The sequence below is a fragment of the Triticum urartu genome, chromosome 2, assembly GCF_003073215.2.
Source record: "Triticum urartu cultivar G1812 chromosome 2, Tu2.1, whole genome shotgun sequence".
Taxonomy (NCBI): domain Eukaryota; kingdom Viridiplantae; phylum Streptophyta; class Magnoliopsida; order Poales; family Poaceae; genus Triticum; species Triticum urartu.
In genome coordinates, this window is record NC_053023.1 from 67,707,763 (window position 1) to 67,777,973 (window position 70,211).

The 70,211-nt window shown below is 46.9% G+C and overlaps 6 protein-coding genes across 8 annotated transcripts in view; 2 read left to right on the forward strand and 4 right to left on the reverse strand.

The window, feature by feature from the left end:
• Positions 1 to 23,086: 23,086 nt before the first annotated feature.
• On the forward strand, positions 23,087 to 23,946 carry LOC125541067. The gene has a single exon (XM_048704556.1). It carries the CDS (start codon positions 23,179 to 23,181, stop codon positions 23,671 to 23,673), a length of 495 nt encoding a protein of 164 aa, XP_048560513.1. The 5' UTR covers positions 23,087 to 23,178; the 3' UTR covers positions 23,674 to 23,946.
• A 4,501-nt stretch (positions 23,947 to 28,447) lies between these two features.
• LOC125535817 (4-alpha-glucanotransferase DPE2) lies at positions 28,448 to 37,067 on the reverse strand. Its single transcript, XM_048698886.1, has 23 exons — positions 36,795 to 37,067; positions 36,000 to 36,319; positions 35,694 to 35,811; positions 34,364 to 34,416; positions 34,101 to 34,228; positions 33,880 to 34,009; positions 33,433 to 33,629; positions 33,250 to 33,328; positions 33,091 to 33,129; positions 32,729 to 32,848; positions 32,546 to 32,647; positions 32,302 to 32,385; positions 31,978 to 32,220; positions 31,768 to 31,893; positions 31,602 to 31,676; positions 31,447 to 31,518; positions 31,102 to 31,221; positions 30,864 to 30,961; positions 30,244 to 30,403; positions 30,058 to 30,156; positions 29,711 to 29,908; positions 29,300 to 29,393; positions 28,448 to 28,837 (listed from the first exon to the last, which is right to left on the reverse strand). The coding sequence occupies exons 2-23, from the start codon at positions 36,315 to 36,317 to the stop codon at positions 28,722 to 28,724; spliced, it is 2,769 nt and encodes a 922-aa protein (XP_048554843.1). The 5' UTR covers positions 36,318 to 36,319; positions 36,795 to 37,067; the 3' UTR covers positions 28,448 to 28,721.
• A 3,457-nt stretch (positions 37,068 to 40,524) lies between these two features.
• On the forward strand, positions 40,525 to 45,641 carry LOC125535818 (tyrosine-specific transport system-like). The gene is made up of 14 exons (XM_048698887.1): positions 40,525 to 40,897; positions 41,018 to 41,058; positions 41,529 to 41,621; positions 41,877 to 41,951; positions 42,258 to 42,307; positions 42,457 to 42,546; positions 42,893 to 42,949; positions 43,346 to 43,415; positions 43,841 to 43,942; positions 44,020 to 44,072; positions 44,333 to 44,480; positions 44,553 to 44,637; positions 44,833 to 44,961; positions 45,202 to 45,641. Exons 1-14 carry the CDS (start codon positions 40,663 to 40,665, stop codon positions 45,390 to 45,392), a joined length of 1,419 nt encoding a protein of 472 aa, XP_048554844.1. The 5' UTR covers positions 40,525 to 40,662; the 3' UTR covers positions 45,393 to 45,641.
• A 3,417-nt stretch (positions 45,642 to 49,058) lies between these two features.
• LOC125541068 (quinone-oxidoreductase QR2-like) lies at positions 49,059 to 50,124 on the reverse strand. The gene is made up of 2 exons (XM_048704557.1): positions 49,870 to 50,124; positions 49,059 to 49,794 (listed from the first exon to the last, which is right to left on the reverse strand). The coding sequence occupies exons 1-2, from the start codon at positions 50,076 to 50,078 to the stop codon at positions 49,203 to 49,205; spliced, it is 801 nt and encodes a 266-aa protein (XP_048560514.1). The 5' UTR covers positions 50,079 to 50,124; the 3' UTR covers positions 49,059 to 49,202.
• Positions 50,125 to 52,714: 2,590 nt separating this feature from the next.
• On the reverse strand, positions 52,715 to 53,682 carry LOC125535820 (quinone-oxidoreductase QR2-like). The gene is made up of 2 exons (XM_048698888.1): positions 53,529 to 53,682; positions 52,715 to 53,432 (listed from the first exon to the last, which is right to left on the reverse strand). The coding sequence occupies exons 1-2, from the start codon at positions 53,549 to 53,551 to the stop codon at positions 52,841 to 52,843; spliced, it is 615 nt and encodes a 204-aa protein (XP_048554845.1). The 5' UTR covers positions 53,552 to 53,682; the 3' UTR covers positions 52,715 to 52,840.
• Positions 53,683 to 68,881: 15,199 nt separating this feature from the next.
• The window catches only part of LOC125535821 (protein NUCLEAR FUSION DEFECTIVE 6, mitochondrial-like), a 2,310-nt gene continuing 980 nt past the window's right edge, over positions 68,882 to 70,211 (reverse strand). The window contains exons 3-4 of one of the 3 annotated variants that reach the window (XR_007294813.1): positions 69,756 to 69,826; positions 68,882 to 69,192 (exon numbers count right to left, since the gene is read on the reverse strand). Coding sequence is in view for 2 of the 3 variants with exons in the window: in XM_048698889.1 (XP_048554846.1) it covers positions 69,185 to 69,192 (8 nt within the window). In the remaining variant the exon portion in view is untranslated. Of the gene's footprint in view, positions 69,193 to 69,294; positions 69,458 to 69,755; positions 69,827 to 70,211 lie in introns of those variants that run through there. The other 2 variants (XM_048698889.1, XM_048698890.1) reach the window with 2 other exon arrangements.

The window sequence follows — 70,211 nt, forward strand, 5'->3', positions numbered from 1 at the left end:
AATAATTTATTATTGCCTCTAGGGCATATTTCCAACATATCATGCTAAGTTAAAGAAAGATTATGATCATGTCCTCATTGTTTCTCATGTGCTAAACTCCGAGAAGGCCGAACTTGAGGTTGATCTTGCTAGACTCAAAGAGGAGTTTGATCTACTTGACAAGGCTCACAAGGTCTTGAAGGGTGCTCATGCTAGCCTCAAAGAGTCTCATGATCAACTTCAAGTAAAGCTAACCAAGGAAAAAGCCACTTTCCCTCGTATGATGTTAATTGATAATGCAAATGCTACTAACCCGTGTTGTGAGCATGTGCATCTCGTTGAGGAGAACGCTAAGCTAAAGGGGCAACTTGAGAGAGGTCTTGCGACTTGCATACAAGGTAAGAAGAACCTCAATGATCTCTTGATCAACCAAAAAAGAGTTGTGGCCAAGGAAGGGGTTGGGTACGTGCCCGACTCCAAGAACAAGAAGAAGAATGACAAGACCAAACGACCTCCTCCTCTCATGCAAACCTTTGTGAAGGAGGGAGAGAGTGCCTCCCAGGAGAAGAAGAAGAAGAACAATGCAAAGGGTGGCAATGTCAAGAAGGACAATGCCACCCCTCCCAACAAAGCCGGCGATTTTAATCCTTCTTATGTGTTATGCCGTGCTAGTGATGGGCATGTTTATGCCAAATTTGTTGGTTCTCTTCATGAATACATTGAATGGTCTATTTGGGTTCCAAAGACCCTTGTTACTAACATCAAAGGACCCATTACAAAATGGGTACCTAAAACCAAGCATTAATCTCTTGTAGGTGTTTGCTTCCGGTGGGGGATCATGGTTGTTCGATAGCGGAGCTACAAATCATATGATCGGAAGCAAGGACTTGGTGGTGGAAGTGCACAAGATTCCATCTATGCCCACCAATGTCGAGTAGGGTGATGCCTCATCCTCCAAAGTATTGGGACTTGGCAAGGTGGTCATCTCTCATGATCTCACGATCGAGAAGGTCATGCTTGTTGAGTCCCTTGCATACAATTTACTTTCCGTTCGTCAACTTGCAATCATGGGCTTTGCCACTTTCTTTGATATCGATACCGTGGCCCTCTTGTGGAGCAAGACTCTTAAAGTAGCCTTTGTTGGGCATGTCGAGAACGGTCTATATGTGATTAACTTTTCGGAGCGACCCACTAAGACCGCGACATGCCTAATGGCTAAAGTTGATGTGTGATGGATTTGGCATCGCCGTTTAGCCCATGTCAATATGAGATCTTTGCAAAGTCTCCTCAAGGGGGACCATGTCCGTGGACTAACGAATGTTAGTTTTGCTAAAGATCGTGCTTGCAGTGCTTGTATCGAAGGAAAGCTACATGAGAAGGCTCACCCTCCCATGACTATCATTTATTCAAAGAGGCCTTTGGATCTCCTTCACATGGATCTCTTTGGGCCTCCATCCTTCGATAGTCTTGGAGGTAGGAAGTATTGCTTGGTGATTGTGGATGACTACTCAAGGTACACGTGGGTGTTTTTCTTCAAGAGAAAGAGCGAGACCCAACAAACCGTCATTGACTTTGCAAATGAAGCACAACGTCAACACAATGCAAAGATCTTGACAATAAGAAGTGACAACAACACCGAGTTCAAGAACTACACCTTGGATGAGTTTCTTAGTGATGAGGGGATCAAGCATCAATATTTCGCACCTTACACCCCTCAACAAAACGGTGTTGCGGAGAGGAAGAACCGGACGTTGATGGATGCGGCAAGGACCATGATGGCGGAGTTCAAGTCTCCGTACAACTTTTGGGCCGAAGCCATAAACACCGCGTGTCATGCATCCAATCGGCTCTACCTCCGCAAGGGCTTGAACAAGACTCCATATGAGATACTCACCGGTAACAAGCCCAACCTCAAGTACTTTCGGGTATTCGGGTGTAAGTGTTTTATTCTCAAGTAAGGTGTTCGGTTATCTAAATTTGAGGCTAGAGCTTATGAGGGCATATTTGTTGGTTATGCTACAAACTCTCATGCTTACCGTGTCCTCAATAAATCCACGGGACTTATTGAGGAGACGTGTAACGTGGAGTTTGATGAGAATAACGGCTCCCAAATGGAGCAAAGTGGCACTTGTGATGTAGGTGATGAAATTCCTCCCCAAGCCATAAAAAGAATGGGTGTTGGGTTTATCCTACCCATTGAGGAACCCCTTGTGGCCGAAGGAGAAGGACAAAACTCCACTCAAGTGGAGCCATCACCAACCCAAGGCCCACACGCTTCTGAAGAACAACATGAAGGCCCTCATCCTCAAGGACATGATCAAGGGCAAGATCACGCTCAAGACGGTGTTGACACATCAAGTGATGCCCAAGGTCAAGTTCTCTCCTCCGAACAAGTTCAAGAACAAGAACAAGCCCAAGACGACATTCAAGATGATCAAGTGACCACTCCTCGTCTCACCCCGAGGAGGAATTAGAGCGTCGTGCCGCCAAGGTTGCTTCCAAGGTCTCCACCAAGGATCATCTCATGACGAATGTGCTTGGAAGCTTGAGAAAGGGGGTAAGCACTCGTAGACAATTAGCAAATTATTGTGAGCATCACGCGTTTTTCTCTTGTGTGGAACCCCACAAGGTCTATGAGGCGCTAGAAGATCCGGATTGGCTCAATGCCATGCATGAAGAACTCAACAACTTTGAGCGCAACAAAGTGTGGAGATTTGTGCCAAGACCGACCAGGAATCACAATGTCATTGGAACCAAGTGGATATTTAAGAACAAGCAAGATTCCCATGGGATTATCATTCGCAACAAGGCTTGTTTGGTAGCACAAGGCTACTCCCAAGTCGAGGGTATCGACTATGGTGAAACCTTTGCTCCCGTTGCTTGTCTTGAATCCATTCGCATGTTGATTGCATATGCTTCTCATCATAACTTTAAGTTACAACAAATGGATGTGAAGAGTGCTTTTCTTAATGTCCTATTAATGAATTGGTTTACGTCAAGCAACCCCCCGGGTTCAAGGATCCCTACTTTCCCGTTCATGTGTATCAACTCGATAAGGCACTCTATGGCCTTAAACAAGCCCCACGTGCGTGGTATGACCACCTTACTGAGTTATTACAAGACCGTGGTTTTGAAGTTGGGTTAATCGACCCCACTCTTTTTACTAAGAAGGTCAAAGGGGAGTTGTTTGTGTGCCAATTATATGTTGATGATATTATCTTTGGTTCACCTAACAAAGCTTTCAATGAGGAATTTGCTGCTCTCATGACCTCAAAGTTCGAGATGTCCTCCATGGGAGAGTTGAAGTTCTTTCTAGGTTTCAAAGTGAAGCAAAGAAGAGAAGGAACCTTCATCAACCAATCAAAATACACTCAAGACATGCTCAAGAGATTCAAGCTAAGTGACATCAAGGCGGCTTCCACTCCAATGCCCACCAAGTGCCAACTTGACTTAGATCCCAATGGTAAAGTGGTGGATCAAAAGGTATATCGCTCCATGATTGGATCCTTGCTTTACCTTTGTGCATCTAGACCGGATATCATGTTGAGTGTGGGAATTTGTGCACGGTTTCAAGCCGCACCTAAGGAAAGTCACTATGTGACGGTCAAACGAATCTTTCGATATTTGGCTCATACCCCAAACTTTGGCTTATGGTACCCAAGAGGATCAAACTTCAAGCTTGTAGGGTACTCGGATTCCGATTGGGTGGGAGACAAAGTGGATAGGAAGTCCACTTCCGGAGGGTGCCAATTCCTTGGTTGCTCTTTGGTAAGTTGGTCTTCCAAAAAGCAAAGTTGTGTGTCTCTCTCGTCCACCGAGGCGGAGTATGAAGCAGCCGGTAGTTGTTGTGCACAACTCCTATGGATGAGGCAAACTTTAAAGGATTACGGTGTCACTTCTGACAAAGTGCCTCTTTGGTGTGACAATGAAAGTGCCATCAAGATCTCTCTCAACCCGGTGCAACACTTCAAGACGAAGCATATTGAGATTCGGTATCACTTCATCCAAGATCACATTAGGCGAGGAGAGATCGAGCTCAACTATGTCAACACTCATGACAACCTTGCAGATATTTTCACGAAGCCCTTGGATGAAGCAAGATTTCGCGAGTTAAGGCATGAGCTAAATATCATTGATTCGAGCAATGTGGCTTGAACCCTTGCACACCCCACCACGCTCAATTTGCTGTCTAGTTTAGGTGTAGGCATGGACATAGGGGGAGTGTTGTTCTCTTAATGAACTCTCCCTCCCCCCATTATGCATAAATTGGTCAATTCTTTCACTTTAGCCATTGTTGATGGTAGTTGTGTTTCAAAGACGAGTTTTGATCATGGGCCCAAGGTTAAAATATTCGCGGCGCCATACCTCTTGACTCAAACATAGGTGGCCTCGGCCACCGCCCTCTCTTGAAGAGGTGTGTCTTGGTCGTTTTCTGGTGTGCTCTCTTTTCTTGTCGTTTTGTTTTCCCTCGAGCTAAGCCGTGTTGTTTGGTTGCCGTGGCGTACTGGGTGGTACTACCGCTGGTGGTGCGCGGTACTACCGCTTATAAGCGGTACTACCGCCCCCCAGCGCGGTACTACCGCTGAGGGACAGGACCAGGGGGTTATATCGGGGCAGGGGGAGGTTTCTTCTCCCCCATACCCATTCGCTTCACCCCCTCTTTCCTCTTCCTCTCTCCAGCCTCCTCTCGCCGCGGGAGGGCTCCGGCGGATCTCGTCTCCGGGGCGTCCCTCTCCATTTCCTTCGGTGGAGTCGATCCCCACCTCGTTCTCTTGCCATGGATGCCGGTATTGCCCCCGTTCCTTCTCTCCTTTTGTCTCATTTTTCAGATCTTGTTCTTAGGGGCAATGGTGGTTGCATCTCTAGATTTTTTGCTAAATCTAGGCTTGAGTAGGTTGGAGAAGGCAACTAGACTATCTTGATTAGAGTTTGGTAGGAATATTTTTGAATTTGGCAGGCCGGTAGTGCCGGATCTGACCACGGTAGCAAGAAACTGTTGTTTCCCCGTCTCGAGCGGTACTACCGCTCTCTTTGGAGCGGTAATACCGCTTGGGTGGTACTACCGCGAGCATGTCACGGTACTACCGCTACCTGCCAAGCTCCATCATATTCCTGCCTTTTCTTTGATCCTTTTGTTGTGTTTGTTGGCTTATGCTCGTTCTTTCTGGTTGTTCTGTGTGTTCTTGTGTTTGGCTCCAGGTGATGAACATCCTGAGCATCAAGCTCGCTGTATCAACCCAGGGCGTGCAACATCAAAACGCTACCGCACCTCTGAGCTAGCCGGTGGTTCCTCTAGCACCCAACCGCCTCCAGCAAGTGCATCCGCAAGTGTTCCTCCACCTCCTCAGCACTCGAAGAGATCCGCCACCAAGCCAAAGGGGAAGACTGTGACTGAGATGGCCAACAAGGAGTTTTGGGAAAGGCGTCGCCGCAATCCCTATGAGGTGGACCAAGAACCCACTTTGGTCAACCGACCATTCTGGAACCGATTTTAGTTTGCCATCTATTTTGATGTGATCAAGGCCAAGAAGAATCTCTTTGTTGATGTTCGCTCCATTGACACTGATGCTATGGAGAAGGACCCGGAGTACTTTGGCGAAGCCCTTCAGATGTGCACTCAGCTGAACATTCTCAGGATCATGCAATTCAACAAGGATTTCGATGCAGATTTGGTGGCTCAATTCTTTGCCACCGTTCATCTTGGGACGGATGTCGACAGAACTATGACATGGATGACCAATGGCAAGATGCTTTCCATCAAGTGGAAGGCTTTCATGGAGTTACTTGATGTGGTGGATCACGGGCTTGAGACTCCAGTCGGTTTCCGCCCTCACCGCAATGCTACATCCACCCACAAGCAAGCCCTTTGGCCCTACTGCACTGTGAAAGTTCACCCAGTGACTGAGAAGAAAACCTATGAGCTGTCTCCGTATCTGGACATTCTTCATCGCATCTTCCGTGAGACTCTCTTCCCTCGAATCGGGAATCTGGATATGGTCCACTCTTATCTCGTGGACATGCTTCTTTTCTGTCAGCATGAGAAGGAAGCAAACACTGGAGAGAGCCTAGATATTTCTCATGTCATGTGGTCTGAACTTCTCTCTGCCGTGTCTGAGCGCAAGTGCCCGATATATGGTCCATTCATCATGAGGCTCATTGAGAGGGCCTGGGCACAGATCTATCCCAGAGTGTTGCTGGAAACTGGAGACTTGGTTTCCCATGAGATCAAGCGTCTGAGGAAGAAGGACAATTGGGTCACCCCAGCACCTCAATCCGGGGGTCCGTCTGCTGTTGTTGCTGCTGCTGCCATGGAGACCGAGGGTGGGGCAGCCACTGATGATCACAAGGAGGATCTTGGGCCCTCTAGTGCTGAACCCTCTAAAGGAAATATGCCCTAGAGGCAATAATAAAGTTATTATTTATTTCCTTATTTCATGATAAATGTTTATTATTCATGCTAGAATTGTATTAACCGGAAAAATAATACATGTGTGAATACATAGACAAACAGAGTGTCACTAGTATGCCTCTACTTGACTAGCTCGTTAATCAAAGATGGTTATGTTTCCTAACCATAGACAAAGAGTTGTTATTTGATTAACGGGATCACATCATTAGGAGAATGATGTGATTGACTTGACCCATTCCGTTAGCTTAGCACTCGATCGTTTAGTATGTTGCTATTGTTTTCTTCATGACTTATACATGTTCCTATGACTATGAGATTATGCAAATCCCGTTTACCGAAGGAACACTTTGTGTGCTACCAAACGTCACAACGTAACCGGGTGATTATAAAGGAGCTCTACAGGTGTCTCCAAAGGTACATGTTGGGTTGGCGTATTTCGAGATTAGGATTTGTCACTCCGATTGTCGGAGAGGTATCTCTGGGCCCTCTCGGTAATGCACATCACATAAGCCTTGCAAGCATTGCAACTAATGAGTTAGTTGCGAGATGATGTATTACGTAACGAGTAAAGAGACTTGCCGGTAACGAGATTGAACTAGGTATTGAGATACCGACGATCGAATCTTGGGAAAGTAACATACCGATGACAAAGGGAACAACGTATGTTGTTATGCGGTCTGACCGATAAAGATCTTTGTAGAATATGTGGGAGCCAATATGAGCATCCAGGTTCCGCTATTGGTTATTGACCGGAGACATGTCTCGGTCATGTCTACATTGTTCTCGAACCTGTAGGGTCCGCACGCTTAAGGTTTCGATGACAGTTATATTATGAGTTTATGAGTTTTGATGTACCGAAGTTAGTTTGGAGTCCCGGATGTGATCACGGACATGACGAGGAGTCTCGAAATGGTTGAGACATAAAGATTGATATATTGGACGGCTATATTCGGACACCGGAAGTGTTCCGGGTGATTTCGGAGAAAACCGGAGTGCTGGAGGGTTACCGGACCCCCCCCCCCCCCCGGAGAAGTAATGGGCCTTATGGGCCTTGGTGGAGAGAGAGAGGAGCAGCCAGGGTGGGCCGCGCGCCTCCTCCCCCTGGTCTGAATTGGACTAGGAGAGGAGGGGCGGCGGCCCCCTTTCCTTCTCCCTCCCCCCTTCCTTTCCCCCTCCTAGTAGGAGTAGGAAAGAGGGGAGTCCTACTCCTACTAGGAGGAGGACTCCTCCTCCTTGGCGCGCCATAGGGCCGGCCGGCCTCCTCCCCTTGCTCCTTTATATACGGGGGCATGGGGCACCCCTAGACACAAGTTGATCCTCGTGATCGTTTTCTTAGCCGTGTGCGGTGCCCCCTTCCACCATACTCCTCGATAATATTGTAGCGGTGCTTAGGCGAAGCCCTGCGACGGTAGAACATCAAGATCGTCACCACGCCATCGTGCTAACGGAACTCTTCCCCGACACTTTGCTAGATCGGAGTCCGGGGATCGTCATCGAGCTGAACATGTGCTAAAACTCGGAGGTGTCGTAGTTTCGGTGCTTGATCAGTCGGGTCGTGAAGACGTACGACTACATCAACCGCGTTGTCATAACGCTTCCGCTCTCGGTCTACAAGGGTACGTAGATCACACTCTCCCCTCTCATTTCTATGCATCACCATGATCTTGCGTGTGCGTAGGAATTTTTTTGAAATTACTACGTTCTCCAACACCCTCGTGGGCAAAGAAGCTTAAACACAAGTTGAAAAAGCTTTTCTGCATGGAGTCTCATGGTCAGTACATGACTCATGTGGCAGAGAAGCATGCCAGGGTGCGCCACAAGGAGCTCATGCGTCAGATGGGAGCGACAGTTGCTAGTGGATCTGAGGGTCAGATCACTGAAGAGGAGGAGTGGATTCATCAACATTGCCCTTGGACCGACTCCGACGCCGAGCAGTTTTTGACCAACGATGGAGATGCAGATGATCACGCTGAGATATGATGTTCGAGATCCTCAGCTTGCCATCACCTGGAGTCATAGCGTCGCTCTTTTCCCTTTTTGGTGTCTCGCTGCCAAAGGGGGAGAGAGTGTAGGGATTTGTGTTGCCGAGCTTTGAGTTTGTCGTCTTGTCGTCTTGTGTTTTCTTGTGTGTTCTCTCGGTGTCTTTGTTTGGTTTGGTTTGGTGCCCGTGAGACCTAAGTTCTAGACATATGGTGTGAGCCATATGCTCCCTATCGCTACCTTATTTCTTATGTCTATTCAGTATTGTAGTATATTATGAGTTGCATGCTTGTCCTGTTATATACTCTTCTCTCATATATCTTGTGCTTAGAATTGTTGGACTATAAAATATAGGGGGAGTGTTGATCCGGATGTGTGTGTCTTGCTTTCCTTTTGCTCCTCTTTCTAGGTGCACACATTCTGGGGGAGCCCGTCTATATTTTGTAGTTCTTAGTTTTCTTACGTTTATATCTTTTCCTTGTGCAAATCCCTAGTTGTCATCAATCCACCAAAAAGGGGGAGATTGTTGAGGCATATCTCTCTCAAGGTAGTTTTGGTGATTGATGACAACATGTTTGCGGACTAATCATGTGCTTTGAGTAGTTCACAGATTCATCCTTGGCACGAGAAATTTTCTTCCCTTCGGAGTGTCATTCAAGACGATGTAGCTTTTTCGTTTCTCTCTCGGTGGACTAGTTGCGTAGAGGGCACCGTACTATCAAGAGGGGGTCCGCTGGGGTATTGCATGGGTGGAATCAACACGTACACATCAGCTTCTCACCCTCCGAGCTCTCCACTTCTTGGAAGAGATCTCTCCTCTTTTCTATGTCCTGTCTGGGTTCCAGCGGCAGTACCGCGCAACCCAGCGGTAGTACCGCTGAGGAGCCACAAGCGGCAGTATTGCTCCGCGGCGGTAGTACCACCCGTGACTCCACAGCAGTAGTACTGCTGGGGTGCCTGGCACCACCGCCTCGTCCTCAGCCTCTATGGAGAGATCCTCTCTCTCTTCTGTGTCCCAGCGGTAGTACTACACTACCAGCGGTAGTACCGCTGAAGGGTCACAAGCGGCAGTACCGCTCCGCAGCGGTAGTACTGCCCGTGACCCCGCTGCCGTAGTACCGCTGGGCTGTCTGGCTCCTACCGCCTCGACTCGAGGGCTCTTTTTCTCGTGTCGGGTTTTGCGGCACTAGTTGCGGTTGTAGAGGCGGTAGTACCGTTTCAGGAGCGGTAGTACCGCCCTTACCACCACGGTAGTACCGCGCTGGGTCCAATTCCCTACTAGTCTTCTCTGTGCGGTAGTACCGCTGGCTGGAGCGGCAGTACCGCTGGGCTAGCGGTAGTACCGCCCCCTCTCAGTGGTAGTACCGCCCTGTGCGGGGCTGGTTGGTGGGGCAACGGTTGTTTTGTTGCCCCCACTATAAAAGGGGGTCCCCTTCTTGTCCTTTGACCTATCTCTTCCCCCTCAAGCTCCATTAATGCTCAAGCTCCATTAAATGCTCCAAGCTCCATTTTCGCCCGATCTATCTCTCTAGCCAATCAAACTTGTTGATTTGCTCGGGAGTGGTTGAGAAGGCCCCGATCTACACTTCCACCAAGGGATTTTCGATTCCCCCACTCATCCCTAGCGGATCTTGTTACTCTTGGGTGTTTGAGCACCCTAGACGGTTGAGGTCGCCACGGAGCCATAGTCCATTGTGGTGAAGCTTCGTGGTTTTGTTGGGAGCCTTCGATTAAGTTGTGGAGATTGCCCCAACCTTGTTTGTAAAGGTTTGGTCGCCGCCTTCAAGGGCACCAATAGTGGAATCACGGCATCTTGCATTGTGTGAGGGCGTGAGGAGAATACGGTGGCCCTAGTGGCTTCTTGGGGAGCATTGCGCCTCCACACCGCTCTAACGGAGACATACTTCCCCTCAAAAGGAAGGAACTTCGATAACACATCCTCGTCTTCACCGGACCCACTCTTGGTTATCTCTTACCTTTACTTGTGCAAGCTCTTTAGTGTTACTTCTCTTGCTTGCTTGTATGCTTGTTGTTATTGCATCATATAGTTTGCTCACCTAGTTGCACATCTAGACAACCTTCTTTGATGCAAAGTTTAATTTGATAAAGAAAAGTTAAAAAATTGGTAGTTGCCTATTCACCCCCCCCCCTCTAGTCAACCATATCGATCCTTTCACACTAGACATGGACATTATGAACTAGCAGTACAACATGGACTGATCGAACTAGCAGTACATCTGGGACAGATTGAACTAGCATTACATCTTGGACAACTCAAACTAGCAGTAACACATGCACAAGCATACCACAACATAACATAGCACTAATCATGGAGAACATAGCACTAATCATGGACCACTAACTACCAACACTTGCCCACATGGAAACAACCCCTAGCATGCTCGAAATCCATCACAACTAGCTACTGCACCTTCATAGTCAAACAGATCGGACGACCTAACCTTAGCACATGGACAGATCTAGCTAGAACTAGAAGAGAGTAGGTGGTGATTGAACTTACAGAGGCCATCAGAACGGCCGCGGAGGAGGTGCCTGGCACGTCGGAGAGGAGGAGGAGTCGACCCGCCGGCTCAGTCAACCGGTCGCCAGAGTAGATGCGCCACTTACCTCGTCGTCGAAGTGGATCCGCGCCGGAGGGAAAGCTCGAGAGGGGAGAAATGATGGCGGGAGTTTTGCACGGCGGTGACCCTCGATATATAGGGCGACCGAATCAGCGGGCGGTGAGTCGAATTCGTCCTGCCACTTTTTCATAGATGCGCCATCGCTCTCGCCATCTCCCTCCCCTGTGCGATGTTCCCCTCCCCTGCATCGCTCGAACCTGTCTCGCTGGAAATGGCCGATTCGGCCGTTCCTAGCGGGCCAGGCCGAGGGGTGCTTTGAGGTTTGTGCTATGCGGGCCAAACAGTAAACACGGGCATCCAAACATCCCAAAAACATCCCGCGTGGGCCTGGTTGGGCCTAATGCAGCCTACCAAACGCATCCTAAATGTATAACGCTGCGTGCCAGTCTAGGACTTAAATCTAGATAGCGGGTCTAAAGAACACAAGTATTTAAACTATGCTTATTCACATTTATATATGCAATTTGGTTGGTGTTTGTTCACACATACTCAGATGTAATTCAATTCTTTAAGTACACTATGTTTTCTAATTTTCAATATGCATCGTCATACTGCTTAGAGCTTCAACAGCAGCCGCAGACATCAAATTCGGCCTCTCCACGCGTCTGCGGGCATTGACCGGCCAAACCTCATCTTGGTGCTATGCATTCGAATATCTCATATTTCATCCCCTAAATCCATACAAACCATGCAAAAAAAATTCTACGTACTATACAAATCAGGCTAGCCTAAACTACGCTTCTTCGTCGGAGATGTCCACGATGTTCGTGCCGGGCACCGGGTAGATGGGTGTGTAGGAGGGCTTCGGCTCCTCCTCTTCATCCACATATGTGAGCATCTCGTCGATGGCCGCAGTGTGCTCCGCCTCCGCCTCCTACAGATGAAGGTGGTTGGCCTCCGCCTCCACCTCCGACCGGAGGGGATTGAGGGTTGCCTGATGCTCCGCTTGCAGATCGGCGTCCCCAGCGTCCTCCTCGTCCTCGTCCTACTCCTCTCCAGCTCCGCGCCCTCCTCCATATCCATCTCCTCCTCCTGCTCCGCCGCCTCCTCCTCCGGATCCACCGCGTCGGAGGTAGCCCCGCGGCGATCCGAGCTTCGCGCCATGCCCGGATTTGCTCAAGGAGCTGCAACCGGTGCTCCACCTAGATATGGGTAGCTCCTTACTTGACGGCGTGGTGGCATGGCTACAAGTGGTGGTGGACGGCTCGCGACTGGCGAGTGGAAAGTGGAAAGTGGCGGTGGCGGTGGATGGGAGGAGAGGAAATGTGGACGGGTAGGATTTTAGTGCCGGTGGTCAGCTTAAAGAGCCAGGCTAGGGCACTATGCAGCCCACCGGAGCGGCGCCACGTGGCGCCATCGGTCCGAAAGATGAGAGGAGCTTTGGGCCTTCGGGTTTCGGAGTGTTTTCATGTGGGACTAGGGCGGTAGGCCGACGTGGCGGACGCATCTCCTCATGTCCGCCCCAGATTTGGGGTGCCGGTTAGTCCCAACGTTTGAGGCCTATTTGAGGAGCCGGGGCGTTTAAGGGTTGTTTGAGGCGCGCGGCCTTAGATGCTCTTAGTGTCAGAGTTTGTTAAAAAAAGACACCACATTGTAAGTCCTGCAAGATCGATTTTGAAAGATCCAACGATTTATCTGGTTCCATATATTCCAAACAAATGCCTTCTTTGGTTTGGAAGAATTTCATAGGAATTCTAGAGGATAGCATTCTTATAGGATTTTTTTCTTAAGAGCCCTTTGGTTCATAGGAATGGATTCCTATTCCTACATAGGATTGATTCCTATCCTCCACATTTCATAGGAAAATAAAAATAAGCCTATACTCAATGAAAAAATCCTTTGGTGTCAACTAAATGACATCTCGTTTCCTATTTCTACTTGTAGGATTTGAGATACATGTCATCTCAGGCCTCCTTTGATTCATAGGATTGGAAAATCATAGGAATAGGAAAGTCATAGGAAATGAGATGACATGCATCTCAAATCCTATGCATAGGAATAGAAAAGGAGATGCCCTTTGATTCACCCCATAGGATTTTTTCCATTGAGTCTAGGCTAATGTTTATTTTCCTATGAAATGTGGAGAATAGGAAGAATTCCTCCATAGGAATAGGATTTCATTCCTACAAACCAAAGAGCTCTGAAGGAATTTTTCCTATAGAAATCCTATCCTATGAAAATCCTACAAAATTTCTTCAAATCAAAGGAGGCCTCATTTTTTACAAAATTCATATTCTTACGATAATCCTATTTTATGAACCAAAACAGGCTGAAGAAGGCAGCTTTGGCTGCAAGTTGTCTCGGGCCCGAGTCGATCGGGTTAAAAATTGTGACCAATATGTACAAACACTCCAACAGAATTCCAAGTCTTGTCCATGGCAGTTCCCCATGCCGCAAAGTCGTCGCTCCGGCGTACGGCCGAGTCTCCGCGTGAGCTCCACCCGCCGGCCGGCCATCTTTCCCTAGTGACAGTGCGGAATTGACCGTCATCGATCACCTAGCCAGCACCGTACGTCCACGGACCACGGCCCATCCATCTATCTTCACTTCATCTTCCCCTAAACCTCCACGTACACGTCAAAGACCATTTTCACATTCGGAGGGCCGACAGATCCCAGAAAGGATCCAGCTTCCCTGCAAGTGTCAAGCCATCGTTAACCATTGTCAAGTCGCCAGCCGCGCGCCCCACACGTAAACGTACGTGCAAGACATCGCGCGCGCATCCGTGGACGGATGGAAACTTGCTCCGTCGTGCACCGGCACCGGCCGTGTGCCGTTCCTTTCGCCGGCCCGATCGAAAAGCGCGCGGCATCGCATTCCATTCCTTCCACGGCGTGGCTGGGTTGGGTGCATGATTAAGCCCGCCCGCTTGAGTGCACGCAGCTGGCGGGCCAAAGCAGCTGCCGCTGCCAGCTTCGAGTTGTTGCGAGCCGCGTTATCGCGCATGATTTGGCCGTTTTATTTTTCTTTGAGACAGAGAGAGGAGGCGTGGACGCCAGTGGGCGTCTAGAAGGGGGTGCCGGGCCGGGTCAGCCCTTCTAGAAAGCGGTGCTGGAGCTGGTAGCCTGGCAGAAGACAACGCACGCAGACGCAGACGCCAAAAGGAAATGAATTTGCTTCGTCTCTGGTACGTGATGCCGCCGCTGCCGCTGCTCGTTGGCTTATCCGATCCGTCTAGAACGAATGTGTAAACCCACCGAGAGGGAGGGAGACGGACCGACGCAGACGTATGCGCCCGGTCCAGCGCAAAAAAGTAGTAGCACAGCAGTATTCGCACGGCTACTCAGTAGTAGTAGTACATGCGTGCATGTCGTTTCCCACATGGCGGACCCGAACCCCGTCCCAGAACAGTGGTGGTCTCCGTAAGAAAATTTTACTAGTACCACGTAACAGGGTTGAAGTGGGATTTGGTCTCCTTTCTTTAACTTTCACAGCGTCAAGCAGTGGTCAAAGTCGGCGGGATTCCCTTCTAGAATAGCAGCAGCTTCCTGGTAATTTTCGTGTCAACATCAAGAGAATTCGGGTTTCTAGTACTAGTTGGCAGCGTTTTCTTCTGAAAGTACTTTTGTGACTGCTGCTTAAGGAAAAAAAATCTTTCTAACAAATACTGTTAACATTATTTGCATGAAATCGAAATATATGGTACACACCAAAAGATCAACATCACTGGCTAAACATCCGAGACGTGCGTTTATGTGGAAAGAAGATAAAACATCTTCAGGCATATGGGCGAAGGTGATTCTGTTTTCTTTTGCAGGTGAAAATGAGTTTATAATTCTATAATGATAGAGTTACAATCTAAAGGCAAGAGATCTTCAATAAAGAGGGACCCTCTGTGTGACCAAACATAAGTGCTAGACCCACTACGATTGTATCTCACCAATTGATCTGCTATTCTATTTTGATCATGACGAAGCTTCCGCGGAATAAACTTCTGGTCTAACGAGAAAGCTGTAATCTTCAGAACAATGTTCATAAACTAAGTAGTGAACTTTGAGACCTGTGATATATTACAGATAGTGCTTGAGAAGAATTGAACATACAAAGGATGAAGAGGGTGCTAGGCAGGTTCACGCCGTCCACGTGTCGCTATGAATAGTGCACAGCAAACGCATCGAGCGAGGAAAAGATTAGGATTGGGGCCCCTCTCTCCCGTGAAAATATCTTCTCTCTCCCTCATTCCGCTACTCTTTTCCATGCCGCCGCCACCCCCCTCCCTCTCGGCCGCAGCCTCCTCTCCTCCGCCTCCACCACCTCCTCCTCCCTTGCCTCTCCTCCGCCCATGTCTCCTCACCCCCTCCCTCTACCTCCGTGCTCAAAAGGAGGAGCCGGGGTCGCTGCCGCTGCGCCTCTACATCGTCCTCACACGCCGTCGTCCTTGCCATTCTGCCGGTGGAGAGCTCCTCCATGATGACATCCACCGGATCTTGCCGGCCCAGATCCACACGCCTCCTCCTTCCTCGGCAGCTCGTGGAGCCCTATGATGCGTCAACGACGCGTGACTGCACTAGGTCGTGCTTCCCGCCGCTCCTAGTCACCGGGCGCCGTCCCGCCGACGCGGCCCACCGCACGCTGCCACCAGCGTCTTCTTCATGGCGGTAGAGGCGCAGCTTGGGCCCGGGGACCCTGCCGGCGTGGGTGCGCCAGCGCCGGCTTCATCTCCATGGTATTCTCTCTTCTCCAATCCCCTCTTTCAGTTCTCTCTCCTTCTCTTTCTTATGTACTCTCTCCCTGATAAACAGAAAGGGCCGAATCAAGACGGATCCAAGCTGCCGGCGTCTTTGCTGCCATGAATGAGCCCTCATCCAGCGACCAAGGCAGGAGAAATCCCTCCTCCTTGCGTTGTTGCATCACTACATCCCCACGGTAGTCCAGGAGGAGCTCGACTGCCTGCTTTGAGAAGAAGAGATGGCAGGAGGATGAGGCCTGGGCTTGACAAGAAGTGGGTTGGAACAAGAAGTAGAGCAGGCAATGCCCCTCTCTTCATTGGCATCTGCACAGCCAAATCAAGGACCTAAGCTCCTGGTAAGATCCTCTTTCATTTGTTTTCTTTTTCTTCCATGCCTGCATATCTCTAACTTTTATTAGTTTACCCTTCTAATTTGTGTGATTAATTTGTTGGTTATATTGTTGTTACTAGCTCCTGATTTGGGTGATGAACAAATGATTTAGATTTTGTGTGTAAATCTGAGACGCTGCATTGGTTTGGAAGTGAATTTGTAACCTTTTGTTTAATTTAATGGCATGCTAAAGCTGATGCAGATGTCCCGTATTTGCTAATGTTATCCATAGGAACCGCCCTCCTATGCCCTGCTCCTCTCGCATTGGCGCAAATTCGGCTCCTCCCCGCCTCCGTCTCCACGTGTGCAGCGACGACCCCGGGAGGAGCTCGAGCCGCAGAGGTGGTCCATGGTGTCGTCGCCGTCATCCTCGGCAGGAGAAGCGTGGGCTGCAGAGATGGCCAGATCCGTCCGATCCTTGCGCTGCCGTCCGTCCACCATCGAGGTTCGTCCCTGCATCCTCGCCTCCATCCTCTCTCACCATTCAAGGACGTGGAAGCTGTGGTGGCGCAATGACATCTTTCCTTGTTTCTGTACTTGTTGAAACAATTAATGGCCTCTTTTTACCTGCAGGATAATGTGTTTGTTCAGCTGATCTGTATAGTTTCAATACCGGGTTGTTAAGGAGAATGCAGATGATGCATATTCCACGAGTTGCAGACCCCCCAACAGCAAATTCAGTCCTACATTTTTATGGTACATATTAATATTTTGCCGTGTCCTTATACTGCCCTGGTCAATCCAAATTGGGTTGGAAGGTCTATTTTAATTTGGTGTTACCTGTAAATCATTTTATATGCTATCAGATGATTGAAGTGTAAGTTTTGCTCCATAATTGACTAGAATGAAAGAGGCTTGATTCACATAATACTTAATAGAAGATCACTTTACTTTAGTTATGCAAATTCATGGAGGGTGTTCCATGGTCGTCATGAGTAGCAGCTGCTGATATTGCTGCTTTCACCTCTGCGTCGGCCCCGGGCAAAGCTGCAACCTTCTCTTCCCCCTCCCCCTAATTCTCCTTATTTCTTCATACATTTGGTTATATTTTATTTACATCCCAAAGGTTTATAATTAATTGTACTACTGTGTTATTTTATTAGTAGTCAAGAGAAGTATGCAGTGTGATACTTAGTGTCGTATTCATTGAATCTTTTTGATCATTCAAAGGTTACACAGAGATGGCTGGCTCCGTCTTGCTCCGGCGATGGCTTCCATCCACCCGATGAACAGGACTACATGGGAGATGTATGACGACCTAGCAAACCCCCGTCTGGTCAGCAGGTACAATGCCCACCTTTGCTCAATTTGTGACTTTGGGAGGAATTGGAGATAGGAGATGCGGAGAGAGGTTGCTGGATGGCGATGCAGGCGTATTAGCGCCAACTCAAATGCCTGCAACTTGTGAGGAGTGATGTCATTTATTTACCTGTGATGTATTAATATCTCTAGAATCTTGGGAAGAAGCTATTCACCATGAGGGTTTTAATTCTATGTCATATTTCATTTAATTTTGATCAAGTTCGCAGCCTCTCTGTTAGGCACTTTCAGTTTGTAACTCGAAGCATCTCATTTTTCTGGTATTTGCATGTTCAGGTCAAGATGTACATTCTGGCTGGGCCAAATGGTCAGTCCACTGTATATAGTTGCTTCATACTGTCTAAAACTGATTAGCTGATAAGAACATTTAAGCAAGTTGTGTTTTGTACCATACTGCATTGAAATTTTCATCGAGAAATATTTTAAGACTTCACAGTTATTTCAATCTGCCTTCACAAAGTAGAGTAAATGAGAAATTTATTCTATTGGTTACAAATCAGTGACTTCTGGTACTTCGAAGTTTAAAGCAGTATAGAGTATGCAATGGTCTGTGGGGTGCAATTGCTGAAATTTCTCAGTACTCCCTTCTGTATTTTGCTTTTTCTTGAGTAAGGCCGTACCAAATTATGGTTCAAACTTATGTGTATTCACATATTGGATGTTGGCCTAACAGAGGTCAAAATGTAAAATAGTCAGGGGGTCTGCTCTCTGCCTCGTGTGGATGCAACATGCTTGTCGAAATTTAATTCTGTAAAAGAGAAATACTGATATAACGCAATGTTCAGTGTGGAGTAGGATAGTTATAGAGTTCTTCCTCGGTTTTCATTGAGCAAAGATTGGAAATGTTTGACTCTTCTGTTGCCGTAATTACCTCTCTAGGTTTGGAGAAATTTATGATCACCATGCACATCCCCATTACTTCCACTTATGATTTTGTATCTATATGTAAAGTCATTTGTCCTGAAATTCTATGCAGAAGTATTCTGATACTTTTCCTTATGAGCCGGTGGCAGCCAATGAGGGTTCCCCATCCGATGCTTGGTGCGGAGAAGGGGCCGTTCTCCTCTCATGCGAGCAGCCCAAGTGTTGCCTGATCCTTCCGTCCAAGATGGAGGTGGTGAACATCGATGTGGCGACGCCTGATGCGTACACGAGGCCGCTATGTGTTGTGTCTGATGTAATTTGGAACTCTGGAATTTTCATGCCTGAATGTTTCTCTTTGTGCTTGAATTCATTTGTGTTTGATGTACTATGAATTAATGATTAGCTTTCCGATTGACTTGGTTGTGTCTTTTGTCCGAATCAATTGAGAAAAATCTGAATATATAGCTGAATGTGGTGGTTTCACACATTCTGAACGAAGCTCGCAATGAGTATACCTTGCTTCTGAAATCATGAGCTTATTTATTCTATGAAAAAGAGATAAAGTTGTAGTATAGTTTGCTCAACAGTGTGTGCAGCAGTATAGATTGAGCAAGGCACAATTTGAGAAGTAGAGCACAAAACTAGAAACAATGTGTGCATCACGTGTATGTTTGCTCAACAATGTGAGAGTATAAGAATATGCAGTACAGTTTGCTCAAAAATATGTGCATCTATGCAGATCGAGCAAGGCACAATATGAGAAGTAGAACTCAATATCATATACAGTATTTCTGAATAGCAGTACATCAATAACCAGGAGGAGCTACAAAATTCACACTGAATCAATGAGTGCCGAAGCTACAACTTCAGACAAATATTTACACGAAAAGTTGTAGCCAAAAACACTATGGGCCTGTTTGGTTTGCAGCATAAGCTTGCCACGCCTAACCTTAGTCGTGCCATAATAATTTAGGCATGTGTTTGGTTTATTGCCACACTTGTGGCTTGCCACATTTTTCTAGCCACTTGGTCCACATGTCATAGGCTCAACTTTTTCCCAATTCTTGCCACACTTGTGGTGGCCATTTTGTAAGCCACACTTTGCCTAAGCTTAGTTGTGGCAAAGTTAGCCGTGAAGCAAACAGGCCCTATGTTCGACACAGTTCCCTCCAAAACATGGCCACTAGCGCCACCCAACTTCAACTCTGCGGCCGGTGTTATAAGTGCGTGCTCTGGCCGCCTCACCTCACGAGCCTACATGCCGAGGGGGCGCAGTGCGTGGCTGCGCCAGTCATTGGGAGCTCTGGATGTAGCTACCTCACCTTGGGGCCCCTCTCCGCCGAGGAGAGCTTCATCTCCGCAGTCGGTGTTGTCGGAAGGAGGGGGGTATATGCTAAGGATTTTTGATTTTAGGGATGTTCTGGACAAGTTCATCAAGAATTGTGGGCAACTGAAGGATGATCTGCTCCGGGCAATGGCGAAGCTGCTGGAGCTTGTGGAGAAGGCTCTTACTAACGCTGGGTAACTGGTGTAGTGGACTTGGTAGAGATTGCACGACAGTAAAAGAATTTTATCATATAATAAATGCCAGCTTCACAGCAGGATCAATGCCTGAAGACAACAATCTGAACCATACTCTGTCGCAGGTAAGATATGTTGCAGAATACCTTGACGATGCAACTTTACAATCCGAGGATGTTCTACACGAAATGAACAAGCATTATTGGGGATTGGACGATGATATGAAAGGCATGTGCTTTGGCCAATGACAACGCACCAAACACACCCACCGGGAAGAGCTGCTTAGACGATGAGGCCATCTTCAATACCGATGGCACATGCAACGATGACTCTACCTGATGTCCATCACCGCATATCTTAGTCATCATAAGCTAAATGACCAGAGCTATATATATGATGAATCTCTGCCATGTAGCTTGCTTTTTAAAAGCAATGTAAATACACTATCATGTTCTGATCTCATGCCTTTGTTTTGGCCTATAAACCTTCCATGCAATGTAATATATAATGATATGCATGAATATCATACCTAAATATCCATTTCCTTATGTTTCAAAGATTTTATAAACGGTCTTTAAATATTCTTATTTACATGGTTTGAATGTTTGGCTCACGCTCGCCCTTTGTGCTATTGGCGCAACGGGTCATCTAGTCTGACTGAAACATAAGCTCAGTGTGTTGGATTGGAAGGATCATGCCCTACATCATCGCATGTAGCTCCGTTTCCACAACATCGTTGTGAAATAGAAATCTTTTTTTTTCTGCATGGTAATATGTGTCTCATTTATAGCATAAAGATCATAGTACAAGTCACGTGCACACCGACCTGGCAAGATTGAAATGACAACATAATGCTATTCTTTGCACAAAGAAACACCAACCATGAAAGATAAATACAATCAAGACTGAAGAAACCCCTGAGCTTTACACCAACGCCCGTCACTTGCCTCCGGCACCACCGTAGCAGTCGCCAAAGAAAAAAATGACTGGTCACCTCCTCACCCGAGCTCGACGCGACTCCATCACTAATATGCAGCTTTGCGCACCTCCAAGATGGCTCACAAATGGTGTGAAGTCATTACAGTTGAACGAATCAAACTAAGACAACCGGATCACCCTCGCACGACTAAGACGTCGGAGGAGGGAATCATACTTGTCAGCCATAAACCACGAACATAGCACATGATCCACCATCTTCTAGATGCCGCCGGTGCAGACCATAATTTGCATCCGCTCCGAGACTACCTCCCAAGCCCCGTGTCAGCACTGGAGCAAATGTCGTCGCAACGGCGGAGTCCGAGGACACAAGTCCACCACAAGGATGTCGTCGCCGTCATGTCATTCTTATTTGAACAGACCGGTTTCTAAATCCATCCCCAATCACAGGATAGATCGCCTCGTCGGGAAGGGGTCTGAAACTTCTTTGTTGGGTCGCCTCGTCGGGAAGGGGTCTGAAACTTCTTTGTTGGGTCTTGCCAACGATGAACGACCCAAAAAGCTAAACTATTGGGGTCTAAAACCTGAAGCTACATGATCTACATGCGTGGATCCGACGGCCTCCCTCATCACCGACGATCAAGGTCGTCAACGGAGGGGAGCCGCCGGAGGTCGGCGACGAAAGGACCTAGAGGCTGGCTAGATTGTGAAATAAAAAATATTTCCTCCGTCCGAAAAAGTTTGTCCCAATCTTATATCCCTCAAATGAATGAATTTAACATTAATTTAGTGCTAGATATATCTATTTTTTTACAGGGCTAGATACATCTATTTGAGATACAAATTTTTTCGAACGAAGGAAGTACGAATCTATAAGCCGCAAAAATCACACTCCCATTATGTGCCCGGAGTAGAATCCCGGTTGCTGCCATCTTCCGCATATGAGCCATACACGGACAGCGCAACCGTGTTACGTGGCGATTCTAATGTGACCATGTGTCAAGCTAAAAAACCGTACCACCTCACCCCAAGCATCGAGTCCTGGTCTCTGCCGACCACTCGTGTACCTCTTTGACTCTTCCTTACCTTCCAGTTTCTTACTGGCCCATAGCTTACAGGGAGGCGATTTGTAGCAACAACCAACACTATTTTTCTTTTGACTTTCACATTTTAATTTATTTTATCTTTTGAACCAAAAGTCCAATTTAAGATTGGTTTGCATATACACGTTCCTTATGATGATGCCTTTAACATGAGAAGTTTTAAAACCCCGCCAAAAAAAAACACGAGAAGTTTTAAAAACTTCATCACTCATCAATTATTTTGTATTATTTTCTTCTTTGTTTGTACAATGGAGATTATATGATCAATATTTTTTATTTTCATTGTTGTATTTCCTTGCTTATTAACATGTATTATTTTCTTCCTTATTTGTACAAAGTGAAGATTATATGATTAATATCAATAATTACCATTGTTGTATTTCGTTCTTATCATCATCCATTAATTAAGTAGTATTATTTTCTTCCTTGTTTTTCTAAGGTGTAGATTATATGATCAGTATCAATAATTTACCATTGTCATATTTCCTTACTTACCCTCAACCATTGACTACACAATATTTTCTTCCTTATATGTAGTAGGTGGAGATTATATGATCAATATCAATAATTACCAAGGTTATTTGCTTACTTGCCCTCAACCATTGATTACACAATATTTTTTCCTTACATGTACTGGTTGAAGATTATATGATCAATATCACTAATTACCATTGTTATTTACTTACCTACCATCATCTAGTAATTACATATTATTTTCTTCTATACTTGTACGTACTAGGTGAAGATTATACTGATCGATGTCATTAATTATTAAAATTTGAAAAATATCCTCATATAAAAATTGGCAAACAAAAAATTTGGGGCAAAATGGTAAACAAAATTGACTACTGCTCCCCACTTCACAAATATAAGATATATTCTAACTTTTTTCTGAATCAGATGTATATAGACATATTTTAATATGTTTGCTTACTCATTTTAATCCGTTTGTAGATCATATTAAAATGTCCAAAAGATCTCGTATTTGTGGACGGAGGAAGTACATCATTCTAGAAAAAGTACAATAGAAATGATGCAAAGGCTGACCAAGGATTTCCTACATATATTATCCTGAACTCACACCAACTGTCCAACATAATCCGAGGGTTTCAGTAGACCAACTAAAACCCAATAGTTTATCGGCATCGGCATCGTCGTCGTCTTTTTTCCAATTTTTGCGTGTGGCGAAGCAGTGGGAAGCTCTAGCACTCGTGCCATCGACCGCACTCCATTCATACCCTTTTAAAAACCGTGGGTGCGCGCTATAAATACCAAGGGTCTCCGTCCACCTCGCCGCCGGAGACAACCACCAAACCCACGCATCCCCAGCTCCCCTCGCCTCCTCTTTCCACAGCGCGGCGCCGATGGCCACGGCACACTGCTACCCGCCGCCGCCGCCCATCGCCCACGCGCTTCCAAGGCCGCACGCCGCCGACGGCGCCGTTGCCCTCCTCCCCGACGACGGCGGCAGCGACAGCGAGAGCGTGGCCGAGTCGTCGTGCCCGCACCCGCGCGTGCGCCGGCCGACGGCGAGCCGGGACGAGGAGGAGGAGGAGGACAACGACGGGTGCAGCAGCTGCGTGGAGGTGGACGAGTACTGGGGCTACTACCAGCAGCAGCAGCAGCATCCGCAGGAAGCCGACGACGAGGAGGAGGTCAGCACGGCGAGCGTCTGGTGGAAGAAGAAACGGGCGGCGGCGGCGGCTAGTAGGGCTGGCGGCGCGTTCCCCTCGGCGTTCCCCTCGGCGGTGGGTGGTGAGGGGGAGGAGAAGAAGGCGGAGGACCCGAAGCGGGCGGCGGCGCGGCAGGAGGAGGACCGCAAGTTCTGGGCCGACTGCCTCGCCACCGGGTACCCCTGAAACCCAGGAAAAGCCATAGGTCGGCATGCAAAGGCCATGGCAAAGAAGCCATGAGCGCCGCCAACCGAAACTGCAGCCGCTCAACCCAAGCGTATGCCTACCTTTGTTTGTTTCTTTCCATTTTTCTTTTGATTTCCTTGTACATAATATTCAACGGAACTCCTCAACAAGCCACTGGGTGGCGTATTTTGACCCCCGTAAAGCTCTACAGAAAGACTCGATCTTCTTCTTCTTTTCTTGTCGTTGCGGGTGAAAGAATTGAATTGAATCTCCGTGCAAACTAGTACTACTAGAAGATACATTTTTCTTTTCTTAGCTTGGTCTAGATGGGGGGTGGTCAATTAAAGCAGCGGCGGGACGCCAGGGCCAGTGGCATTGCCGGCGGCCACCAACCGGTGGAGGGGCATGGGTGCCAGGAGAGGTGCCAGGCAAGGAGATCTCCTCCGCCTCCGCCGCTTTAAATCCCCGTCCTTCCTCGTCAAACTCCCAATTGGACACACGCACGGCGGCCGATCACCGACGGGGCATCGCATTCCGTCCGTCCTAGGCTCATGCAGTAGGTCCTAGCCCGGATCGCGGGGCCTCCGGTGGAACGTGCGCCGGTTGCGCGCGCCAACGACTGGCGGGGAATATGGTCCACGCTCGGCCCGCGTAACCATGTGTGTGTGTGTGTGTTTATGATGGGTTTGGTGCGTAAAACGGCCGGGGTTAAATAAAGGGGGCAAGGCCAAGCTGCTGTTGCTTCTCCTCGAGAAAGATGGTTTCAGTTATGTTTAAAAGAAAACTGGCGGCTGTTGCTCAGCTTCTTTCTTTCTTTCCGAGCTACAGCTGGTACTGTAGTTGGCTTTATAGAAAGACAGCACGTGTGGCACGCAGCTGACCATGTTTTCTAGAAAGTCTAGCACCTAAGGCATTGTCATAGGTGCCGGCATCCCACAAAACTCATCGATTAAGAAACATGCATGAAATGGAGCGGAAACTTTCTGTTGTAGAAAAACAGAAACGGAGAGAAAAAACAGAAATGAAAGCGCAGTTCATAAAACAGAAACAGAAACAGAATTTTTTATGCGTGTTGGATGATTAGAGGGACTGTGGTATCCTCAGCCCATCAGGGTTCAAATCCTATTGCTCGCATTTATTTCTGAATTTATTTTAGGATTTTTGGCGATGCCCATTCAGTGAAAGGAGACGTGATATGCCGGCTCAGTTTTTCGGAGGTGCTCATAGAGTAAGGTGTGCGTGTGTGCGTTCATAGGGATAAGTATACGCGCGTGTATATAAGTGTTTGCGTCTGTACTATGTTAAAAAAAACCTTTTTCAGCGAAACAGACGCAGAAACGGAATTTTTCATTTTCGCTAATACAGGGATTTCGTTTTGAATGTGGACATATGGCTATTTTATAGTCCAACAAACACATAATTAGGCCCTTCAGATAATGAGCAGAATAACCCATATGACCTAACTTCTACACTACTAATGCATCGTGGACACTTCTCGTGCTGAGCTGGAGTGTGTACTATAGTACAACTATTCAAGCTGTCAACTATGTAAGCAATGATGTCTGAACTGTGTTCAAGTCCACTATTATATCACCGGTATGAGCGTATGAGCACTGTTGTGATTTAAGATGCAATGTTTGGATGTTTGACGCCTTCCAAGTTTTTATATTGCCAAAGTTGTATATTTATGCACAAATTGATATCTCATTATATATCCACGACATATCTTAATATTTTAACGCCTTCCAAGTTTTGTGTTGTCTCCCAAGTTTTTGTGTTCTCAAAGTTCAATGGTACTTTGTTGGTTTCATTGTGTACTTTGTTGGTTTTTCTATGGTTCAAGGGGTCTTTGGTTCCGGTGAACACTCGCTTCCGTTTCGGTGTCCATTCCATATTCGCTTCGGTTTCATTTCTTGTGCTATTAGTTTCCACTTTTGAAAAAATATATGAAAACAAAGGCAATATTCAGTTCCATCCGTTTTCGCTCCGTCTCCATCCCTAGACGCATAGATGTACATGATCTCACATATTTCCGCCAAAGAAGGTTGTCACGTCCAAACTTTGTGCTAACTACCTGAACTGTCTTGGTTACCTGCCAAACCAAAAAGGAGAGCGCTAGGCGTCAACCGACTGTAGGGAGAAAAGATCAGCCACCTCTCCAACGGTCTGATTATCATGTGTGTGCCCGTCGGATTGGGTCAATGCATCGTCCTCCATGCCTTCCACGGTCGCATCCCATGCACCGCATTGTCCTCCTCCCGCCTCGCATCACCCGCACTCCACTCCCCACCATGCACAACAGATGCCCCCTTTGTAGCATCGGCCATCCCTGTGGCGCCCATCTCCGCTCGTTCAGATGTTATGGCCACACAACAGCGCTGCCCTGCCTCGCAACGTCGTTGGACACTTGCAGCAACATAGCAGGATTGCAGCATCACTTGCACATCCTAGTGCCCACCCCCCACAGCACGCCGGTGAGGCGTCCATCCTTGCAACACCGGGTTGTAGCAACATCTGATGCTACGCCCAGCCCCTTGCAGCACCGGTTGTGCCTCGTTGCAACATCTGATACAACCACCCCTTGCAGCGCCGACACACTCTATGTTTGCAATGGCGACGAGGTCCTGTGATTGCAACACCGTTGAGAGAGAGCCACCTTGCAGCATCAGTCACTGCCTTGGAGCAAGAATGGTTGTTGCTATCACTTCGTGTTTAGCACCGGCCATCGGTTGTACCACTCTAGCGAGGTTTTGCAGTTGCACTGTCTAGCCCCATGCAGCATCGGGTACCCTATCCGGTCGATAGAGAAGGGAACGGAGGGTGCTTGCGCTCGTCGGGGCCTTGCAACACCATAGTCGTTGGAAACAAGTGGGATGCCCATGACGCACTGGGTGGCTATCCCCCATCCTTGTAGCAGTCGAGACCGACCTTACAACGCCGACGCTTGGGTTGGCATGAGGAAACAATGAGTAGCGACAACACCTCCTCTTGCAACATTGTTGCACCCGGGCAACACGACTTGCAACATCTTCTCCGCTCGCAACGATGGCGCGGTTCGGCTTGCAATATCGCATCCGTCATCTCCCCGACTCTCTGTGCACACGACCGAGTCGGCTAGCTTGCTCGATGAGGTGGAGGGGTGCTGGGAAGAGAGATGGGGACGATAGTCAATAGGAAGAGCCAAAAGAGCAAGAATCCGAAGATGAGGGGATGGTGTTTGAGGCTTTGATCGACGGGGAATGATGGGGTATGTGTATTGGGAAGGGCCTTAGCCCGTGCTAGGCGCCCTGCCTCCACCACTGGGTGCGTGGTGGCAACTTTACCTGGCAAGCGTACTTCACGTTGGTGCTTTGCCGAGAGAGATGAGTGCTCTATGCCGCAAGATCAGGCAGGTAAAAGAATACTCAATCAAATCAAATCTTCCCAAAATCAAAACTTTCCTTTCTTTCCCCTACGAATACTCAAATCAAACCAATTCCTATCAAAATCTCAACTGAACAAAACATTTTCTTGCACTCAAATTAAATCTTACCAAAATCTAGAGTATGATGAGTGTAAGCCATATGCCACCTATAATTAACGTTGAACTGACCACAAATGTATGAGCTCGTTGCAACGCACGGACGATTAACTATGATATTATAGAGTACTCTCTCCGTCCGGTGAAGAGTGTACATCTAGTTTCAAAATTTGTCCATAAAAGAGTGTATTTCTATCTTCCCAATGCACTTTAAAGTGAGAAAAAAATACTTCTCTCTCATCACATGGTAATCAAGACCAATAGCAATCTACACATGGTCTTCTTAATTTCTACATGCACTTAGCTCATTGAGGGTTGGGTAATTAAAGAGGAAAGAGATGGTGGCTTGCATATTTTCAATGCATTTTTCACTCACCACCATAATTTATTCTAAAAATTTTAGATATACACTCTTCACCGGACAGAGGGAGTACTAAGCATACCCCTTGTCACACATAGGTCACGTCTCTCCGGACCAAGTGCTTGCTGAGCCAGCGAGCAGAGCAGGATCTACTACTCTGTGTCAACTTCAATTTCCGAAGTTTGCACTGTTGCCATCAAATGGCCGGCGGCAAGAGATGGCACCTGTCCACAAATAAAAGTCATGTAGAAGTCCCAGTGCCACCGTGCTACCAACAAAGGGCAAGCAAGCAAGATCCCACCATATGCCATGCCGGCATGGAAGGGAACAGTTAAACTAACCACGCACGGCCAGCCAGCCATGCTTATCGCACAGGCAAGATGAGTGCGACCCTTACCTTCAAAAAGCCAGCGACACTTTTCGCTAAATGTTTCACTGATGAATCGGCATCTGGTACAACCTAACTAAACCTAAGCTTCAAAAGCTAACCCTTTTTTTCTAATAGAATAATAATGGTGTCATGATGCAAAGCAACAAGGTGACGTTTCTGTTTCCCCTTTTGCTCCGCACCAAAGAAAATGGAACCGCATCTTAGCCAGAACCCAGGTTCAGACTTCAGAGGACACGGTTCACAGCAAGATTATAAAAGAAGAAAAAAACAGCTTTCTCAGAGGGCAAAGAGCAGATGAAAATATGCAGAAGCTGCATCAGGAACTCCATTTCAGGGCCTTGAATCACACACACATAAGTACTCCCTCTATCACATAATGTAGGACGTTTTTTTTACAATAGTGTAGTGTCAAAAAATGGCTTACATTATGAGACGGAGGGAGTAGAAAACACGCAGAACAGAAAAACAGGTGAAGGCAAGACGGCGGGGGAAGATCTCGACGACACAAAAACCGGGGCGCAGGATCATTTATTTCACAAGCCGGCCTTGATATATAGAATGATATACCAGTAGTTATTATTCTCCAGAGCATCGAAAAAGGAATTATGAGCGGGCGTAACGATTTTCTCTAGCCGAAACAACATCAGCTAGCTCAACGGGGCATGGCGGTAATACACCGCCTTATTATCCTATATATTCCTCATGATCATGATCGTGCCCGGCGACGACTGACTGTTCTTCGCGGTCCTTTGTTGTTCCTACAATTTGCCGGTCGACTAGGCCTTGTCCGTTTTCTTGCCAGGGAATGACCTCCCGCTGCTTGTGACGAGGTTCTTGATGCTCGCCTGGATGTCCTTGTCCTCCAGTATGGACTCCAGTGACACATGTAGGCCTGCAGCAGATGTATTTTGGGAAAACAAGTTAGATCCAAGGTGGGGGGAAAAAGATACGCTTTCCGGGGTTAAATATACACAATGGGAACACAAATCACATGCGAGGCTCCAAAGGTGTCGCTTTAGCTTAGAAAGGCTACGCTGACGAATCGTTCGAAAACGATAGTGTCCTACAAGTTCTCCCGGGTGTTATCTATTCAGCTGAAGTTGATGGGACAGCATTCTGATGATGCTTTTGTCCCCAGATATTAAATTGGTCCGCCGTGCCACCTCCAGTGATGTGTATAGCTCCACATCAAATGGTTAAGTAGACACTGGCAGGAACACATACTGAACTGTAAAAATGTTTCAACCTTGCCACTAAAACCAGGCAAATAACGAAACAGGTAGTAGGAGTATATTGTATTTGCACGAAAAAGAGGCATTGTGTCAGGAATAGCCTTTGGAAAAAATGAACTTACGGAATCTCCAATAATGCCTCGGGTTAGTGGGATCGTTGATTGTTTCTTCCGCTGCTGGTCTTGCGGTGTATTTGTCTTTCAGAGCAAGCAGATCCTGGTAAAGAAGAAACCCCAAGTATATTCATGTACTTGTTTCTGTTAAAAACCCAATCATAGTACCCCCTCCAGTACTTAAAAATATGATGTTTGGACATTTGATAGTCTCCAAAAGATAACTTTGATAATTAATTTGTACTACAATATAATTATAAAACCCCAAAATGTTAACATTTCAAAGTAAATTTTGAGACAAATCCAATCCAATATTTCCAAATTTATTGGCTGTCAATGCTGTAAAAGTTTAGCCAAAATTATGTCCAAACAGCATATTTTTACTGGATGGAGTATATGGTACAAGTTGAAGTCCTATACCTGTAGCGGAAAGATTGCCCACATTGACGGTGCATCGAAATGCTGCTGAAGAATGAAGTTTACTACTTCTGGGGTGCAACGAGATGGGGCCTCTTTGTCGCTGCCAATTACAGTCTTGTAAAAACGACTTCTTGTCCCTTCATCTCCTTCCCACCAAGCACGTAATGTGGAGCAATCATGACATGAGGGAGCACAAACCTGGAAGGTCATCCAACACAATTTATCACCTGATGTAGCATACTTTTACTTATATTTCCAACTCTTACTTTAAATTTTGTCTTAATATAATACTGTAAATTTTCATCTAAAAAATTAGAGTGTAATACTGGCAACAGAGTGAAACACACCGTCATATAGCTGTACTTGGACGGAATATCAAATTCCAAGCCTGGTTCACTAGGCATTCTCTGGATACGCAATCCAATCAACGCGAGTTCTAGCATAACCTGGATAAATATCTTACTGTTATTTTAAGAACATAGTCAGCACAAACCAATAGTTATTTTTTAGCATGTCCAGGAAAGATGCCATACAGGGTGAACACAAGCAGGGATAAGGCCAAGATCTTCCCCGCATGCCAACATATCCGAACAGTCCAATAGAACAGGTAGAGTCTTCAGTGCATTTTGTCGCCAAAGATTTTCTTGGCGAACGAAATAATAGTCATGGTATAATCTTCTAAGGACATTTTTGCTGTAAAAAAACATCGATGAGAAGATGAAATAGTCAATAAAGACAGATTTGGTTAGGACATAATGTTAAAATCAATAGCGTACTACTCCCTTTGTCCGAAAAAGCTTGTCCCTCAAATGGATGTATCTAGCACCAGGGGCAAGCTTGGGACAAGCTTTTTCGGACGGAGGGAGTATAAGCAAGAAACTAAAGTTGGTTGCACACTATTTTGATTATCTTGATAGCAAACTGCCTACTAAAGATATAATTCATTTTTCTTGAGGAAATGCATAATATGAACCATGATTATGCAACTAAGAGGTTATAGCAGTACGATGAAGATAAAAATCGCAACTAAGTACAACATCACAATGCTCATACGCCGTTAGTCTGTTGCACTAAGTACTTAATCAATATCAACAAGCCTGAAGAAACTTTACAGATCAACCAGAAGCACCTATAACTGCGAAAAAAAGATTACCTATGTTCATCTAAGTCCCTAAAACTTGAAGTATCCTCCAGGTTAAAACGGGGATAGTACTTTGTGGAGTCCTCAGGATCTCTGATGAGGACTATATTCTGCAGAACAAACAAACAGATCTACTTTAATATGTTTTCAAAAATATTAGTCAAAATTTGATAGAAGAAAAAGGAGGCGGATGTTAGGAGAAAATATTAACATGAGGATACAGTGTGTGCACAACAGAAGGCCGAATTACCTGTAGAAGATCGAACAGACCACGCTGAATACTGTCTTCTTTCTCCAGCCAGAGTGATTTTTCGGGACTGGTTTTAATCTTTGTAATAATCTTTTTCTCGGTGTTGCATTCCTCTTTGAACTATATGCATGAATGAACCAGTCAAAGACAAGTGAAATTAAAGGAAGCAATGGCATGTAAAAGAACATCAGTTAAAAATTCACATGCCTTAGATTGAGAAATAGATATGCTTGTAATAATTACTGAACTAATAATATGTTGCTATCAATAATAATTTCACATGCAGACTCAAGTACCCCATATGTCCAACTGTTATAAAAGGAGAATATAACTGCTTTGCATTACCTCGTAGCAGTGTTTCTGATACTCGTGCAGAAAGTTGGATGCAACAACTGTCCAAAGAGATCCAAACTTCTCCTGAAACATGATAAAAACGTCATGCTGCTGGCACCCTCATCTTTACTGAAACAATTCCGGAACATCGGTTTGAACATGGTTACCTCCAGCATGTCCTGACGAATATATGGGCGGCTCATCCGATCAAAATCCCAGATACCATCACCTAGAAGCTCCTCCTGTAAGTGAACTCAGAAACAAGTCAGATAAACTACTATAGAGGTTTTTTCTGGTCCCTTTTGTTTCTTTTAAAACGGATAAGAAACGAACCTGACTAAGAGGAATTGAAGGTCTAAATTTTCCACAGAGACCTGTGGCAGCATGTTCTGGAAGCTCCCAGATCCTAAAGAAACCCAAAATATGGTCTATCCTATACGCTGTGAAGAATTTTGATAGCTGCAACATGCTAATAGCAGATGAGTAATGGCAAGCAAAGGTGACTGCCAGACAGGGAAAAAATAAAACAGTGCTGTTAATAACCTGTGTCAGACGAGCTCGCCACCACCCATAATTATCCTTTGACATCTCCTCCCAGTTATATGTAGGAAAACCCCAATTTTGTCCACTTTTGGCAAAGTAATCTGGAGGTGCACCAGTAGCGGTATTCATGCGAAATAATGTAGGGTTTACCCAAGTATCCACGCTGTTCCTATCAACACCAATAGGTAAATCTCCTTTCAGAATAACCTTGTTCTTCCTTGCATATGTAGCTGCATCTGATAACTAATAAGGAGGGAATGAGAATGAATGTCCACAAATGTATATACATTTCTAGAGTTCTGAATGACAACGGCCAATACTTACTTGTGTAAATAGATGATATTGGACATAGTAGTGGAAGCGTATAATATCGTGGTGCAAAGCATCTGCTGCGACTAGCTTGTCAAGCTGCAAGAAATTGCATAAAGAGACATCTCTTATTAGCTGTGTATTTTCCATATGCGCTCTCAGAAAGAACTAGACCAAATTGCAGAATTTACTAAATAGTAGAATGTTATTAGGAAGCTATGCAGGAAATATGGGATCATTAGCATATCATTTCCAATACCTTCTCCTTGGAAAACTGAGAAAACCGACCCCACTGGCTGTGATCTGATGTATCGAAGAAATCCCGAAGAAAGCAAAATGCAGCATATGGCTTCAACCATTCCTATTGAAACGTGGTATGAAAGCAATCAAATGTAGTTTGAAATAAGTGGACTAAAAAAATATGAAATGCCAGTAGTTATACCTCATTTTCAGATAAGAACTGCTTGAACGGAGCTGAATTTAGCACTTTGTCCTTTTCTAAATTAAATATTTTTTGGGCAATTCTGAGTTTCGTGGCCAACGCTGCCTCATAGTCGACGTCCTATTTTAACATTAGGGGAAAATGTTAGATCTGCAAAAAGTCCAAGAACCATTTGGGTTCCATGAGCAAAGCCACACTTTTTGAAGTTTTTCAGTGGATGATCTGATTTAAAGAGCAAGCATAGCAAAAGAGCAGCAAGGACAAGAAGTGCATCCAGCCCAAATGCAAAGCATAGTCAGAGATTTACTTTTGCAGTGATGACAGAAAGTAAATGATACTTTATACACGTGAAAATGCATTACCTTTTTGTCCAACTCCTTCTTTGCCTTCGAAATCTCTTCCTGTGACAATATGCAAAATTGAGTACCGGATCAGGTGATTCAGAATTGAAGAGATCAGTGAAACGAGAAGCCAAAACAGACTAGTATAAGAGTTAATATGAAAGGCACACGAAGTTAGACCTTAACATCTGCTGGAATAGCATCTGAAAGCGCCTGCACTCTCAGGTACAAGGGGTGCAACGCAAATACGGAGAGTGAGCTGTAAATAAGAACGTGTAGGACATTATTTTCTCTTCAGAAATGTGTCTTTCATACTTCAAGCAAAAGCACAAGGGAGGATGAAGCAGTGTATCTTAGTAGTACCTATATGGATATGAATCCCACCACATCTTGTTAACAGAAGTATCATTGATAGGAAGGAGCTGAACAAGATGAAAACCCGAATTGACTGCCCAGTCAACAAGAAGTTTAAGATCTGGGAATTCTCCAACACCAAGATCCTCATTTGACCTGATTGAGAACATCGGTACGGCAACACCAGCACCCCTCCATGGTGCTTCCTGATAAAACAAATGCTAAATTAGTCCGACACGCTAGTTGTGTATGATGCATACTACATCCTCAGCTTTCTTGCCTAAGCACAGCGTGGCAGGGTTCTATCTGAATATGGTTCATTTCCTAATGCACCATAGCATGGTAAACGGTTGCGGGAACTAAATAGTAGCATGTACCTACCAAGCTTTCTGGCAAGGAATATATGAATTGCTAGAACATTCTTAGTGGATGACTCATTATGAATGCAGACGTTACCCGGAGGGAGCCATCAGATAATAAGATGTGTCTGGATGGCTTGGGTGATGATAAATCCACATCAACCTCTCTGTTTGGGCCAAACTCCAATGAAGAGACTCCTGCTTCACTAACTTGACAGTACTTATATGTGGAATATTATTAAGGACAACACATTAGTGTTGGCACAACAAATAATACAAAAATACTAACTAAGAAAATAGTTTTTTGCACAAGGATATTTTACTGGGAACTCAGACTTCCGCAACACACAGTAGGCTTTCCAAATGGAATCTCCAACATAGTTGAGCTTGAGGCCATTTTGAGCTTTCCAATTTCCTACTGCGAGGTTACTTCCTGTGACGACAACCTGAAGTTTTGTGATTGGCAATAGTTAGGACACCAGCAAGTAAGTATAACTCATTGAACTATGATGCGATAAGGGCGCTAAGTACAACTAATCATAGCTTATAAACGGAAACAAAAGTGTATGAATAATACTTACAGTAGAGCCAGCTGCTAGCCGAGGACAACTGATAATAAATTGCACGACAATATCTGTTCAACAAAGATCATAGAAGACAAATTCAAATAATGCTAATGTTGTACCGAAAAAGGCTTCTGCCCCGCTTTATATATAAAGCAAACCACCAGAGCCAAACAAGGTAACAAACAAGTCCACGCCACACACATACCAAGTACGATAAGGTTCTGCTGAGGGCACAGCTCAATGCTAATGTTGTATCTAACCATCAAAGCAGAATTAGTTCATTTCTTTGTTTACTTTCAGATACTCCATTGGTAAAGACTAAATAGAAAAAATTCTTTAAATAGTAAATACTACAAGCACGAGACATCACCTCGAACGTTCTACAAATACTATAAAGTAGGAAGGAAAAGAGTGTTTTACTTAACATGTATTTAGCATGGAAAGAGCTTATGCTACATTCTTTATTATTCAGCAAATCTTTACTCTTGTAAAGATCAAAACCGATGGCGGCGGTCCGTTCATCTTGGACTATACCAACCACCAGATCTGCACCAAACAGCAGTCCTAGACCCTATTTTTGTGTCCTTGTATTTATCTTGATTCCTGTAGAGATGCCAATGTTGCAAGCATTGCCAATAAGCAATCTGCAAAAACTAATGTTGATACCATTTTTCTTCAAAAAATTGCAGTGGCTGTTTATTATTGTGGCGACAGTCCGCTCATCTCGGACTATACCAACCATCAGATCTGCATCAAACGGCAGTCCTAAACTCTAAAAAAATTATCCTTGCATTTATCTTGATTCCTGTAGAGATCCCAATGTTTCAAGCATTGCCAATAAGGCAATCTGCAAAAACTAATGTTCATAGCATTTTTCTTCAAAAAATTACGATGACCTTTTATTGTTTGGAGCCAGTGGCTTGACAATCAATCCAACTGGACTTTGCATGATTATTTTAAATACTTTAACAGGTTTCCAGTAATCTTTCAACTAAATTTATTGTCGACCCGTAGCAACACACGGGCTCCTAGCAGTATCTTTACTCTTATAAAGATCCGAGCTGGTGGCGGTTCGTTTACCTCTTAAGTTATTACGAATTAGCACGGAGCACGTATGGTTGTTTCCATTGATGTAGATTTTCAGATAATAGTTCTTCATTTTGCACGAACTCACGGACTATGGCGGCACAAGCATTTAAACAATGCATAATATACAACAGATATAAATTCTGTAGCAACGCACGAGCATTTAGCTAGTATTTTTTTTAAATCAGGTATGTGTTGATTGGCTTCTCCGGTGCCAGTTGATTCCATCGGTTTGAGACTTTCAGTTTTAAAATATTACCTTCAGGATCCAAAGTTTTGCTGAGGGAAGGAGGCTGCAGTTGCCTTTTAGCATTATCAGTTGTGCTGAAAATGACGTTCTTGAACGCACTCCGGAGGAAAAGAGCTTCAGAAGCATCCTGAATCCAGACGACGACCAAATGGTCATATAAGCAGCAACTTAACAACAAAGATACATAACATTCAGCTAAGTTGGTAAGCCTCGTTCATGGTTGCTGCCAATGTGGCTAATACTTGTACAGAATGTAAATATACACCAGCAAGCAAGAGGACAGTTGGATGAACACATGAAAGTTTCAATGAGTACCTGCCACCAGTCGCGGACCTCGACGACGTCGCCGTCCTTGACGCCCTCCGGCACCACTAGCTTCTTCTTCTCCCCGGCCTCCCGTCTGAGAACGTTCTTGTGGTCGTCCACCACATGGTAGCTGTACTCACAGGTGAAGACAGCGGGGACTGAAACCTGGCCACACCAGACCAGCGCGTTCCCCTCGTGGACCGGGCTCAGGGCCAGCCCTTGCTTGACGTTCCAGGAGCCGAGCGCCGGCGCGGAGCCGGCGATGACGAGGCTCTGCCCCCATTCCGTGTAGTACGGTAGCTTGAAGATGAGGGTCACTTTCGCCATCTCTTCAGAGCAGGCAGGCAGAAACATGAGCGCAGCAAGGTTAATTACGAGCTGAATGCATCAATGGCAAAAAATATAAAAAGATGGCTTAAATATTTGTTAGCGTAAGGATGAATCCGCCATTTCTCCCTCGGAGATGAATCACAGATCCAAAGAATGCATGAGCGGTTCCTTGGGACACGCCCCTGACCCCCACCCACACACACATTGATTCCTCCTGTTCCCATGGGATTCGAGGATCCGAAACATGGCTTTTCCGGTTGGGCGCGAAAAGAGAGGCGGGCCAGATTCGCGGAATCAAGAAATCCCCCACGTTGGCACGTCCCTCCCCGCCCCATTGCCGCCATGACCGAGGTTACCGAGAGCAAACAGACGGCAGCGGCCCGGTGCCCAGGCGAATCGGGACGCCGGGGGCTCTCTGTCTGCCTTCCAAACCAAGAAACAGAGCAGGAGGAGGAGGGAGGAAGCGGGCGTTACCTTGGGCGAGCACGGACGGCGCCAATGGCGGCCACGGAGGGGGATGGGATCAGCGGCGGAACAAGGAGGGAGGGGGCTCAGGAGAGCGAGAGCATGGACGGAGGGGGAGAAGGTGCCAAGAGATGATGAGGGGTGTGAGGGTGACGTTAACGACGGAGGGCGGGCATGGGAAGCGGCACCTGTGAGCCGCGGTGACGGGAGGGGCTAAAAAAAGCGGCCTTTCTGGTCCCTTCCCCCGGCTTTGTGGATCCGGGCGGGCGACGGGCGGAACGCTTCTTCCCCGGGCGGCCACACGGGCGGAGCGGCGAGCCCGAGGCGGTAAAAGCTGCCATTTTTTGTGTGGCTGGGGAGGAGGTGGCTGCTGCTGACACGGCGACACGTGAGGACGAGACGAACCGCAGTTGTCCATGCCATGCCGCCCGTCTCGATGCGCTCTCCGCTCTGCTGCGGCTGCAACTTGCGGACGGACCTGCACCTGCACGCGGGAGAGAGAGAGATTATTTGTGTGTGGGTGTGGGTGTCCATTAAGGGCAAGTTGTCGCGTCTGGAAGGGATGAGGAGCGCAACAAATCTGGGCTGTATCCGATCTGAACTTTTTATTTTTACTGTAAATTAAACTGCGCGTCAGACTGGCGGTCTGTCAGTGTGCGATTTGGTCCCAAGATAAGCTTATTTCTCGCCGTAAACGGCAACGCTGATGGGATCTGGAGCTGCCGATTCAGGCAAAAGCACTACACTGGTGGTAGTACTAGTACTCCCTCCATCCCAAAATTCTTGTTTTAGATTAGTCTAGACAGGAACTGCCACTTGAATACTGCACTGACTGGTGAGGATTGCGGCTTCGTCCTATGCACGAGGGCTTCGACATAGGTGGCCAAATGGGCCAGCCCGCGAGCATGCCGGTACGGCCCGCCATGGGCCAGGCACGGCACGGGCTAAACGGCCATGCCCGGCACGCGGCACGCCTTGGACCGTGCCTGGGCTTGGAGCCTGGGCACGCGAGCCGGCACGGCATGACCCGTTTATTTTTTATATATGTATATCTAAAATATAGCTCAATAGGCACAATTACGATGGGCTAGGTTGTGTCGTGCCGGGCCGGCCCGTTTGGCCAGGTCTGCTTCGAGATCCCTGGGCGGTTTGGACGGACTTGGCCATGTGTACCGTCATCGGATGCACAACCCCAAACACTCACAGGAACACTCAGGGCCTCGTCATCTTTGGGACCGGAAAAGAAAACAATAGTTTGGTTGTGTTGAGATAGACTAGTGTATTTGTTGCAACAAACACTCCATCCGTCCAAATGCCCGGGGTGCTACCAGTCCTTGGCTTGACAGCAAAATATGAATTACACGCCACTGAATGTTTTGCGGCATATAGTCCATCTTCAAAAGCCAACATCATTTATTTATTTATTATGAGTAACATCGGTTTATCTTTTTCTCTTTTTTTGCGAATAGCATGGGTTTAACATTCCCCACCAAGTTCCGAATCACGTGCAATTCACGGTCGAATTTGTTAGATTTGTCGTTTTGATTCTCTATATGTGGAATGAATACTGCAGGTTTGCAAATTTATAGCATAGTGTATACATGTCATACTGTTAAAATTATATCACTACATAATTTTCATGATCATATGGGCGTCAAACTATGCATTAGTAGTAGTAGAGGTACATGTAAAGGAGCTGGAACACTAGATACTTCAACTAGCACCTAAGCAGTCCTAAGCAACATTTTTCTATCACCTTCTCTTACGGTATTGCAAAGGCAGCCCTAAAGTTTAGAAAGTCAACTTAGACTTTCAAAAGAAAATATAACAACGTGTAAATCAAATATAACAGTTGGTAGGTGCAGGGAGTTGACAATGGTGATTGTAATGAATTTACCACTCATACCCAAGTTCAGGGTCTCGAGATGGTTAATAACCCTACATTATGCTACTGAGCTATATTGACATAGAGGGTTCAGCGAATACAAGAGCTAGATTGCATCTAGTACAAATGTAGGTCTTCCAAGAATGGTGGGGGGGGGGGGCATATTCCTCTGTTAAACAATCATCGATTTTCACCATGATCCTATCTCCAGCCAAACTATGTAAATAACCTCTAGTTATGATATGATCCCGGAGTTAACATGCCCATCCTTATCTCCTCCAAGCGCCTACCTTAACATGACTATGTGGGCCGCTAGAGGACCCTAGGCAATCTTTGGTCGATATGGTTTGTCCACGTTCAGACTGTGTACACCTCCAATAGTTCAGCACTATGCACCGACAATGATGTTTGCAAGAACCGTGGCTTTCCTTGAGGTGTCCGTGAGGTATTCTTCCCATCTTGAAACAAGGGTGCAAACCCAAAACTAACAAATTTTTTTCAAGAGTAGGCCTAACGAACTAGCTCCATCTTCCACAAAAAAATGAGGTGGGCTCCACTTGTCAGAGCAAGGTGGCGGTCTTCGATGTCGTGGGCTTCCTAGAGAAGTCGCCTTATATTAGTGCTGGGCCTACTAGTGTTTTGTGGCGGGATCAACAATATGACATTTTTCGCGAATATGCAAAGCTTGTGTATCATTTCATTGATAGTTATGACCGTATGAGAGAACAACAACATAGACAAGAGAGGAAGGGGGCACCACACTAGGTGTGGGAAGAGCCGAACATCGGATGCAACCTAGCACTAAACTTGCCTAGCCCGAACTCCAGCCAAGGATGATGAAGAGATGAGACACAGGACACCTAGACCGCGTCACGACCAACGTGAGGCACCTCCTTCACGGCGTCCTTGACTCTAGAACTGGCCGGATCAATGTGCCCCCACCTTAGGCGCGAAATGGGTTGCTGGACCCCAGCCAGGCTGAAGGGAGAAGCCATGGAGAAAGCGTCGACGATGATGTACATTGTACCCGGGATGCCCATGCTCTGAGAAGCAACCCAAAGCAAGCATGACATACAACATCTCTAAATTCGACACCGGGTACGCCACGAGCAACCAAGACAATACCTTCACAAAAGGGGACGATGTCGTGCTGCTGTTGCCGCCGTCCGCTCCAGTGAACTAGAACTAGGGTTTCCCTCGATGCTCGAAGAAGGGCACAAGAATGCATCAAAGAAGGGGACGACACCCATAGGTCACGCCGCTGCCATCATCGGCAAGCCTAGCAGGGATCGTCGCGGCCTATGACCGAACAAACCCAAAAGTTTGCATGACCGAACAAACCCAAAAGCCGAGCAAACTGACATTGGAGGTGGATTTGCTTCTTCTTGTTTCGAGGATATTGGAGGTGGCCCACAGACTTGAAGATCTTTGGGAGACTACTTCTTGTGCTCTAACATGGATTTGCTGGCCATGATTTTTTTTTTCATGCTTTATGTAATCAGACGTTTGACTTCGGCATTCTGACATCATTTTTTATTTTTATTTTTTTAAAATCAATTGGTGCATATCTTTTTCTGACAGATCGACCACGCTAGTGTGCATCTATAATTGGTGCAGATCGATGGTGGCTAATAAAGCTTTTTCTGTATTTTTTATGAAAAAAAATAAAATCAAACGTACCAGCAAAGCAACTGCAAGTTTGCAAACCATCGCACAACAGATCATGGATCCTTCCTTAAGCATACGCACATGCAACAACAAAAAGTTTGGGCAAGTGACAGTTCAGCTTCCTTCCTTCCACACAGAGCTGATCCACAAACACTCACACTGCCATTGCGCCACAGCACCAGAACTTTTCAGCCTGTACACCTGCGCCACACAAACCCCCACCAATAACAACCGGAAGATAACAGAAAAAGAAAAAAACCAAAAAAGCGAAAGCTCCAAGCCTACCTCTACTGAGAGGAAGAAGCGGCAGCGGCAGCCGCAGCAATGGCAGCAGCCGCTCTCCAGTGCTGCCCTCTGCTGAGCTCACCGCCGGCATCATCCATCTTGCCGCCTTCCTCTGTAAGAACACCGGCGGTTAGCAGGACAGGGGAGGCCAGGAGGAGGCTGCAGCGATGCCGCTGTTCCCAGTCTGCCGAGGGGCGATCGCCGGGTAGCTCGCCACCGCAGCTGGAGCGCCTCTTCTCCAATGTCAACCAGGCCACCATGAAGCACGAGCCTGGTAACCATGCTCAGATCATGCAGTCTGTTGCTTTGCCGAGCTTTCTTCCGCTTTTCTTTTTTTGCCTTTGGGGGTGCACCTGATGGGATTGTGTCTCTGTTTTTCGCTTGGATGTGCCAGGGAGTATCACCGGTTCCGTCTTCCTTGTGGCCGGCACAACGGTAAGTTGAAACGTAAGATTGCGTCTTCCTTCTTACCGCCTTCGATGTATCACTGGTTCCGTCTTCCTTCTTGCCGCCTTGGATGTAAAATGTAAGACCTGAAATTTTGATGTCAGATTGCGTACTAGGCTGCAGGTAAGGCTATGTTAAAATGCAATGCGCCTGTCGAGAATCACTGAAATGAGAAAAGAACACGCGACAGATGATCAGATAAAACATTGAGATAACAACCCTGTCTCATGAAACTAATATTGCAAGCCGAAAAATTCATAAAGGACTAATGCTACGCACCTGGAAGCCTCGGCAGCTTTGATACATGCTCTACCATAGCGGCCTTATTTCACACATGTTAGAAACTACTTGAAATATCCCTTTGGAGTGAACATATATTTCAGGAATAGTTCAGAGTAAGCAAAGGCATATTATGTTTACATAACTGAACTTCCTTTTCATCTACATTGATGCCATAGGTCGGGGCAGGTATCCTCGCGATCCCTGCCGTCACACAAGAAGCTGGATTCTTGGCCTCAGCAGTCACATGCGTTTTCTGCTGGACATATATGGTAATAGAATCAGAATTGACTGGGTAAACTATCAAACCCGATGTATTAGAGGTGACATGCAATCAGAGAAGCCTCTCAAAGGTAAACAAACCCTTTTGCATTGCGCGTTCTTGGATAAATTCTCATCATAAAGAATATTTATCTTCTTGTGTGTGTCACCTTGATACGGGAGGGTTTGATAGTTTCACCCAATATTTTGTCTATTTCACTTACTTGTCTACACTGACAGTTTTTGTTTGCCACCACTTTCTCCAGGTTGTAACAGGGCTGTTAGTTGCTGAAGTAAATGTCAATACAATGTGTGAACTAGGATCTGGAAGTGTCTCGCTGGTAGTTAACGTGCCATCCCATTGCTGATTTCCTGATAAAAATTTCTATTAGAGGCAACTAAAATGAATCTGCAACTAAAAAGTGGCATATGAAGTGTTTGGACATATTTTACCTGAACACAAGGTCCATCTATTAAGACTGGCAAAAGATAGAGAATCATACACACTCCAAATATGAGAAAGTACTCAATAACTGGTGGGGTGTTGCATCTAGCCATCTATGATATGTATTTCGTTCCTTGTATATTTTCTATCTTGCTTGGTTTGAAAGTAGCGAGCATGCTCTCTGAAGGCGCATTTTTTCCAGGTTTCAATGGCCAAGCGTACTCTAGGGACAGCTGGAGTAAGAACAGTTTGGTATGATAAATTCAATACGGCTGAGGTTTATTTATGTATAAGACCTCCAAATCGTAATTGGGATTCATAAGCCTATGTAATGACACTCAGTTACAAGCTCATATTTTTGGACTGGAGAAATTCTGACCATAATTTCTATGTGCCTGCAGCTTTTCATATTTGTTTATACATTATGCACTTCTTGTTGCGTATGTGGCACGCTCTTCAGAGATCTTAACGAACTCACTGGGCATTCCATTGTATGACCTCTTTCCTTGATCTTCACTTTCAATATTCATTTTCTCAATCTTTGTCGTAACAATGTTGTATCCCTCTTACTAGTCGTGTATAGCACTCTAGTGTCTATCATATGTTTGACCCTTGTGTTATAACCCCGGAAAAACAAAATATCAAGAACTTGCATTATGTGATAAATAACTGCTACGGAAACTACACTAGTTGGTACTTCTACAATTCACATAAATATTTTCAAGCATGCAGGTTCTACTTAGCAGTTACTAAGGGTCATTAGTCATCACCATACATTTCAGTCACCATTCAATAATTTCTTTTCATCAGCCATTGATGACATGAGTATGTTTACAGATGGGAGAGTGCCACCCTGTTTTCACTGGCTTTTGGTGGACTATGTTACTTCGGAAGGTAACTGAAAAATGTTACCGCATCATATTATGTGATACACTTCCTGTAATAGCAAAAAAACAATGACCAAGCAGATATCTCCTTTTCCGAGTTCTCTGCTGCTTAACTTCAGGGTTCACTGCAAAATATTTCTATGTTATGGGAGCTCCTGACCACGTCCAGTGTAGCTTCAAGACTACTACTTCTTACTTTTTTGACCATTAAGGGTTAACTTCATTCTCGATTTCAAAACAAATGCACATATCAATAGTAAGGTTCTCAAAAGATGGACAGTTTGCTACTTACAAATATTTATTATATAATTTTTTGTCCTGATGTCCACAATTACTTAGGCAATTTATCATATAACATGGTAGAGATTATAAGTACCAAAACTAATCTTCTCGATGGCTGCAGTCAGCGAGTCATTGGTGCCGTGAATGGTTTTTTGGTGTTCAGTATCATAGCATCCTTCACACTTCTTGTGGTAAGTGTTGTTTTACATTAATCCATCATAAATATTTGGAACCTTGATAATCCTAGGCTCCTAGAAGTTGACAAAGAGAATGAAACATGACTGCATTTCCTGAAATAACTTAGGACCTACTAATTTTGGTTGCAAAATATCCTATTAGTGAGATAAAATTCTAAGATAGTCCAACTCTGCACATACAGTGAGCTACGTGAGTGCAAGTGTGTAGATCCAAAATCCAATATGCTTACAGATAAACAGGTCCTGTTTGATAGGAAATATTGCTACTCTTTTAGTATTCAGTAATGGTACGAGTAGAGAGAAAAACTCATGTCCGCTGACAAAGATAACATGAGCAAACCACTAGGAAATTTATTTCGCGTAAGGAATATCCTACAAACAGAGTGTAGACGCTGAACAAATGGATGTAACCTTCACAGGTGGTGGCAAGTGGAAACATACAGTGGAGTTCTCTTCTCGAAACGAATTTTGCTGCTGCTCCCCAAAGTATACCAATAATTGCTCTTTCATTTGTATATCAGGTAATCTTGTATTCTTGCTTACCATATTCACTTCAAAAAATTATTCTTGGCATTTGACTGAGTATTTTCCTGAACAGAATGTAGTTCCTGTTCTCTGCACAAATTTGGAGGGAGACCTGTCAAAAGTAAGGTAAGGTTGTGAAGATAAATCTGACACTACCTGCATAAGTACAGCAGTTGTGACTTGTGACATTAAAAAGAGATATACAGTGTTTTCAGACTTGCAACAACAGAACAATATGTGCCTTCTTTCGAGAAAACACAAGATCTTGAAGAACAAGAAAAAATTCTCATTAAAAAGGGGCAGACATATTTATGTTGGACCGATCACGCCACTATCTTAAGTTGGTGACTTCCAGAGGCATATGACAATCTTACTGAATCTTGCAGGAAGGCCATTGTATTAGGTACTGCCATACCCCTTGCTCTGTTTCTCGTATGGGATGCTGTCATCCTGGGGACAATCCCGGGGTTTGCAGAAAGTGGGGCTATTACTGATCCGTTACAACAACTTAGGTCAAGCAATGGTACAGTGGGGGTAAGTATTTTCAAGATGTTCTTACGATGTGCTATAAATTGGGATTGATTTGACACACCTTCTTGTTTGCAGCCTATTGTTGAGGCATTCTCATTTCTGGCAATAGGCACATCATACATCGGATTTGTTCTGGGACTCACAGACTTCATCGCAGACTGTAAGTATCTTCTTCAGTCCAGACTCCAGAGCAATCATATTTTTAAGCTAGGAAGAGGTCTAGAGTAGAACCTGGCCAATTTTATGTGAGATAGACATGAAGGTAGCAAAACAGTAGCCAGATTTCTGGGACTGCAGCCTACTGTTATTAATTCACTATCCTTCTCTTTTTTGCCTCTTCTATAAAACTTTGCAGTGCTCAAACTACCAAGTGGACAGAACAAACCTCTGACATACCTTGTAACTTTGTTCCCTCCGCTTGTTCTGTCACTGCTTGATCCAGAGATATTTTTCAAGGCATTGGACTTTGCAGGAACTTATGGAGGTAAGGATGCTTTTACAGTGTCTCTAATCCCAAGGAGAAATACCTGTCTCCTTGCAGGCTGCAGCCACAAAATAATATACTGATACAGAAATGCAGAACATTCATATGGATTGCTTTCATCTACTGCAGTAACCTTTTGTGAATAGGAAGTGCAGAATATTCGTATGGTTTACTGATTGTGGAAATATTATATTTGTTACTTGAAGGAATGAAACTGACCCTTGCATGTATTCTTTTCAGTTCTAGTACTCTTTGGAGTTTTCCCTGCAGCTATGTCTTGGTCAGAGAGATACTCAAATGACTTGGAAGCTCCTATATCCCCTATAGTCCCAGGAGGAAAATTAACCCTCTCATTTGTTATGGGGGGTGCCTTGCTTGTAATATTTTCAGAGGTTTTCAAGGACATAATGCAGTTACAAGGACTACATTGACAATCATGATGTGCAAAGCTCCACTACTGATGCTTCTGCAGATTTTTGTGCAATGTTGCTAATAAGAGGTATTAACACATCCAAAAGAGAATAGTAGCCTTTCTTAACCCCTTCGGCAGTTTCATCAAGATATTCTTGTTTTTTTTTTGAGAAATGTCAAGTTGAGTTGTGTTGTAAATATTTACCATATACCACTTTTTCTAGTATATATTTATCAATAGGGTCCTCTCCTACTGCTACTTTACATAATGCTACGCGTGAGTTGTATAACCTAAGTATTCTTTATTTATTTTTATCGAATTTAAACTGAAAAACAAGAACTTCTAAAGTTTCAAGAGACCCGCAACAATAGTAAATTCAAGAAAAATAGTGTTGAAAATAGTTCCTTGTCCTCATCAATATTTTTTCACATGTGTGCAAATGAACAACTGAACGATTTCATTAGTTCGTTTAGAGTTCATGATGTTCCTTGACTTATTCAGGTCTGTTATCAAGAATTTTGAACTTATCCCCAGACTACACACGTTGACTCACACAACTGTGCATCATCATATCCTACTAAAGAGTAAACAGGAATTAGCAAGCAGAAACTCACACTGAGAAAGACATACTGTATACCACTGCCACTGTGCTAGTGATTCTCTTCTACCAAAAATTATTGCAAGAACAAGTTCCCCCTCTAAAATGATGGAACCTGGCTCTATCACGAACCACAATTTCCCGTTGATAAATCTTGGACACTAGCTTAGCAAACTTGTGGCAATCCATACAAAAGCGAAGATTTTTGACAATTCTGATTGTAGCATCTGGAGGTCCTCCAATGAGCCCAAACGCTATTGCAAGCTTCTCACTGTGATGTCCAACCGCCTGCTCTTTCTCTTCATCTTCAATGTCATAGAACACCTCAGTGGTCTCTGTGACATGACCTTGCTGTTGCATCCTTCCACCAATCTCGATCAGTTTTGCATGAATGTCATCATATGATGGATGTGACTTGTCACCTGAAATGAATTCATGGATGGAACCATCCATCTCAACCGAGCTGCAGCCAGGAATCTTCTCGATCCCCTTGCTTCTCATGGTCCTCCGAACATCTTCAACACCACTCCATCTCCCTACTGCAGCATAGAGATTGGACAGGAGCACATGGTCTCCACTGCAGGTCGCTTCCATTTCAGTTATGACAATTTCGGCCATCTTGACATTCTTGTGGAGCCGGCATCCACCAAGCAATGCCCTCCAGATGACAACATCTGGCTTCATTGGCATCTCTGTAATGAGCTTGTGTGCCTCTTGTAGATGACCAGACCGGGCAAGGAGATCAACCATGCACGCATAATGCTCAAGGATTAACCCTATGCCATACTTCTTGGAGATCATGTTGAAATGCTCCCTACCTGCATCCACAGATCCACCATGGCTGCATGCCAAGAGGACTCCTACAAAGGTCACTTCATCCGGAACCACTCTTCCATCAAGCTCCATTTGGCGAAACATGTCCAACGCCATCGCTGAGTAGCCATTCATGGCCAAGCCATTGATCATGGCATTCCAGGTACACGTGTTCCTCGCCCTCAGGCCGGTGAACACCTCCAGCGCAAGCTCCACAGCGCCACACTTGGCATACATGTCAACAAGCGCCGTCCCCAGGAACTCGTCCCACCGGAGCCTGTTCTTCTCTACGAACACATGGACCCACTTCCCCGTCTCCAACGCACCGGCGCTCGCGCAGGCTGACAGCGCGCTGACAACCGTCCCGCGGTTGGGCGCGAACCCTTCCTCCATCATCCGCCCGAAGAGACAGAGGGCCTCGACGGGCTGCCTGTTCCCGATGTGCCCAGAGATCATGGCGTTCCACGAGACCAGGTCCCTCTCCGGCATCTTCTGGAAGACGCGCCTCGCCGACCCGACATCCCCGGCACGGCAGAGCCCGGCGACCATCGACGTCCACGTGACGGGCGTCGGCGCCGGGACCTGCTCAAAGAGTCGGCACGCTGACGCGACGTCGCCGGACACCGCGTAGCCGTGGATCATGGAGTTGAAGGAGACGGTGTCCTGGCGCGGCATTTCGTCGAACACCCTGCGCGCGTCGGCGACTCGCCTCGTGGCGCAGTAGCCCTGGATGAAGCCATTGGTGATGCGCGTGTGGGCGAGGAACCCGAGCTTGATGTAGACGGCGTGGAGGCTGGGGAGGCGGCGGGAGGAGGCGGAGGCGGAGGCGGCGGCGGCTTTGAGGAGGGAGAGGAAGGTGTGCTGGTTCAGGCGGGAGAGCTGCATGCGTACGCGTTTGCTACTGGCTTCTAGGAGTAGTTCATGGTGTGTGAGGCCTTGAGATTTTATGGCTAGCTTGTTTCGGAAAGGAAATTCAGAAAATGCAAGAACATGAAACCAAGTGGATTATGTTTGAAGTATAATTGCCTCAGTTATCGATTCAATATTAACTTTTTACAGTTTGTGACACATGTCTTGTGAACACTCATATTTTTTTTGATTTTTTTAAGGAAAATGATCATAATCATCTTGCCGATTCTACGCCAACCACGCGTGGATTAGTCCCACCCATCGTATGTTTTAGGATTTTGCAACATCCCTCATGTTTGTGAAACACGAGGAATGTTACAGTGACAACACAACAATGCGACGATGCGGGAAAACAATTTCTACAACATAACGTCTATTACAAAAAAAAATCCGCAACAATACCCTTATTGCAAAAAAAAATATCTGTAAACACAACCTATGTTACAAATGTCTTATGCAACATGATGCATGTTGCAAAAAGTTTCACAACAAAACCTATGTTGCAAAAGTAAGAAAAATGAAGAATGGCCCTCGACGCTACGGCTCGCGAGGCGGCGGATCTTTTAAGACGCGTAGCACACCCCTTTTCTAAAACACTTAAATATAATTTTTGACAAATAATAGCACCTGATATTCTCCCGTAATATGGTATAAGAACGAAGAGGCATACGTTCAAAACCAATTCCGGTCAAATAGTGGTGGTCTGGCTTCTCTCCCTTCCTCCTCTCTCTAATAACAACACCGACTTTCAGAACATACACATTATTTATTCGCGGACTGGTCCACGGATACAGATACAAGAGCAGACCATCCAATTATATTCCTTAAACGCTCGCCTCTGTTTTTTTAAGTACCCAACACTCAAAATAATTATAAAAATAGCCAATTCATTCACAAATAACCTGTAGATATCCCTAGAACAACAATAGTTTCAATGTAAATATTACATCTGAGATAACTGAATGTTTAGTAAATTTTTTGAATTTATCAGTTTCAAATTCAATGATACTTGAATTAGACGGAACAAGTCCTCTCACACACTGTTGCCCTTGAGCTTCATCAAACAATATACTCCCTCCATCTGAAAATACTTGTCCTAAAAATGGTTGTATCTAGACTTATTTTAATTATAGATATATTCATTTTTAACCATTTCTAAGACAAGTATTTCCGGACGAAGGAAGTATAAATGTAAATGGCCTCCCTTCATCCCGTGGTATAGCACGGCAGCTCGTCCGGACTATATAACATGACAATTATCAAGTTGCAATATTAAGTAAATCAGTGAATTGACCAACATGAACCGTGACACATGCACCATTTCTTCGACGATGTTGCCATGAACCAGCGCTGTCACCATCCACAGCAGGAACCCGAACTCACCCATGTGCATTATTATTCTTTCGAAACAAGATATAAAAGCCAGTAAGAGTGTAGTAATTGCTAAATAAACAAATTGTGCAACTGGAAATCATCCACACACGTTGTGCAATCCCGAGCAGTTCAAGTTCAGACGGCGTTGAGCTTCTTGGCGATGCCGGCGAAGTACTTCCCCTGGTGCGCCGCCAAAGCGAGCTCGGCGTCGCTGGGCGTCCTGCCGCCATCTTTGCCGGCGAAGGTGCCGGATCCGTACGGGCTGCCGCCCTTGACCTCGTCCATGGCGAACATGCCGGCGCCGTGCGTGTAGCCGACGGGCACGAAGAGCATGCCGTGGTGCGTCAGCTGCGTGATGGCCGTGAGGGCCGTGGTCTCCTGGCCGCCACCCTGCGTACCTGTGGCGAGGAAGATGCCCGCGGGCTTGCCGGCGAGGGAGCCCTCCTGCCAGAGGCGGCCGGTGGAGTCAAAGAAGGCTTTCATCTGCGCCGCCATCATGCCGAACCGCGTCGGGAAGCCGAACAGGATGCCGTCGGCCTCGGCCAGCTGGGACGCCGTTATGACTGGGTGGTCCTCGCGCCCCGGCGCCGCGTGCATCTTCCCCAGCACCTCCTCCGGCAGCGTCTCCGGCACCCGCCAGACGGTGACCTCGACACCGGGGACGGTGTCGGCGCCTTTCTTGATCTCCTCCGCGAGCGTGGCGACGTGTCCCCATGTCGAGTAGTACCTGAATCATACAGAGTAATAATCAAATCATCGAGCTAACCAGCCGGAAGAAGAGCAAGCAGAGGCGGAGCATTACACGATGTAGATCTTGGTCGCCATTGCCGATCGGCTAGCTGCAGAACTCTGCTGTGAAAAACTGATTTGGTTTGGAAATTGCTTTGCTTCCTCTTGCAGTGTAGGTAGCTGGTGAAGAAAGAAGGCGGGCAGGCTCCCGTATTTGTAGGGGGAATTGGAGCCTTGAAGATTGTTAATTTGAGACGACCTTGTATGTACTGTAGTCTGCATTCTCGCAGATTAAGAAGGTTCTTGAAGAAGGTATCTGATCCTCGCCCGGGGCTCCCGTATGAGCCTTGTCATCTTCTGTACTAGCGCTGTATAAAAAAGTGTGGTCAAACTCTAAGAACGGCCAGGAAGATAGCGAGGGTGGACCTGATCATACCCTGGGCCGGGCCGGGTTTCGGGCCAGGCTTTGCAAAGCCCGAGGCGAAAACCCCAAGCCCGAGCCGCCCGATACACATGAACAGTGGGGTTTAAAATAAAATGATTGTTTTCAGGGTATAAAAAAATATATTATACCTATATATCGAATAAAATATGTAATTGGTTTTTTGAGCTTTCGAGCCGGGCTTCGGGTGGAAAAGTTGAGCCCAAGCCTGGCCCAAATGTCAAGCTTTCTTCGACGATGTTGCAACGAACCGCCGCTGCTACATCATCAACAGCAGGAACCAGAACTCGGTCAGGACGATTGGCGCATTATCACCATCTACAATGCCATCGCCATCGACTCCCGATTGTCCAACCTGGTGAGGAAGAAGTACACCGCAATGCGAGACAAGGGTCGAGCCCATGATAGGTGCCCCCGAGAGCTAAATCCGCACCGGCCGGAGAAACCATGTTTTGAGCACAAGTGTTCCCTCGAAACAGGCTTTCGTCGGGGAAATACTCTTTGACTCCTGGGTGTATATACACCTCATATGAAAAAAAAAGTCAAAAAAGCTTAGAAGTTTTTTTAGAATAAACTTGACTTTACTTTACACTAGTATGTAAATTTTTCACGAATAAAAAACTAATGTTGACTTCATGGCAAAAAATTTATTGCTATTATAGGTCACTATTCACATTATTTTGGTAGAATTTTCTTTCTAAAAGAAGTCAAGGGAGGGTTTACTTTTTCTGGGATTTTTTTACAAGTATAATAGAAGGTCGAGTTTATTTCAACAATTTTTTTGAATTTTTTGACTTTTTATTTAATTACTAAATACTTTTCCATATAAGGTGTATATACACCCATAGACCAAAAGTCCCCTCCCTTTCCTCCCTCTATATATAAAGCCACAACCAAACCAGTCGAATAATACAAGATGGTGATGTAACCTTTATAGAATGTCGATCCCAAGATACATGCACAAACACACACGCCTACGCAACCGAAAGTAAACATAAGAAGAACTGAGAACAACACCACACTACGCCCTAAAACACCTAAGCTCCACAACAATGCCTTCGGGAGGGAGAACGACGCTAAGCATCATCGCTGCCGAGTCCAGAATGGACAAAGGTCTTCACCCGAAACTCTGACTCGGAGAGGAGCATCATGTCTACGTCTTCAGAAAGAGAGTGGCGTCCGTGTGCGTCGTCGCCGTTGGCGCCAAAGCGCAAAGCTTTCGCTTGGCAGCTCTCCCATGCCACCACGAGGTGTTCACTTTCGCTTGACAGCTCTCCTGTGCCACCACGAGGTCTTCAGAACAAGCACAGCGAGTTCAGATCCCCATGTCCAGATCAGGGTGACGCAACTAACAGTGATAGAAAGCGTGCCCGAGCCACCCGCTGCTACACCTTCCACTGCCCACACGACCAAGGGGTAAAGCCGCCACCACCACCGCCATGGTGCCCACCAGAGAGCCACCCATGTGGTCCGCCTTCTGGAGCCGCCGCCGAGGCATCCATGTCTGGGACACCAACAACCATCCACATCATGGTGCAACAACCACAGAAGGAAGAGTAAAAGGCATCTCCTTTTCCTCCCCAACCCGGCATGAGTCACTAAGTCTGGGTCAATGCCTCCACGGTGGGAAGCGTCCACACCCGTGTCCCCAGCTAGTCCCAACGGACCGGGGGGACATAATCCCGTGACTACCGACGGTCGTCGACCAGCAAAACTCACAAGACGCCATGCCCGTGGATGTCAACGTCGACACTGCCCAGACCATGCCCAACCTTGCCTACCCGGAGTGAGAGCCCCGCCCCACCTCGGGCCCATATCTGGTGTGCCCAAGCGTGAACCCTAGGCCATGGACACCTCCGCCGCATGGACAATCCGCACGCCGCCAGACTGGATCCAAGAAAAGGAAAACCGCCACCACCACCCGCACGCCGCTGCCAAACGGTAACCGCCACCACCGCCAGCACACTGATGACCCGTGCATCCACCTGGAGCCCCAAAACGACCAGAGCAGGGTCGAACCCTAGCCAGGTGCAGACGGCATGGATACTAGCATCGAACCGCCACCGTGGGAACCCCCGCGCCGCCCGCAACACAGGTGGCCAGATCTGGCCGAGCCAAGTCAAGCCGGCACAGCCACCATGGGAGCTCCACGCGTGCAACCCTCCACACCTTGGCCAGTCGCTGTAGGGAGCAGCACGTCCACAAACCCGCCACCAGCCACCGCGCCGCCGCGCCCTGCCGCCAGTGCGCCACCACCGCTCGATGGAGAAAACCCCATGCTTGCATCTGTAGAAGAGGTCTCGCCGCCGTCGACGCCGACCGGGCTTTGCCCTGCGGCTGCGAGGAGGGGGAGAGAAAGGAGGGTGCCTACGCCGGCGTCGTGAGGGTTGGCCCTCCCGGTCGCCACACCGGAGCAGCGGGAGGTGGGCCGGGAAAAGTCGGGGACTTCGAACCTCTATTGACCCATGAACACAAATGTTCCCAACGTGCTCGCATTATTATTCTTTCCAGACAAGATATAGATACCAGTATGGTGTAGTAATTGCTAAGTAAACAAATTTTGCTCCAAGTTGACACGCTGACGCCATGTGACGTGAGCGGTTCAGACGGCCTTCAGCTTCTTGGCGATGCCAGCGAAGTACTTCCCCTGGTGCGCCCCCAAGGCGAGCTCGGCATCGGTGGGCGTCCTGCTGCCATCAGCGCCGGCGAAGGTGCCGGCTCCGTACGGGCTGCCGCCCTTGACCTCGTCCATGGCGAACATGCCGGCGCCGTGCGTGTAGCCGACGGGCACGAAGATCATTCCGTGGTGCGTCAGCTGCGTCACGGCCGTGAGGGCCGTGGTCTCCTGGCCGCCGCCCTGCGTGCCCGTGGCGAAGAAGACGCCCGCGGGCTTGCCGGCGAGGGACCCCTCTTGCCAGAGGCCGCCGGTGGAGTCGAAGAAGGCCTTCATCTGCGCCGCCATCATGCCGAACCGCGTCGGGAAGCCGAACAGCACGCCGTCGGCCTCGGCCAGCTGCCGCGCCGTTATGACGGGGTGGTCCTCGCGCCCCGGCGCCGCGTGCATCTTCCCCAGCACCTCCTCCGGCAACGTCTCCGGCACCCGCCAGACTGTGACCTCGACGTCAGGGACGGAGTCGGCGCCTTTCTTGATCTCCTCCGCGAGCGTGGCGACGTGCCCCCATGTCGAGTAGTACCTGAATCGATGCAGACAATAACAATCAAATCATCGAGCTAACCAGCCGCAAGACGAGTGAGCGGAGCAGAGCAGCGGCGGAGGCGCGGAGCATTACACGATGTAGATCTTGGTCGCCATTGCCGATCGGCTAGCTACAGGATTCTGCTGTTTGAAACTGATTTGCTTTGGAAATTGCTTTGATTTGCTTCCTCTTGCAGTGTAGGTGGCTGGTGAAGAAAGAAGCCGGGCAGGCCCCCGTATTTGTAGGGGGAGATGGAGCCTTGAAGATTGTTAATTCGGAAGTACTGTGCGGCCGAAACTCATTGGCCGATCAACAGACGATGCTTCATCTTATCTTGACGTCCTTGCAGTCGCGTTCTTGCAGATTATTTAAAACGGTTCCTGAAGAAAGAAGCTGATCCGATCATCACCAGGGGCTGCTATAAGTCTTGTCACCTTGTGTAGTGGGTATAAAAAAGTGTGTCAAACTCTGATGGACGTGGGGTATACTACGTGGTCATGGCGTCGACACTGACGTACTACGTATGTAGATATGTATCGCCATGGTGGATGCTTTTCTCCCGGAAGAACGGCGATGGAGTCAGCGAGGTCGAAAGAAAAAGAATAGGCAGATATAGAATCGAAAATACACGTTGCGACATGGTGCCATGCGAGGATTATATGCATACTTGAAACCCCTCGGATAGTTTTAGGAGTTATGGTGTATTTTACTCTTTTCCAATCCTAAACTTTCACATGTGCATGTCCATTAACTCCGTAAATGATCCTTCATCCGTGTAGCATCACTCTTTGCTTAATCGCTATGAGTGTGATTAGGTTTCAGTTGACTGAGACTTAACAAAGTCTCAATCAAATAACAGAACATACAAAAAGGAAGAAAGAAAAAATAAAATAAAATTACACGGATCTCCACATATATATATAGGCAGCTAGTTTGGTTTCAACTACCGCACCTTCGACACATACCGAGCTAAGCAGTTAACACGCCCCATCAGATTAACGATCAACCCCCTACAGAAGAAGATTAGTATGTTTTTAATGTAATTTTATTTTGTATTGCTCGTTTTACCTTCAGATGTCTATTCTTTGTACTGACTTTTGTTTTCTTCGATATTAATCAGATCTAAGATACTCTCTAGTTGTATTTATTAAAAAAGTAAATAAACCAAGCTACGTACTGATACGTTAGTTAGCCGGCCGAAGCACACTGCCGGACCTAGAATCGCTAGGATGCCAAAATAGTGCAATCATAATAATCCTAGCAAACAATTCTCACAACATTAAGTTGTGAGACAACTTACTAATGTCTAGTGGAAGAAGATGGATCTCAGTGACTCACTATAATCTTGGATGGGCGCATGACAACACACCACAAGTTCTCATCGCGTGTAAAAATGGCCCCTGCATCAACTGTAAAAATGAAAACCCAGGCCCCTGGATCAAGTGTAAAAATGGCCACCGACAGGACGACCCGCTGTCCCCCTATTTCTTCATCATCGTCACCGATCTGCTTCAATGCTTAATCCTGCAGGCTTTCTCTTTAAACCAACGCTGCCGCCCGATCTACACAGAGCGCCTCCTCTACTGTGCTTCAGTACGCCGACGACACCCTAATCATAGCCCATGCCTCTCACCAAACCGCGACAACCCTCAATGATATCCTAGACAGGTTTATCGTTGCTATCGGTCTTACAATCAACTTTCACAAAACCACATTCGTATTCATCAACACGGATACGCACACTTGCCAAAACATCGCCTCCACTTTCGGCTGTGAACTCTCATCCTTCCCGCAAATTTATCCCGGACTCCCTCTCTCCCACATATGCCTACCATCCTCCGCTTTTGAACCGATCATCATGCGCTCCCTAAAATACATCTCCGGTTGGGCGGCAAAACTCCTTTCCCGCGGGGCAAGACTAACGGTTATCTCCTCTACTCTCGATGCCCTTGCCACTCACTTCATGTCCATTTTTAGGTTCCCCAAGAAGGAAATCAAACAAAAGATTAGACGCCATCTAAAGATCCTTCTTGGCTGCCGAAGAAACCTGCTCCAGAGCTAAGTGCCTTATCGCTTGGAAAAATGTTTGCAAACTCAAAACTGTGCGGGGAGGAGGGAGGGGGACTAGGCATCAAAAACCTTCTTCTCCAAAACAATTGCCTCCTCATGAAATTTTCTTTTAAACTTCTCAAAAACGTGACCTGCCTTGGGTGAATTGGTTCTTCCAACACTACTCTCTTGACTTCAAAATTAAACCCCACAACCCCTCCTACCTTTGGAAAATCGTAAAAGCATAACTTTGCTACCTCCGCACAATCTCTTTTGTCATTACCAACAATGGCACCTCCACCTTCTTCTGCTTTGACACTTGGCTGCTTCCAACTCCGCTCGTAGACAGCTAGCCACACCTTGTCTCCCACTCCACCTCACCCCTCGGTACTGGTATCACAAGTCATGCAAAATGGTTTACTCACTACTTTGCGGAGCCACCTAACCAATGTTGCTTCTGTAGAGCCTGTGTCTGTTTTGTCTTTGTTGCAGGATGTTACCACCAGCGATGCGCCTGACAACAGGTTCCTCACCCACGGTTCACGGACAGTGACCTGACACGCCTCGAATATTCAATTCCACAATCAGATACTTCAAGTTATAAACCTCGAATCCATACTATTACATGGAACGTAAACCTAATCTTAAGCGGAGCTCGTCTTGCTCCGTCGTGCCCATGTCCGGCGGCCGGTTGCGCCCCCCGGAGTGTTGGTCCAGTCGTCGGCGAGGTGGAGCAGGACATGGGACATGCACCGTCTCAAGAGAGTTGAGGCGCTGCCATCTCCCATGCCCTACTCTTCCTTGTCGGAAACCAGAACCTTGACTGTGCCGGTGGACGTGAGATCAATGATGGATTCGTCCTGGGAGGAACCGGTGCTATCCATCACGACGCGGTTGCGGCGCCCGGAGAATGGGACTCCGCCTTGCCAACGTCCACTAGCGTGAGGGCTGTCGTCGTCTCCCACGCCCGTTGCCTCGCCCGACGGGCACGTCACGCCATATTTGCGTCTGACGACGCCCATGCGCTCCCCTCCACCTCGGCACGCCAACGAAGGGGTTGCGCATCCGCCACCATGTTCGGACGCAAGATGGGCCACTGCCTCAGTGAGGCAACGACAACACACCTTGCGGCGAATCCATGCGCCATTTGGGTGGACGCAATGGATTCCTGACGGAAGGAGTCCGAGCGTTGTCCTCGGACGGCCTCCTCCCAGGAGTGGGGAGCGCAAGCCGGAACACGGGGCCGCGTGGGATGAGCTCATGGTCAACCGATCTAGAGGTATAGGACTCGGATCTACTTCCCGCCATGCTGGAGAAGGCCGAAGATCACCAGACAGGAGCTTGGGTGGCGGAGTGGAGTGGAAGGGAGTGGAGTGCCTAGGGTTTGGTTCGACGAGCGGATGAGCTCGAATACATGTAGGGTCGGGTGGGCCAGCGTAGGCCAGGTCCGACATGGCGGCGCGCCCGAGCCTCCACATATCCGCCCTCATTTAATGTTGACCAGCTCGCGGCGTTTGAGTTCAATTTAAGGCGTTTGTCTCGGTCAGGTTTTTTTGACCGGTCATTGGCCGGGCCGTCCGCCCAGACGTATGAGGGGGTTTAGCATCTACAGCCGAGCGCCTCAAATCCTCCTCAAATGGTCGGGCAGGACGCCCGGTCACTGACCGATCATATTTTTTTGACCCAGACGGACGCCTCAAATGGGCCTCAAACGCCACCGGCGCCCCTCATATCCAGCCCAAATATGGGACAGATATGGGGGCGCCCGGGCATTCCTGCCACGTCGGACCCGACCCATGCTGGCCCACCTGACCCCACATATATTCGTCCCATCCACTCGCTGGAGCAAACCCTAGCCACTTCATTCTAGTTCCCTCCGCCATCTGAGCTCACCTCCTATGAGTTCTGGCCTTATCCGGCATGGCAGGTAGCAGATCGGACTCCGACCACTCCGGATCTGTCGATTGGGGCGTCATCCTGTGCGGGTTGGAGGAGGCAATAGCAGTCCGCTCCGCACTCAGCCGCTCCCGGGAGAACAACGCCCGACCGACGGACGGATCCGTCTGCCGCGACGCCATAGTGTCGGCTCACCGGGCGCTCGGGTCCTCTGGTGCTGGATCCTCGCGGTCCCGGCAGTCGGAACACCTCCCCTTCCCCATCACCGGTCGGGCATACTATGAGTCACATCGGGAACGGGCAACTCGCCGTGGGAAGGAGAGGATAAGGACCGTTGAGGCCCGTATTGTGGCGGAAATGGCAGCGGCGGAGGAGGCTGATGCGTCGGTGTGGGCAACCGCAGAGGAGGAAGCCATCCGCGACCGCATTGTGAAGAAACGACAGCGGAGGAACATGCGCGCCCTCGACCGAGAGCAGAATCGGGCGGTCTGTGCCATGGCCGGACTGCCACCGAAGAAGGAGAAGGAGGACAACGTCGACGAGGACAGCTCAGGCAACGAGCAGATCCGGCTCGATCCATACTGTGTCTTCGACCGGTATTTCCGTGAGAAGGACGGCAAGAGCAGACATGGGTGGATTCCACCATAGCCAAACATGCCAAATTTTGGTCGTCTGATGGCATGTTTAGTCAGTAATGATGGAGTAGCCGGATGATGTGTATGCATCGACGTAGTTGCATGAGTTTGTATGAATTTGAGATATGATAACTGAGGTGTCCGGATGTGAATTACATTATTCAAGGGGTGCTCGATCAGTGCCCGCGGACGCGTCTGGGCGCGTTCGTGGGCATTTGAGGGGCCGGAATTGTCAAGTCCGGTTGTAGACGCTCTAAGGCCAACTCCACCGCGCGACCCCATCCCGTCCGGCTCCGTCCGTTTGGGGTAAAACGAACAAATCAGACAGCCCAGCGCACGACGGCCTGAACCCATCTGGTCAGTTTTATGTCCGGGCCGACCCATTTCGAGCGCAATCATGCGCCGGGTTTGGGTCGCGGCGGACAGCAAGCAGACGCGATGCTCGTCCGCGTCGGGGCCGCGTGGCAGGCGCCACCTACCTCCCACCCGCCAACATCAATGCGCACGCACGGCCGGCCCCACTTGTCATCCGCCCAGGCGCACAGTCGCCGTCCTTCTTAAATGGGGAGGCTGTGGACCGATCGTCGTCCACACTTCCCACTTCCAGCCCGCTGCCTCCTCGAACCCCGACACCCCAAAACTCTAGCCTCTCCCCGTCCTCGAGCTCACCCGCCGGCCACCTCGCAACCATGGGGTTCTGGAACCACGACCGCAAGGAGAAGCACGACCGCGAGGCCGGCTCCTCCTCGGGATGCCACCACGGCTCCGTGAAAGAGGAGGTCGCTTCGCTGTCGCGTCGGGCCCCCGCGCCTGCCCCGTTCAGCATCGCTCATAGGGCCGCCGGCGAGCGCGACCGGCAATACCTGGGCGTGGACGTATGCCGGCGGTATTGGGAGACGCGGACGTCGGTCCAGTGGAGCGACGTCCACCTCCCCAACAACTGGCACATCTTCGTCGATCGGGTCCCGATCCCGCCGGTCCCGATGAGCGATCATGCGCACCGCGATGAGATCGTGCGCCGACGCTGCCTCCTCCCCGGCGACCTCTGCTACGATGAAAGGTACGCCCCTGACTCCGTGCTCTGGGACACGTGGCTCCAGGATGAGCACGACGTGCGGCGCGCTTCCTACTTCGCCGGCACAGTGTCGGGGCCGCGGCGGCCACGTCAGTAGGTGCGCGGGGCGTACGCGGGTGCGCGGCCTCACGCGCGCCCACGCCGTCGCCATCCCCATCTCCATCGCCACCTCCACCTCCTCGCATGACAGCGGAGGAGGAGGCCCGGCTCATGCGACGTGTCATGGAGGACTCCATGAACACGCACGATGAGCGCCAATGGCCGGGCCTCAAGGAAAAGATGGCCCTATCTGTGGCCGGCGACATCGGCATCCCCGAGCTGGAGATGGCAAGGGCGGAGGAGGTGGCGGAGGAGGAGCCGGTGGCCGTGATCCACCCGGCCCTGGTTGGGTAGCACTGGAGCTGGTCGTGCTCGGCTGAGATGGCCGACGCCGTGGGGGTCGCGAACTGGTGCCCCACGCCGTCGCGGTCACCGGAGCGGGACGCGTCACCACGGGAGGAGGTGGTGCAGGCACCTCCCGCCTTCCAGCCCGTCCCCGTCTACCACGCACCACTGGCCCATCTCTGGACGCCGCCGGACTACGTCGACCTCGTCAGCGACGACGGCGACACCGATGGCCACTGAAGAAGGCGACGGCATCGACGGGCACGGCAGAAGCGCGCGGGCGGCGACCGTTTTTATTTTGTTTTTTATGTTAATTATGGCAATGTGAACCATGAAACTAGGCCGTTCTGTGGCCGTGAACCCAAACTTATGTTTTATGTTTTTTTATTTGCGTTTATTTACTTTTTTAGGCATTTTATATAAGTTTTTTTAATCACGTCCATCCCGAACATGATTTGGAATGCGGTCGCGCGTTGGGCACACCCACGACCAAACGAACAGAAGCGAACATGGGCGAACTCATTGCCGCCCCAAACGGACAAAATCCGGCCAAACCGGACGTCCGTTTAGGATCGTGCGGTGGAGTAGGCCTAAGGCCACTTCCAACAAAGTGCATCGAAATGGACACACGAACACGTTTGGACGTGTCATCCGACAACGAATCGGGGGCCGACATCTAACCTTTTGCACGAAATGTCCGTGCACATTTCAAAACTAAACTTTAAAAACTGAACTTAAACTACGCTAGGTATCTTTTTTTTTGAATGTTAAACTACGCTAGGTATCGAACGGTGATCTTGTAGGCATGCACTCCAGGGCTGTCGGCACCGCCGCGGTCGTCCATGTTGTCATCGCCGTGGCTGCCGGCCCTGCCGCTATTGTCGCCGTCGTCCTTCCAGCACCGGACGACCGTCAAGGATTCGCGACAACCATGATCAGTGGCCGCCGTGCGCTCGTGGCGTAGCCAACCGACGTCACGCAAACGATTGGCCACGTCCGGCTTGCGGTGATGGTCGGGCGCAAAGTCCAGTCCACGCCGCCCGCCCTTGGCCTTTGGCCTTGTCATTGCCAGCTATTGAAAGGGCGTGGTCAGACTTGGCAACCCTATCTTGTAGAGTTAGTCGCTGATCCAGCGGTGGTGGAGGATCTTTGGCCCGGGGTAACGCGAGGCCGGTGTTACAATTAATTAACCATGTGTTAATTATGGGATTAATCCCTGCTTGTACTAACCGCAGGCCGTTGTAAAACTACCGCGTCGGTTCCCGCCGAAAAGGCACCTCCTCTGAACAGACACCTTTTTCAGTTTTCCCTTGTATAAATAGCAGATGGCATCTAATAAAGATGGGACTCGATTCATTCAAAGCACGTTATCAGCACGCTCTGGCGAGAGCAGAAGGCCACGAGAGATTAGGCCATCCCGGCGGTTACGGATGTTACTTTCGTCGTCGATGGCTTACAGGCGATGCAACCGGAAGCGGAAGCAGGAACCGGAATCGTTCCATTGAGCGCTCGCGGCGAGACATCTTCCGGTGACGAGGCGATGGAGCCCAGGTGCCGGCGCTCCACCGCGGCGTCCTCCAGCGCATGGTTTGGTCTCACCCTCTCCTTCCCCTTCTCCCAGACGCCGTCCACAGTGGCCGCATAAGCGGCCCTCTCCGGCACGGCCGACCGCGGCGCATCTGCGACCCCGGCCTGCTACGCAAGGCACGGCGGCGTGGCAAGCGCCTCCCGACCGGTGACTCGGCGCCTATAGCGGGGAACAACCCGGCCTCGACCTCCCGGCGCGCGGAGCCCACAGCGGATCCTCGACAGCGGCGCACTCGCATCTTCTACGTCCTGGCGACGACGAAGACGGGCGATGGAGGCGAGGCAGCCAGCGCCCGACGCGGCTCCCGGCATCCGCGTGGAGTTCCTGCAGCCACGGTCCTGCCCGTGGCGAAGATGGAGCGGGCTCTCCCTTCAGCTGACTGTGTGCAGCCCGCCCCCGACGGTCGGCCAGGCCCGAACCTGGCACAGGCCTCCTCCGGCGCGGCAAGGCCCAGCGCGCGAACGGTGTCGTTTCCACCGCCAGACTACGGCGGTGGCGACCCTCGACCTGCGCTCCTTCCTCCGGCCGGCTGGTGCGCGGCTACGCGGAGCGGGACGTCGAGTACGGCCTCGGCCCGGTCCTCCTCGCGTAGCCATGGCCCTCGGCCTAGGTTGACGCGGACCTCCACGACACGCGGCGCGGTGCCCGTGGCGTCGTTCAGCGTACGCCGACGAACTCCGGCGCGAGGCAACTCAGCACCGCGCGCGAGGCGAAGGCATCCATGGCTGGATCTCCCGGAAGCGGCGGCGATGGCTCCTGTGTAAAGCTAACCGAATCGATTGATTCGTGTACTAATTACAGGCCACACACAGGACAACGATGGGAACCTTATCTCTTTGAAGGTTTTTTCATTGTAGCCCTCTGGTTATGCACTAACCCCGCACAAGTGGCTATGTATTTGCATTGACCATCAAATCAGGCCACAGGCTGTGCATTGGAGACCGTCAGATATCTCCATATCACATTTACAATATATGTAAATGATGATTTCAGATATACTCTGTGAAAATGGGACATGTTCATCGTATTTGCTCTCTAGCAATTCCTATAACATGTTATGCATTGCAATTGAGATTAAGTTTTCTCACACAGCAATATTGATTTGCGATTGAGAATTTTTTTCTCGCAAAATAATTGCGGTTGAGATCAATTTTCTCTCGCAAAATAATAATTCACTTCACTGAATTATCTTGCAATTTGATACAAGATCTCATTTAATTTGAGATCTATACAATTCAAGTTTTTCACTTGAGGATCAAGTTTGCAACACCATTATTATTCATTACATTAGTAATGTACATCTGTAGAGTACCTTGTATTCCAGAATAAACTATGATGTTATATATCACCATGTTATTCTACATGTTGAGATTAATTACATCTACTATTTGCAATTGAGATTTTCAATTTCTTGCAAATAAAAAAAATCAATTCATCTTTATTGAGTCTTTTGACTTAATACGAGGAAGAATTGATATGCAAAACTCAAAGTGATTTTCGTCAAATTGATGTACTGAGATCACAAGGTAGTGTGTAGATCTACTGCTTTGCAGATTATCACCACTATTGTTAAAGCTTACATTTTGTCGTTTCGGCATTATGATTGCTTTACAAAATGCTCTCCCACACATTTTACTAAGTCATGACATAAGGCATTAGGAATAAGTATCTACTGATTTCATCAGATTATACTCCCTAGTGCTGCGAGATCTACTCCCTTTCCGAGATTATCTTCAAGGTGTCATATTTAGCAATTTGAGGTTCATGCTAATGGTTTCAAGATAACTTTTTGAAATACCCATTGATTTTGCTAAGTTCATTACAACATCAACCATGATGGTCCTTAATTTACTGGTTGTAAATTAATTATCTCTAGTTTACCCATAGAGGTACCATATGGCTATAGAATTTGAGGCATTCGCCCTCAATGGCCACCACTGCCCTATCTGGGCCATGGACATCATGATCGCTCTTGTGTCTCGTGGAATAGTGTGTGCAATTCCGGATTCATCTCTGGTCAGGATCACACCGCTAACAGAAAAATGGTGTCTTATAAATCATAAGGCATTAGATTCAGATCTTGGCATCTGGTTATTCTGTATCAGCAATTCCTGGGATACAATGAACCTCAAGGGCAAAGGTTTGAGTCTTACTTCAACCTTCAATCCGACATCACCAGCTGTGACGGGACCCTATGAGCACGGAGAATGTGATGGTTGAATATGCCTCAACCGACATATTTGGAGACTATGAATAGTCTTTCAATCTCCTGAGTGGTCAATATAATTAATGTACATTTACGATGTTGTAACAACAACATAAGTATTGTTGTCATCGTCATATATTGTATATCACAATATATTGTATCAGCACTTTGATACAAATACATTTGTATGTATTCTATATATCTGACAGTGATTTTCATATTGAGAATCTTTATGTCTATATATAGATTTCTACGGGAGTCAATCCGATGAAAAATGATATGTACCTTGTGGACACATGCACCACAAACTCTATACTGAGGGAAGTCCAATGTTTCCACTCTCATTGAGAGAAAAGAGATATTTTAAAATCGCTAGACGCGATAAGGTATTTGTTGGCTCAACTCGAGTCATATTTACTATTCCTGTGGGTACTCGAGTAACGTCGGGATGCTTTATTGCTTCTCAGGTTTAACTCATACCCTACTAAACTGTGGAGGTATCCGTTAAAATAGTTTCCATAGCGAAGCTTATGATGACAACAAAGAGAAATAACTTCTCTTTACCATATGCAACGGATATGGCAAGCACATTCTCTGTGTATCATCTGAATTGTACTACACCTACGACACAACCCGTAGCACATGTTGTGTACGAAATAGTTTTACAGAGTGTCTTGTACATGACAAACTTGGCATACTCGCCTTGGTCATCGAGACATTGGGTTGAAATCGAAACTATCAGCAATTCCAATAGTTTATGATTATTGTGATGCTAAATTCTAACAACATTTGGATTTTATGTGCACTAAAAGTGACACGGGGAAGCTAATTTTAAGGCCCGCACACCTTAAAGTCTATGCTGAACCACTCAGACTCCTTGAATACATCAAGTTGAGATAAGTGGCTCTTCCGATCCATTGACTAGACTATTCAGGTATTCCATGGTTCTAAATGACATATCTACATGATGGTCTTAAGTGTGTGCTTTATTCACACGAAACCATTGGCTCATTATCCTGACATTGATTTCAAGCAAATCGAATGGATAACATTGCCGAATTTTCCTTGAGTGCCTTCTCTATGGCCCTTGGATTGAAGTTTAGCAATTTGTCCTAATGTCTAGACTCAAGATGGTTTGGTAGAATCCTATATCCAAAGAATTAAGCTCATTGCATTATCTTTACTTTGGAATTGTAACTTACCAACTTTACGTTGGAGTCATGCAATTTTACACGGTCATGACAGAACTGCATAATATTATTCTCCTCTATCTTTGATATGTGGATATCTACCAAGTATTTCCTATCTGCGGTAATTCGGTTGCATACCGATATCATCACCCCGGCATACATCATTGGCCCCTCAACATATAGTTGGGATCTATGTGAGGAATAACTGTATTACCGTCAATACTTCAAGCCCCTCACATGGGGAGTTATTCAAGGCCAGTATGTTGATTCAATGAGGAATATTTCCAAGCATTAGGGAGAGAATTCAAGTACCATAAAGAATGCCTGGAAATTAGTGGAATGTTCAACACATTTCTGCCTCATATCCACGTAATCAAAGAGTTGAACCATGTGTTCAGAAGATTTGCAACATATTGCAAATAACCTGCCAGATTCATTTACTGACTATAAAGGTGTCACACAATCCTACAATCCTGCAAAAGTATGCCTGAAAGAGTGGAGGTACCAACAAAATCCACTCCACTCCCCGTTCAAAGCAACAGGGGGAGATGTATGGCAGAAGTACATCAGGATTCAGCTTCTCGCAAGTAAGGATATCAAGGCCTGTGAATCAGTAAGTGCAAGTCAACTTCACGTTGGCAGACACCTAATGGGTAGTATACACCCAGTGGACGGGAAACCTCCACCAACCCAGGTCATAGTGCACACAATGACCGGGACATCGGAATACCTGACTCAATGGCATTGGGAAATCACGAGCAGTCACCATGGGTAACGATATTTCCATCAACTATATATTGATATATAGATTCTGGAGAATCACATAACCGGAAGTCTACAATTGTCGACATACATTTCTCAACTAGATTGCAAAAACCTTTCAAATAATTCAGATCCAAAGACCATGGCCATGGCAAAGTGTGAACAACACTCGGACTGAACTCAAGCAAAGGGTACAATCTAGGTAGAAATGATCTTGCTCAATAATGGGAAGGTATTCATAAGCAATACCTACACCAGTTTTCTTCTGGAAACAGAATTGAGAACAACGAGGTTGTGAAACAAAGAGCAAGTATTGTAGCACAAGGGTTTACGCAGATACCTAACCATTCTCCAGAGGTGGAATCTCATTCCGATAACTTATATCATTGACAGTACAAAATCATCTATGTCTGCAGTTGATAGATGTAGTGATCACATATCCATGTGGCTCACTAGATTCAGACATGTATGATTGATTTCCAATGGAATCTCAATTCTGAATCGAAATACAAAACACAACATACATTGTGTAAAAATCAGTAAGTCACCATATGACTTATTGTTGTCGGTACATTTGATACAACCGACTTAATGAGTTCCTTTCCACAAGGATTACTCCTACAATGATGGTTATCCATGTTTGTTTGTCATACACAGTGATTACTCCTGCAATGACGATACATGTAATCATCTAAACGATGGAGTTTAAATGAAGGATTTGGGTAAAACCAAGATACCACTCGTTACTACAACTTGAACACCTTCACTCATACATTTTGGTACACTATGTTGTCTATATCCAAAATATATTGGAGAAATTCATTATGGACAAGTCTTATACATCCATAACTCTCATGGTGGTTCATTCTCTAGACGTAGAGAAAGATCTATTTAGACCAAGAGATGATGAAAATGAAATATTGGGACTCAACGTTCCTTAATGCCATTGAATCCACCAAACACAATTGGTTGGTACTCAAGAATATATTTCGATATCTCCAAGGCATCAAACATCTTGTCCTGGTTTTTCAGTTCCACAGAAATGTGAACACCGATATCATTGGATACATCGATCAGATCCCACTATATCAGATCATAGACAAGTTTAGTGTTCCTACTAGGTGTGGTAGCCCTCTCATGAAGAGTCTTCGAGAAAGACCTCATGGCTAAATCCACCAACCATTATCTCAAGGATAATGTTTCTTGTGTTGCCCGGATGCAAACATGTTACATAATAAGCAATATCGCTATATTGCATATCTTGCAAGTCAAATCATGCGACTGATTTGTTCACCAGGTCTCTACCAACTTCTATGTTCTAGAAATGTGTTCATGGAATTGGTATATAACGACTTCGGAATATGCAAGAATCAGGGGGAATATCTTCCTGAATTGTTCCTGTTGAAAGCATCATATTATACTCTTTTTCCCTTCACGAGTTTACTTTATAAGTTCTCATAAAGATTTTTAATGAGGTAATATCAACACAAGACCATATGTCATATTTTCTGTTTTCCCCACCGGGATTTTTAAGAAAGTATATTAGACATATTTATTGTCCTCTAAACTCTATGGGTTTTTCTCATATTGAGTTACACAGACAATAATCATTATATGTTGCGGCATTTTCTCCTTATTTTTCCTACTGGGTTTGAAGGAGTTTTGGCAACATATCAAACACCTCTATCCTCATTTTTTTCCCACGGGATTTTTGAAGGAAACTTTATCAAGATGACGTCTGCTCACAAGATCAAGCATTGATTAGGGGGAGTGTTACAATTAATTAACCATGTGTTAATTATGGGATTAATCCCTGCTTGTACTAACCGCAGGCCGTTGTAAAACTACCGTGTCGGTTCCCGCCGAAAAGTCACCTCCTCTGAACAGACACCTTTTCCAGTGGTGTCCTTTTCCTTGTATAAATAGCAGATGGCATCTAATAAAGATGGGACTCGATTCATTCAAAACAGCTCGGTCGGCACACACCCAGTTCGGGGCCACGCCCGACTTGGCAAATGCCGAACAACGTGCCGCATTGGGCCCCGCCCGGCGCTCCTCCTCGGTTGTTGCCTTTTGGTCTGCCATCCTGGCGCGCGATGACGAGGCGTCACCGCCTCGCCCGAGGTGGTGAAGGACGCGGTCACGCGCGTTGGTGATCGTCGACGGGGTTACCCTTCTTGATGACGGCGGGGCGAGAGGGCACCTCCATCTTGATGCGACGTTGCAGCGAGGACGTTGGGGCATGCACAAACTTGCCGAACTTTGCTTTCGATTTGCAAGAATTCAGACATTCAAGCCAATCACAGGCGTTTGATGGATGGCGTTGGAGAGCACAAAGTATTCGGACCGCACGACCCAGACATTTACGAACAATTTGATAAATAGCCTTGGAGATGCCCGTACGAGAGAATATCAAATGCCACAGGAGCACCTAAGCTGCAAGCTCAGCCGTGGATCTAAGATACAATGATAAAAAACACATAAGTGAATAGTGTCAAAAAAATTGACGGGGTCAATAGTGTCAATTTTTGTGACACTATTATGCTGAATGTCTTTTTTTCCTGTATATTTCAGAAAAAATAAATCAAATGTTAGAAGAGAGGTACCAAATCCATTACTTAGAAAAAACACCCCAAACAAGGAATGCATCGCATAAAGAGAAAATAAAAAGGGCAACTCGGTTTATTGAGGAAAACCAGACGAAAACCTATACAACGCCTAGCAAGACTAAGCCTAAAGCACCACAAATCCATGACACATACAAAGCGTGGAAAGGCCAACACCCAAACAAGCACTCGAGCACCTACGCTGCTGCCAAAGTACACACCGAACCGTTGCGTTATCTTTGCTGCCACAAGCATATCCACAAACATCGATGACACTGGAGAGGAACGATATATCCGATGGATTGAACATATGCCGCTTCGATCCCAAAGGTTGGCTAACGCATGTGAAAGGTGCTCCTCCTATCCTCTCGGAGATATCATGATAGCCACCGTCGACCATCTTCACAAGCCCTGAGTCCCTCTGACTAAATCCCACTCAAGAGAATGCCCCAAGAGGGAGCACAACGCCAAGCAGAGCCAATAGCGCCATCATCATCTGATCCGAAAGACCAAATCTAGGGTTTCCCCGAAGCATGATGGGAAAGGTAGGGTCTGCAACGTCAATGCCTTCAACAAGGAAACGATGCCCAAAGGCGCCACCATCGACGACTTCGGCCATAACTGGAGTACAGCTAGAGTAGCTTTCGCCGGCAACCAAACTTGCCCAAATCCAAGACCCGGTCAGCCCATCCAGCCTATAACCTCCCCGGCGCGCAAGCACGGCGCCACACCTTACCCCTGCGCAGCTCAAAACCACAGCAAGGGCCATCCACGCCTCCCCGGAGTCTCCAAAGGCATAGCCAAGTACAAGGAGAAAGGCAAGTACAAAAGGTCCTTTGCGCTGATCTCTTGCAGCATGGAAGATGGATCTCCAAGTGTAGTTTGGCTGCGTTAAATCACAGGAGGGGGGAAGGACAACCGCCAAAATGAAACGTTCTACAAGAAAATAGTCCAAGTCCAACAGGAATTGGAGTTTGGTGGTGAAAAACTGAAAATAATCCGACTAAAGTTATAACGTAACGTCAAGACAAAAATGACAAAACAATACGGCCCCAGACATGAACTGAACATTATTTCTTGCACGCCACCAAATTCTGTTATAATCCTGCAGACACTTAATACATACCAAAATCCCTGAACAGAGCCAGAAGAAAGGCAGATTAAAAACGTAGCTCAAATTCAGTGGGAGAGGTCCTTAGCAGCTACCATAACAGTCACACCAGGCTCCCACAACAAGAGATCATTCATCTACAAATAGAAACGAATAGTCTAAGCTCCAGCTCTTCAACTCACACCATAAAAGTTACTGGCGAAAATAAACAGGGCGTCTCTTCATCCCAGACCTCCATCCTCACCCATCATAAGTCTATAGAGATATAAAATGTGTCAAACAAATATTTTTGGCTAGAAAAAAAAAAGCATACATGGTATTATTGCGGCTAACAATCATCGTACGTATCCCAGGTAATAAGCTAAGGATGTTAATTTGCATTATCAGGCAAAACATCACACGGATCCAAGTTACAGGATTTGCTCAGCCATGTGCATTTGATAAAGCAAAAGAAATACGATTGGTAAAAAAATAGCATGCATCTTCATCCGTGACCTCCATCCTCACTGATCTCAATGATCTACAGAGATATAAATTGGGTCAAAGAAACAACTTTTTGGCTACAAGGAAAAAACTTACATAATATTATTGCGGCTAACAATCATTGTATCTTAAGTAAGCTAAGGACGCAAATTTGCATGGTCGGGCCAAACATCAAGGAGAGCAATTACAGGATTCGCACGGCCATGGGCATAGATGTCTTTGTTTGCAACAACAAAAAAGCATCTTCATCTTGCATTCTTGCTCAAACAATGGGAGGAAGATTGATAGAATATACGCTATCATGGATACTACTCCTACTTAAAATCTGGCCAGACCTGAATATTTGTGGTGACTGGATTTAGTCTGCTACATCCACCTAGATATTTTCACAGGTCGTCATTGCCAGCTGGGTGGACAATACAAAAAAACGAGTGACCCTTTTGCCTCTGCTTTGTAATTAATCATGACGTGTATATTAAAATAACAGAAGCAAACCATCAAAACACTACACTTATAGAGTTTTTCAAGAAACCAAAGGGAAACTTCTGTGAAGCTAATAGTCTTTGGCAGGCTCCAGCAGTCAACAATTACAACCATACATAGTTTAAATTGTCACTAATGACAAATTTTTGTTCTGGCATAATAAAGGAAATCATGGCAGCTTCAAGTAACATGTCTTGCAACAGTAGAAGAAACAATAACACGTTTCTAAAAAAATTACATCTAATTGATTTAAGGTTTCTACTGTTCTTACTTCACTTTAATGAAAGTGAAGTCTGTTGTCAGAAAGT

What these genes read in the sequence shown, in the direction of transcription:
- LOC125541067 (XM_048704556.1), top strand. Translation starts at nt 23,179, where the DNA reads ATGGCCACGGCACACTGCTACCCGCCGCCGCCGCCCATCGCCCACGCG.
- LOC125535817 (XM_048698886.1), bottom strand. Translation starts at nt 36,317, where the DNA reads ATGGCGAAAGTGACCCTCATCTTCAAGCTACCGTACTACACGGAATGG. An exon ending in TATCTGATGGCTCCCTCCGG is followed by an intron (nt 33,630 to 33,879) that starts GTAACGTCTGCA and finishes TTGTTTTATCAG; the next exon opens with GAAGCACCATGGAGGGGTGC. An exon ending in GAGGCATTATTGGAGATTCC is followed by an intron (nt 28,838 to 29,299) that starts GTAAGTTCATTT and finishes CATCTGCTGCAG; the next exon opens with GCCTACATGTGTCACTGGAG.
- LOC125535818 (XM_048698887.1), top strand. Translation starts at nt 40,663, where the DNA reads ATGGCAGCAGCCGCTCTCCAGTGCTGCCCTCTGCTGAGCTCACCGCCG. An exon ending in CATCCTTCACACTTCTTGTG is followed by an intron (nt 43,416 to 43,840) that starts GTAAGTGTTGTT and finishes TAACCTTCACAG; the next exon opens with GTGGTGGCAAGTGGAAACAT. An exon ending in CACAGACTTCATCGCAGACT is followed by an intron (nt 44,638 to 44,832) that starts GTAAGTATCTTC and finishes AAAACTTTGCAG; the next exon opens with TGCTCAAACTACCAAGTGGA.
- LOC125541068 (XM_048704557.1), bottom strand. Translation starts at nt 50,078, where the DNA reads ATGCAGACTACAGTACATACAAGGTCGTCTCAAATTAACAATCTTCAA. An exon ending in GCGACCAAGATCTACATCGT is followed by an intron (nt 49,795 to 49,869) that starts GTAATGCTCCGC and finishes TGTATGATTCAG; the next exon opens with GTACTACTCGACATGGGGAC.
- LOC125535820 (XM_048698888.1), bottom strand. Translation starts at nt 53,551, where the DNA reads ATGGCGACCAAGATCTACATCGT. An exon ending in GCGACCAAGATCTACATCGT is followed by an intron (nt 53,433 to 53,528) that starts GTAATGCTCCGC and finishes GCATCGATTCAG; the next exon opens with GTACTACTCGACATGGGGGC.